This window comes from Cornus florida, unplaced genomic scaffold (genome assembly GCF_030987335.1).
Source record: "Cornus florida cultivar Cherokee Brave unplaced genomic scaffold, ASM3098733v1 CherokeeBrave_3.0.0_Hap2_Chr03, whole genome shotgun sequence".
Lineage (NCBI taxonomy): Eukaryota > Viridiplantae > Streptophyta > Magnoliopsida > Cornales > Cornaceae > Cornus > Cornus florida.
Window position 1 is genome coordinate 35,002,058 of NW_026775573.1, and position 72,089 is coordinate 35,074,146.

General features: G+C 36.6%; 4 protein-coding genes and 1 non-coding gene across 10 annotated transcripts; all 5 read left to right on the top strand.

Moving 5' to 3' along the window:
* Positions 1-6,941: 6,941 nt before the first annotated feature.
* LOC132301923 (small nucleolar RNA R71) lies at positions 6,942-7,048 on the top strand. Its single transcript, XR_009480679.1, has one exon. It is a non-coding gene; the product is annotated as a small nucleolar RNA R71 (small nucleolar RNA).
* Positions 7,049-13,944: 6,896 nt separating this feature from the next.
* LOC132301428 (protein S40-1-like) lies at positions 13,945-14,271 on the top strand. The gene has a single exon (XM_059798677.1). The coding sequence runs from the start codon at positions 13,945-13,947 to the stop codon at positions 14,269-14,271; it is 327 nt and encodes a 108-aa protein (XP_059654660.1).
* A 588-nt stretch (positions 14,272-14,859) lies between these two features.
* LOC132300250 (uncharacterized) lies at positions 14,860-16,614 on the top strand. The gene has a single exon (XM_059797264.1). The coding sequence runs from the start codon at positions 15,030-15,032 to the stop codon at positions 16,476-16,478; it is 1,449 nt and encodes a 482-aa protein (XP_059653247.1). The 5' UTR covers positions 14,860-15,029; the 3' UTR covers positions 16,479-16,614.
* A 10,911-nt stretch (positions 16,615-27,525) lies between these two features.
* LOC132300253 (beta carbonic anhydrase 5, chloroplastic-like) lies at positions 27,526-33,347 on the top strand. 3 transcript variants are annotated; one of them, XM_059797269.1, is made up of 10 exons: positions 27,849-27,960; positions 28,055-28,113; positions 30,147-30,213; positions 30,323-30,484; positions 30,570-30,618; positions 30,776-30,889; positions 31,042-31,095; positions 31,955-32,037; positions 32,166-32,271; positions 32,966-33,347. In XM_059797269.1, coding segments are annotated over exons 3-10 (774 nt in total). In that variant the 5' UTR covers positions 27,849-27,960; positions 28,055-28,113; positions 30,147-30,211; the 3' UTR covers positions 33,170-33,347. The 3 variants fall into 3 exon arrangements, with proteins under 3 accessions (XP_059653251.1, XP_059653250.1, XP_059653252.1); XM_059797268.1 differs by lacking the exon at positions 30,147-30,213 and having other exon boundaries at positions 27,526-27,956; positions 32,169-32,271; XM_059797267.1 differs by lacking the exon at positions 30,147-30,213 and having other exon boundaries at positions 27,528-27,956.
* Positions 33,348-34,214: 867 nt separating this feature from the next.
* LOC132300251 (beta carbonic anhydrase 5, chloroplastic-like) lies at positions 34,215-45,637 on the top strand. Of its 4 annotated transcripts, XM_059797265.1 has the most exons (9): positions 41,447-41,698; positions 41,797-41,963; positions 42,447-42,608; positions 42,694-42,742; positions 42,900-43,013; positions 43,166-43,219; positions 44,123-44,205; positions 44,334-44,439; positions 45,249-45,637. In XM_059797265.1, exons 2-9 carry the CDS (start codon positions 41,914-41,916, stop codon positions 45,450-45,452), a joined length of 822 nt encoding a protein of 273 aa, XP_059653248.1. In that variant the 5' UTR covers positions 41,447-41,698; positions 41,797-41,913; the 3' UTR covers positions 45,453-45,637. The 4 variants fall into 4 exon arrangements, 2 of the variants coding, with proteins under 2 accessions (XP_059653248.1, XP_059653249.1); XM_059797266.1 differs by having other exon boundaries at positions 41,448-41,963; positions 42,278-42,608; XR_009480359.1 differs by lacking the exons at positions 42,694-42,742; positions 42,900-43,013; positions 43,166-43,219; ... (1 more) ...; positions 44,334-44,439; positions 45,249-45,637 and having other exon boundaries at positions 34,215-41,698; positions 41,779-41,963; positions 42,278-42,608.
* The last annotated feature ends 26,452 nt before the right edge of the window (positions 45,638-72,089 follow it).

Below are 72,089 nucleotides of genomic sequence, written 5' to 3' on the forward strand. Positions count from 1 at the left end.
GCTTCTCCAACCCTCAAGGGCTAACTCCATGGTAGAGATTTGCTCCTTGGTTGATGAAGAGTCTCTCCAATAGTGTCTCTAGCCTCCTCCTCCTCTAAGCTTGCTCTCCAAGAGATGATATGATATGGTATATGGTCCTATGATATGGTATTAGGTCCTCCCATGTAAAAAACAATCCTTATCCTTATATAGGTAGGTCAAATGACACCCAAAATGAGTTGAGGTTGTGCACACAATATTCCCCAATGATTGGATAAAGGACAACTTTTAATGAGCTGGAATTTTAACTTTTTCGCACTGAAGGAAGTTCGATCGATCAAACCTTGGACTTGGATCGATCGAACATGGCTGAGATCCATCGAACTTAGGCTAGATCGATCCTCACTGGTGGCACTTTTTGGATAAAGACAAATCTGAGATATTTTGAAGATATTTTTGGGAAAAGGACAAAAGTGGTTGGTAGGGTGATACAACTAGATAAGATCAATCATTTGGATAAGGACAAAGCAGTTCAATCGATCGAAGAATGATGTTGGATCGATCGAACTTTTAGGATCTCTGAAAATATCATCATGGCTCTGATCCATCTTGAAGCGCTGAGATCGATCATGTTGGATCGATCGAACCTTGATCTGAGATCGATAAAAAATGTTGATTTCCACATTTTTGTTCCTTTTGCTTCCACTTGGCTCCTTTCTTTGATTTATCCCAGAATTGCTTTATTTCTGCTCTTATTTGGTTGAGTTAGCTTATTTTCGGGATAAGTGCCTGAAAATGGAAATAATACGAAATCAATCTAAAACGGTAAAGTAAGATAGATAAAGGTACTAGAATGCCTAAGCTTAAGGGGTTTAAATACGCACTTTTCAGCGCTTATAAAAAATTATAACTAGTCATGGATCAATCATAGAAATCCCTCAAATACACAAATCATGCTCAAAATTTTGAATTGAAAACAAATACTGTAAACAACACCCCATTACCCCCAAACTTAAATGGCACAGTGTCCTCAATGTGTAAAAAGAACAAAGGAAAGAATATACTAGTGCGGCTGTTACAAAGAATAGTTGGGACAGAAGTATCCAAAGTGGGTGGTATAACCCCCCAAACTTGGGACTAACTGTGGTCCTGAAAAGATGGCACTAAGAGAAAAGCTGATCAGATAACAAAGGGGATAATAATAGTGTACAGTGGACATTAAAGTGTAAATGGGATAATAAATGAACTAAAGAGATAGGAAAAGGGTGGTCTTGAAAAATTCGGGCAGTACTCTCTCACTAAAGTCATTGGGATGCACCTGATAATGGAGTCAGTCACAGACAGATATATCAATAGAAGAATATGACATCTAAAAGTTCAAGCATAAAATAAGAAAATAAGAACAGTATATGGTACATCACAGTAATAGGGCCGACAAACTGGCCGCAAAAATAACATAACTGTATCAAAATAGTAGGAATGTATCACAGATATATAACATGATAAAAGAGAGGAATAATGATCAGGCAGATGAGGTAGGGCGAGTGGGGCGTGATCCCCTGATATCTCTAGATATGCCCTGCAGTGCAGCTAAGATATCGGAGCGGAAAGATGCCACATCTGACCAAAGAGAGACAACTGCGTCCTCCAAGGCCTGGATACGCTATCCAAAGTCGGGTATCGGTGCTGGAGCCTCAGGTACCATTGGATCAGGAAAATGATGTGCATCCTGAGCCTGCTCTTGGAAATGTAATGGTGACCCTACTGGAGAGTGATGTGGTAGCTCATCTGCTGGAGGCTCCTACTCTAAGTCTATATCCATATGTACGGCAACCGCCGGTGCGATTGCTGGATCGTTTGCTGCTGGCTCTGCTACTGCTGCTTCTGTCACCTCCTCATCCTCCAGCTGCTAGAACAACGTCTTCCACCAGGCTCTTGATAACAGCATTGTAGCTCTTATTCCACTCCTTCTTGCCATAGTGGCAAGCTCCTATCTCTGGATGCTCATCTGGGTGGAACGGATAGCGCTGATCTCGGAGGATTTGAGTAATAAGATGGCCAAATGGTATGAAAGTGGCTCGCTTGGGCTTAGCCTTGCTGATGTAAGTCGAATACAGCCTCATCATGACACTCCAATAGAGTGCCAGCATGGATACCCAGTGGCCTGTATAGAATGAATATAAAGCCACCAGAAAGTCTGAACGCCTTTGGATCTTATGGCCCGCCATAAATACGTTTCGGAAGAGTACCGAATCATAGAACCAAAAGTCATTGGGCAGATAAGTTCAGGTGCGCGAAAGTCTCGCCATCTGCATAGTGGCCAGTCAGTGCCACGACTATGTCTGCGTTAGAAGGCCTCCACTCCAAGAGAGGATAATGAACATCAGGAGGGCAGACATACGGGCATCGAGAAGCTCTGGCAATAATATCAATCGTGATCCGTATGGGGTGGTCATCAATAGTAGCGTGCAGCTCTGAACAAGCCGCGGGTAAACTGGATATGTGACTGGGGCCAAAATAGCTAAAATGCCCCTCCGGTCAATATCATTGTAGGCAGACCGAGTCAAGAGATACCGGGAGAAGAAGACAATGTCAAATACTGGCTCATGCGCCACCTCAAGGCGTGAGTATCTCTTGGTAAGTCTGTCGCGGTCCTAGCCTGGCTGTGTCGATAGTGGTGAGGGAGAAGGTATATACGCAGTCTTAGCTATAGAAGATGATGCAGAGGCTGAAGACTGTACTCTAGAGTCAGCCGATGGGGACTGAGCTGGATCTGCCTCTAACTGCTCAACCTCATTAACCTGCTTTGGAGTTGGCTCTGGAATGGGGACCCGAACATGAAATGGTCTTGCCTGCTCCTCTACTCGCTGCCTCACTCGGCGTGGATAATGTCTATGGGCAACGGTCTTTACCCTAGCCATGGCCTGCAAAACAGAAAGAAAAATACTTGCAGAATAAGTTAGTACCGGCATAAAAAATTGAAGCACAGTATTTAGAAACATGTATGTCAAAGAAGATAGACAACTCAGAATAATAATCATGAATCTATGCAAGTGATGACGCAGCCGAATAAACAGTGATCAAGTGAAACATGCTAAACAAGATAAGTATAGAATACATCCAATGTGGAAAACACAGGCATTGGGCATAAATAAGATAGCATAGAACACAAAAGATGGTGTGTGAAGTGAAAATGCAAATCTGTGATGTTCGATCGATCTGGAAAATATGAGATCGATTCAAGTTGGATCGATCTAGACTTAAGTGAGATCGATCTTTACCAGATCGATCTGAGAAAAACAGAGATCGATCGAACTCTGCAACGAATGCAAACAGTCACAGATCTATGACGTGGATGGCACGGGGGCACCCAAGCAAGCTTGTGGAGCCCTCTCACACAACAACAACACAATATTTGTCACTTGTTTTAGCACGTGACCCTCAAAATTGAAATCAAAATCAAGATATATACGAAATTATATACACATATATACACATACTTCGTAAACTCAAAAATGGCAAGAATCAAAACATGGGAGGCTCAGATCTAGTACGGAAACATCACAAGCATGTAAGTTGAAGCTCGAAAATGGAAATTGAAATACAAACTTACCTAATCCGAGGGAAAGTGGATCGGGAGAGAGATAGACGAGATCTGAGACGAGTGAAAGAGACTTGAGGCGCGGGAAGCTTGCCGGAGAGTTCGCCAGAGCTAAGAGGGATGGGTGTTACAACGGCGAGGGTTGAGGGTCTGAGATCGATTTACAAATCGATCAAAATGACTCTAGGATTTTATTTTAAAAACTGATCCCGACAAGTTTGATCGATCTGGAAAAATCTCAGATCGATCGAACATAAATCAATCTTGAAAGAACACAGATCAATCTATACTTCGAAATGATTAAGTATTTTTGAAAATATTTTATTTATTTTATTTTATTTTTTTTTTATTTTTAAAAATTGAAACTATTATTTTTTTAAAAAAAAAGTTTTTAAATAAAATTGAATTAAAAAGAATATATATATATATATATATATTTATTTATTTATTTATTTTTGGATAATAAAATTAATAAAAATCTTTTGGAATTTTTTTTGAAAATATTTTTTTAAGATAAAAATAAAAACAAAAAAATAAAAAATAAAAAAAAGATAAAATGAAAATATTTTTGAAATTTACGAGAATAAAATGAAATAAACTAAAAATTTAAAATATTTTTGGGTTTTTATTAAATTAAAGTTCAAAAGTCAAATCAAAGTCAACAAATGGGGTACAGATTGATCAATGTAAGATCGATCTGAAAGATACTTCGATCGATCGAACAGGTGAAAACCTGCAAACAAGTTCGAACGATGCACAGAGAGGCCTTTTTCTTGGATCTCAATTTTTTTTGTAAGTGTGGAGTGAAAATCGATCTGAGAAAAAGTTGGATCGATCTAAGAACTTCAGATCGATTGAAGAAAATTTTTGATCGATACACAGAGAGTTGATTTATGCAGGAAAATTTCGATCAATGGAACAGATGGATGATTGGATATAGGAAGGGATGTTCGATCGATCGAACCTCTTTTAAGATCGATCGAACAGGAACAAAATGTCTAATTTCAGAATGAAAGTGCATGCATTCTCAATCATGGTTCCTATCAATGTGTATAAACCCCAAAACATATCTAGACGACGTAAGAAATGAAAGATAAAATAGAAATGAGGGAAGAATAGGGTTGTAAACCCTACGAAGCATTTACTAGTCTTTAACGTCTCTAGCAAGACGTTGGGCTCTTTTAGCTCGGATCAAATATCATGTTATGCAACCCCTCCTTGATGGGGTGAATGGATTTTTGAATCCCACCCATCAAATTGCTCCCTAAGGAACTCATTGGATTTTATTCAAATGACACTAACGGTCCTTGGTCAACATAACTCTTGGGCTTCCATGCCCTTGGAATACTTGACTTCAATGCAACTTTTTTCGCTTTCAAGTTGGAAGACAAATCATGGAAATGTTCAACATCAAGTAAAGACTTAACTTCATTAAATTCATGGTTGACACATTCCTCTACAACACACACTTCTTCATGTTGGTCCATTGAATTCGGGGTTGTGTTACAGATGTTCAACTTCACTTTCATATGCCCAAATGAGATTTTCATTATCCCCGTCCTACAATTGATGTTAGCATTTGAAGTTGCCAAAAAAGGACGGCCAAGGATAACGGGAATTTGGCTCTTGGGATTTGGAACCGGTTCCATGTCAATGACAACGAAATCGACCGGGAAGAAGAACTTATCAATCTTAATCAAAACATCCTCAATGATACCTCTAGGCTTTTTGATTGATTGGTCGGCAAGTTGTAAAACTACCGAAGTCAGTTTCAAGTCTCCTAAGCCTAATTTGACATATACCGAGTATGGAAGAAGATTGACACTTGCTCCTAAGTATAAGAGAGCCCGATTAATGACATGGTCACCAATGATACAAGAAGTAGTAGGTGAACCGGGGTCTTTGAACTTTGGGAGAGTGTTATATTGCAAAAATAGAGCTCACTTGCTTGGTCAAGACCACTTTTCTTGGTGCTTGGCTTTTGTTCTTCCTCTTTTGGGTGCAAAGATCTTTTAAGAACTTGGCATAAGCTGGAATTTGCTTAATTGCATTAAAAAGTGGGAGATTAATCTTCACTTGCCTAAACATTTCAATGATTTCATTGGTCTTGGTCTTTTGTTTATCAAGATAAATGGATCATTTCACGGCATCCGGAAATGGAGCTCTTGGCTCAAAAGCTTTTCAAAATTTTTCTTTGAAACATCATCAACACAAGAATTTTTCAAGTTCTTTTTCAAATCATGCTTTGATTCATCTTTCAAATCATTTCTCAATGCTTTCTCAATATGATGATCATGCACATGTAATGAAGGAGGAATAAAATGTGAAACGGGACGGGTGTCAACTTTTGGTTGCACCGGTTCACTCTCTTCATTGGACACATCTACTTTGTTGTCCACAATCTTTCCACTTCTCAAGGTTGTCACAGCATTGACGTGCTCAATTGTGGGACCTTCCGATGAGGAATGAGTCTCCGTAACACATTGTTGCTTTGGTGGGGCATTCAAAGGCATTTTCCCTTTTCTCTCTAGCATTTAAAGTACTAGTTATTTGCCCTACTTGGGTTTCTAGCTTAGCAATGGATTGAGAATGAGAATGAAGCAATTGAGTGTTCGCCTCTAGAGTGCCTAAAGTGGTCAAAGCTTTCTCTTCAAAAGCGGGACTCCTAGAGTTTCCTTGAGAATAAGATGTTTGATTAGGGGAATGAGAATTAGAGAATTGGTTACCATGTGATTGAAATGATGATGATCTAAAACCTTGGGAACCTTGGCTTTGCATTGGAGGCGGAACATACTTCCCTTGAAAACCACCTTGGGGAAGGTTTGAGCTTTCCCCTTGGCTTTTCCAAGAAAAGTTCGGATGGTTTCTCCAATTTCGATTATAATGATTGCCATAGGGATTATTCCATTGGTTAGCAAAAATGGCATTTGCTTGCTCATGATTGCCATTTTGCACATGTCCATAGGGACAATTGGAAGTAGAATGTAACAAACTAGAATAAGTCATACATGATTCATTAGATGCACGATGATGAACATGATTAAGGGAGGAAGACGTTTGATTCACCGAAGTTTGGTTGATCAAAAATTGATCAAACCTTTGAGATAAGGATTTCATCTCGGCGGCTATATGATTGGAGTTGTCAACTTGATACAAGCCAACATTCTTCCTTCCACCTAGATTTCTACCATTTTTAGAAGATAAGGACCTATGTATGGAATTTTCACTCATACTTTTATACAATTGCCACACATCATTTTCATGTTTATCAAGATAAGAACCACCCATAGATGCATCACCCATACCCTTGTGATTATTCGGTAAACTTTCAAAGAAATATTGGACTAATTGCCACTTAGGTATGTTATGATGTGGACACTTCCTAAACAAGTCATTGAATCTTTCCCATGCCTCATGGAACATTTCCCCATCCCCTTGAGAAAATTCACGAATTGAAGTTCTCATGGCATTGGTCTTTGATACCGGTAATACTTCTTCAAGAACTCTTGTTGCATTTCTGCCCAAGAAGTTATCGAAAAAGGCCTAAGATTGTTAAACCAATATTTTGCTTTGTCTTTGAGGGTAAAAGGAAAAAGTTTAAGTCTTAACACTTCTTCTGGCATGTCCGTGTATTTCACGGTGGAACACACTTCAAGAAACTCATCTAAATGCTTATAGGGTTCTTCACTTGGAAGTCCATGATAGTTAGGAAGCATTTGAATAGTTTGTGGTTTGATTTCATAGTGATGTGCTCTAAATGGAGGCAATTGAATGCAAGTGGGTGCATTATATTCATTAGGCACATAATGGTCTCTTAATGTAATGGGAGGATTCACAATTGGTGGTGCTACACGAACACCTTGATTAGCTTGAACCATAGGAGGTTGTGGAGCAAAAATTGGTTGAGGCATTTCCAATGGAATTTGGCCTTGTTGTTGTGGTGGAATAAATGGTCTAGGCATGCCTAATGGTACTTGGATGTTGTCATGATGCACATTAGGATGGAGGATGCCTTTTTGGTCTATGTGACCAAGGTCCTCCACATGGTCGTCATTCAAATCCTCCATTGGTGAAATGGAGTGATGAGAACTACCTCTTCCCCTAGGATTACGAACAACCGATTCAAGATGAAAATTAAGAGGGACAAGAGTAGGATTTAATGACTTACGACCATGCATGCACTAGCAAAACAAATAACAAGAAATAAGCAAGTAACAAACACTTCGCCCCCACAACAAATCAACAAATCTTCACATACAATAATCTCATACTCTCATACTTGAACAATCATGCAAAAAAAAGTAAATTGCCTCCACGCGGGCTCACGATTTATCTAAGAAATGAAAAATAAGCCTCCACGCGGGCCGACAATTTAACTAGAGCTTGAGTTAGAAAGATCTCATAAAGGGTCCTTAAGCAACTTTAATTTAACTTTCAACTTTCTAGCCTTGCTTTGCAATTTTTTTAGATTTTTAGTCCTTTTTGTGCTTAGCTTAGCTCCACTTGGCTTCCTTGCTCTTCAATTCTCCTTTACTTGATTTCCTTCACTCAATGCACCTAGTCAATCAAGAACAAATACAATAAGTAATTAAGAAGAAAATAAAGAAAAGACACGATCAAAAGAATACTAATTCCTATTTGTTTCCAAAACATGACGTTGCCAATTAGATCCTTGGCAATGGCCCCAAAAACTTGGTGTGTAGCCGTCGGTTGCACCAAAGTTTGCAAAGATATGAACTAAGAGTGTGAGTGTGCAATGTGGCCAAGTTTTAAATTTGTAAAAGCCACTACTACCTCTAACTAAAAATATAGCTAGGGTGAGTAGGGATCATCCCAAGGGATTTTAGGCACTAGTAATGGAAACAATGTATAGGGTTAGTAGGTCGAGTGATCAAAGATTGGTTGGATTGATTGATTAAATTATTATGCAATTGAAATTAAAGTAAACAAAATTCAATGATTAATAAAGTAGAGAAAGATATAGAGGGGAGGACTTGAGGTACTAGAGCTTACCACTAAGCTTGACTTCACTAGATACTAACAATTGTATATTAATTGGGAAATTGACTTGTAACTTGTGTGTGTGTGTGTGTGTGTGTGTGACATTAATTGAAACTAGGCATAGATGGTAAATGAGCATAGGTTGTTAAGCCAAATCAAATGGAAAGCACAACCTATCAAATGAAACCAAAATCCATTCAATGAAACCACAATTTATGGATACACAACTATCTAAAAACATACACCAAATGTATTCATAAGTATGGAACACCAAGGAACAAGAGTAGATTGTCCACCTATCTATGAATTTAAAGCAACTACACTACATCTACACTAAAGACATGAAATTTAACTAAGTAAGCTAAAGTTGTGGTACAATTCATCAAGAAACAAGTGTGAACTATCAAATAAATTGCAAGAGTGTTCAATTAAGCTCTATGTTTTGACCATCTCTAGATTAACTTCATCCATACACATAAACATACATAAATTCCACTAAATCTAGAGAAAAACATATGAATCATCTATTCTAGCATACATAGACATATGGTTAGAAGTAGATAATTAATTGAAAGCATTAATCCATACACATCAAGTAGAAACTACAAGATTTATATATAAATCCAAGATCAAAACATTGTTACAAATAAATCCCCAAAAATATACAAAGAACTAAGTCTAGGAAGCAAACTTAAGGGCTACTTTAGCCCCAAGTAGATGTTTAGCCACTCATTGAAATAGTCATCCAACCCTCAAGGGCTATCTCCATGGTAGGAATGACCTTTTTCTTGATGGAAACCCTAGAAGAATGGAAGAACTCCCAAAATGTGTAAAAGCTCTCTCTAATCTCTAGCCTCCTCTCCAAGATATGAAATATACAAATTATGAATAACAACTATCTACTATCTCCTATCTCTAAAAGTGGCTCTCAATCCTTATATAGGTAGGTCAAAATGTCACCCAATAGTCTGGGCTTGTACACTAAGGTCCCTTCAATGATTGCACCATGAGCCAACTTTTAATGAGTTGGAATCTATTTTTTTTCAGACTTGAGGAAGTTCGATAGATCGAACTGTGTTGAGATCGATCGAACATGGCTGAGATCCATTGAATGCTGCAGAGATCGATCTTCCTTGGCAGCGCCTTTTTGAATAAAGATAAATCTCTGAGATATTTTTGGTAAGAAGACAAAAGTGGTAGGTAGGTGGTAGGTGTGGATAAGATCGAGTCATTTCAATCCATCTGGGAAATGTTGGATCGATCGAACTTGTTGGATTCTTTTGGATAAGGACAAGGGCTTGGATCCATCTTGAATTGTTTAGATCGATGAACTTTCGATCGATCAAAGATATGCTGAGATCGATCGAACATGCTGAATTTTCACCCTTTGCTTCATTTTGCTCCCACTTTGCTCCTTTCTTCCATTCAGCTTGAGTTAACTTCTTTAATGCTCTTATTTGGCTGAATTGACTTATTTTTGGGATAAGTACCTGAAAAGGGCAATAACACGAAATTAGAATAAAACGGGAAAATAAGATAAATAAAGGTCCTAGAATACCTTAGCTTAAGGAGGTAAAACGTGCACTTTTTAGCGCTCATCACATACCTCTGAACTATCACACTGTTGGTTAGATCGATCGAATTGTTCGCAGAAGTTATAAAAAAACAGATCTGAAGCTCATTTCGAACCAACTCGGGCTGTGCTTGAAAGGCGAGATCCTAGGCCTGATTTCTCATATTTTTGGGCTCTAAAAGCCTTGTATATAAGAGGGATTGAACCATTTTTGCAGGGAGATTCATATTTTTACATTGTAATTTCTATATTGTTGTAGTTTCTCTCTCTAGAAAGTTAGAGATTAGGGTTAAAATAAAAGAGGGAAGTGGAGGCACATCTCTAGATCCACATACTTTCTCTCTCTAGATATTCAAAGAAGAAGAAGAAGAAGAGGAAGAAGAAGATGGAGCCATGTTTGGAGCATGCCCTTGAGGGCTTCATGACCACATCCACCTCCTCCATGATTGGCTAGGCTCTTCACTTAGGGCTTGGATGAGCCATGAGTCTTGTGTAATCTAAACCATTGTATTTCTATTTATGGGGATTTATATATATATATTGTTGTGATTAGTGGTTAGCCTTGTGATTGTTGATTTAATTTTTCCTAGTGATTCTCTATTTTAATTACATGTCGTCTTATATGTGTTTATTTGGGAATTGATCTCTACACTAGATTCTCTATGTTGGTTGCATGTCTATGTGTGATTAATTAAGGATTTAGTGATGGCTAAGCATGGTTTTCATTGAATGAGTTTGTCAATTAATTTAATGGATTATACTTATGCTTGATGGGTTGTTCTATAATTTAATTCATGTTTGTAAGTAGGTAGACAATCTATTCTTGATTTGATACTCCACACTTATTATTGCATATTCCATGATTCTCTAGATTGATGTGTGCTCTCATTAGAAGCATTTGTTAACTAATTGATGGATTATGCCTTTGTCTTGGTGGATTGTTCTACACTTAGTTTACTTGTTGGTTAGGTAAACAATTCACACTTGCATTAGATAGTTCACACTTTTACACGCAAATTGTGTTTATGTTTGTGGCCACATCTAGATTACAATAATGTATTCCCCATTAATGGAAAATAAGTGGTTAATTACATGAGCTTAGTGGTAAGTCCAACACCCCAATACCTCTCTTCATATATCTTAAATCCCTATATCTCATTAGTTTATTTTAATTGTATTTTAATTTCATTGCACCTTAGTTTAATCAACTAATCTCTCCTTGCAATCTTGTGATCTACTAGAATTGAAGTTAAATTCTAACTACGTGTTTAATCCATGCGGACGATCCTAGTCACTATACTTAGTTAGTAGTAATAGTGGTTTTATAAATATAAATTTGACTTTCTAAGTTTCCGAAACCACAATCATATTTTGACCTTGCGAAGCGACCTCTTGCATTAAAAAGTTCATTTTCTAAACACATAGAAAGGGGCTCGTCAATGCCAAGCCCTATATGGAAAGATGTTTGAGAATTTTCTGTTTCTGTAAATACTCCAATCTTCGACTTCCGCTTCATAGTGATATATATGCATGTGTATATATATATATATCATATGCATATATATATATATTGTAAAGTATATACGCAATGATTGTTTTGTCTTAATACATATTGATTGTGGGGGTGGGATGGTAGTGGTGGCTGGTGCTACGAGGTTCATTCGTTTGATAGTGGTTGTGGTCCTTGTGGAGGTGGGATGAAGGTGGTGCAAGTGTGGAGAAGAGGGAGAGAGTTAATTTTGGAGAAAGAAATAAATGGGCAATTTTGTCTTTTAAATTTGTTGATATTTTGAATTAAATTGAATTTAAAAAATGAGGGTAAAGTTGTCTTTTTATATGTTTTTAACGGCATTAGTGATGGAAAAGTAAAATTGGACCTAAATGATAGTAATTTTCGAAAGTTGTTTTAGACTCATATTTGGCAAAACCTGAAGGGGCATCACTGAAATTAACCCTAAAAATTATATATACATATTATATACCCTGAAATTAACCCTAAAAATTTGGACTGATAAATAAGCTGGCCAACTTTTCAATTATTAAGTAGTGAATATTAATATATTAATTGACACTTGTAGAAAAGTAACAAGGGTCTTAAAAATAAATATGATATATATATATATATATATATATATATATATATAGTGAATATTAATATATTAATTGACACTTGTAGAAAAGTAACAAGGGTCTTAAAAATAAATATGATATATATATATATATATATATATATATATATATATATATATATATATCATATTTATTATATATATATATATATATATCATATTTATTTTTAAGACCCTTGTTACTTTTCTACAAGTGTCAATTAATATATTAATATTCACTACTTAATAATTGAAAAGTTGGCCAGCTTATTTATCAGTCCAAATTGATCACAATAAGTCAAGTTTTTGTTATTAAATAATAAAAGTGGCATAATTATATATATATATATATATATCATATTTATTTTTAAGACCCTTGTTACTTTTCTACAAGTGTCAATTAATATATTAATATTCACTACTTAATAATTGAAAAGTTGGCCAGCTTATTTATCAGTCCAAATTGATCACAATAAGTCAAGTTTTTGTTATTAAATAATAAAAGTGGCATAATTTGCCCTGCCTACTTTCTCTACTATAGTAAGGGCGAGGATGGTATATTAATTACAAATCTATTTTAAAGTAAGGGCAGAATTGGTATGACAAATTTTTTACGAGGCTAAGTATGAGCTAGCTAAACCCGACCCAATGGTTTGCTATTCCTAGGAAACTCCCACCAAGATCCATGAGACAATCTCATTTAGGCACTTTTATTTTTAGGATTTAAATCTAAAAAACCCCACTAGTTTCAAAAAATGATCATTAAACCCTCACCAGTTTGAAAAAATTTCAACAATATTACAACGTTGTCATTTTACCCCAATTATGTCAAATGGGGCCGTTAACTCGTGTTTAACAATTGTTTTGCCAATGTGAATTTTGTAACATAAATACCCTTAAATAACATATGCCAAACAATCGATATATATTTACATGTGTTATTCTGAAAATACCCCACCCATAATTGTACTTATTTTTGGCACGTGGATTTTAGATTTTGTCTATTACTATAATTCATATCCGGTAATTAATTAATAACAAGACACTAAATTTTATCTGGTAATTAATTAATAACAAGAGACTAAATTTCACTTTCTTCTTTATGGAAATTATTGCCTGTTTATATGGTAATTAAAAATTACACTTCTGTAACATAAAAAAAATATATATATATAGAAAAAAGAACTAGTCATTTTACTATTTTGTTCTTAATTTATTGTCCTGTTTTTTAAGGAAGAATTAAAATAAACATAAGTATTAAAAGAATAAAATTAATATTTTGAAATTTTAAATTAACTGGTGTTAAGTTGTTAAGTGTTAAAAAAAGGAGAAATTTGTTACAAAAATAAAGGAGAGATTAGTATAAATTTTCAAATAATAAAGTATATATAATTATGATAAATCTAATTGCCTTAATATTTAATACAGTGAAATTTTTGTGAGATATTGCATAAATTTTTTTTTTTTTTTTTTTTTGAAACGGTATATTCTTTTTAGTTGTAAAGCCAAATATATATATATATGAGCCACAAGAAAATGAGCTGTTTAGGTAGCTTAATTAGTAATTTAGAGAGAGAGAATGAAAGAAAGAGAGAGAGAAGAAACAGCGGACCGCAGCCAACCACGATGACCACCAATCCCTCAATCTCCAAAACCCACTTTCCAAACTTAAATATTATTCCATGGGAGAAGAATTCCAAGAATCCGAGGTCATTTTTTCGGAAAATGCTGCAGCCAACCACGATGACTACCACTTCCCAGCTCATTCAAATTCACCCAATACCAAGAAAAAGAAGAATAGTTCACTTTCGGTTATTATCAGGCAAAATGTTCTCGGAGATTCGTGGTTTCAGTGCGTGGAATCCGATTCCTTCAACAACGACGGAGAGATGGTGCCCCCTCACATGATCGTCGGCCGCCGAATTGCGGGGAAAATGGAGTTCTCAGTTTGCACTGGGAATGGGAGGACTCTCAAAGGACGAGACTTGAGCCAAGTTAGATACATATAGTGTTATATATATATAGAGAGAGAGAGAGAGTGTTTGTGTGTGTTCTTTTAGAGAGAGAGGGGAGGATTGAGGGTGGGGGTAGAGGAGAGGCGATGGAGGGGGAAGAGGAGGGAGATGATAACAGCGAATTGAAACCTAAATCTAGGGTAAGACCAAGACCAGGCCCGTCGAATTGGTGGACGAAATGGTACAGAACACAAGAACAACTATATTACATCAATATATATATATATATGCACACACACACGTTACACACACACGGATTTATGGATTGAGAATAGATGAACAAGATGGGGAGAGAAAATAAAGAATTGAGATGGTGAGGAAGAAACCTAAAAGTCAAAGAGGATAATATTGTAATTTGTAAAATATAAATTTTTGTTTTTTTTAATAAAGTGAAATATCAGGGTAATTTAGTCATTTTTGTTTTTTCAAACCGGTTGGGGTTTGATGGTCTGTTTTTTTGAGAGTAGTGTGGAGAAGAGGGAGAGAGTTTATTTTTACTACTTATGGAGCTTCTTAAAATGACGACAATACCCACGCACTTCAGGACTTGGTCAACCTTACTTAAACTAAGAACTTTGCCTTTTCAGCTAAAAGGTAGTACTTTTTTGTCCAATAAAACGTAGTACACCCTCCCTTCTCTGCGTACGCCATCGTGTTCGACAAAACAAAACAGCGAAGGGAGTTTTTAGAGAGAGAGAGTGAGTGAGTGTATGTTTTAGAGAGAGGGTGACTGTATGTTTTAGAGAGAGAAAATGGAACCTTACGGCAGCAGAACGGAGGCCGAGCGGTGGCTCGTCATCGCCGAGAAGCTCCTCACGTCCCGCGACCTCCTCGGGAGCAAGACATTTGCCATTCGAGCCCGGGAGTCCGACCCGAGACTCGAACCCGCCGACCGGATCCTCGCCGTCATCGACACACTCCTCGCCGGCGACAAGCGGATCAACAACCAGCGCGACTGGTACGCGATCCTCCAACTCGTCTGCCATACTCGCGACTCGGAACTCATCGCGACTCAGTACCGCCGACTCGCCCTCCTGCTAAACCCTAGCAAGAACAAGCTCGCCTTCGCCGACGAAGCCTTCCAGCTCGTCTCCGACGCCTGGTCAGTCCTCTCCAACCCCTCCAAAAAATCTCTGTACGACAATGAGCTCAATTTGTTCTCGAAGCTCGATCCGAGTACATCGATCGGTTCGAGCCGTGGACAAGAACACCAGGAACAACAACAACACCATAATCAGCAAGAACAGAGCATTAGGCGAAGCGCTAGGAATAGCAATGTGAGTAATAGGGAGAAAATTGTGAATGAGGATTCGGAAATGCATAACATATATGATGAAGTTTCGAGTTTTTGGACTGCATGCCCTTATTGTTATAATATGTATGAATATCCTAGGGTTTATGAGGAGTGTACTCTCCGGTGTCAGAATTGTAGGAGGGCATTTCATGCCGTGATGATTCCGTCGCCGCCACCGATTTCCCAGGGGAAAGAATCATATTTCTGTTGTTGGGGTTTTTTCCCGCTAGGTTTGTCAATGTCAAATTTGGGGAAAAATAAGGGTGGGGGTTCTAATTGGGCGCCTTTTTCGCCCATGTTTAATTGTCCTCGAGTTGGGGAAGGAAATGTGAATGTTGTGGAGGAAAATGTGAGTGCTACAGCAAAGAAGCCGAAGAATGTGAGCTCGCAGAAGAGCTCGGCTCCTAGGATTTATATAGATGATGATGATGAAGATTTTGTGCAAGTATTGGAATCAAGTGAGGATTCTGATGATGATGATTGGGGTAGTACTAGAAAGAAGAGGAAAGCAAAGGATGTGAAGGGGAAGGGTTTGGCTGGTAGAAATGTTAAGAAACAGCAAGTTGAGAAAGGAAAGAGTGTTAAAGGGGGTAGCAGCGAAAATTTGCAAGGTGGGTCTGTGATGGAAGAGGGTATGAGTGTGCCAAATGTGTCAAACATTGAGGTGAGTAAGAAAGCAGGGAGTAGTTCGAAGAGAACTGGAAAAGTTGCAAAGGAAATGGGGAAGCTGGATTTGAATGTGGAATTTAGTAATGAGGTAGAAGAGCCTGTCCCAGGAATGAGTGAAGGGCATGGAGCAGGAAATGGGGAGGAAGATGGCATTGGATTTTTTGAAGGTCTTGATGAATTCCTGAGTAGTCTTCCGATACTCTCCGTTGTGGGGGACGATAAGGTTAAGGCTACCTAGTGAAGTAAGACTGTTTTTGTCGATGTTGTAGTAGTAGTTATCTGTAAGCTTGTAGCAATAAATAATGTAGAGTAACTGACCATCTTCTCTAATGCTTTTGACGTAGTTAAATTAATTGTATATTTTTTGGCAATGATTTTTATTCCCCCTCCCCCCAATCCCTGCGTCTTTTAACTGGTTTATTATCTCCTTGAGCCGTTCCTGTTGTTGGAAAGACTACTGAGTGACATTGGTTTTGCTTCAACCTTTTGTTGCATCCATTACATCCTTCTTACTAATGCCAGATTTACTATCTCAAGGCATATAGCCGATGCAGCAAAAATGGTTTTGGTAGTTCTCCTCTTACTTTTTGAAGTTCAATCCAGATTAAAAGTTAATCATGAGAAGTCCTGGTTGGACTGAGCCTTGAGCTATGTCCTCTATATTGTTAAGAGTTACTAAACCTCTGAAAATGGATGGATGAGGCTTGGGGTTGCTGATTTTCGATAATGTTGTTTTTATTAATGTTTCATTTTCTTGAATTTGCAGCTGAAATACTAGTTGCACACCAGAATACCAATAAAAGGCATGAAAAATGAAGTAGTTTATTATTTATGTTTTGAAGCTATTACCTTATCTTCCCCAAGTCTCAAAAGTAATGGCTGTGTTAAATTTATCTCTTCTATTCATTCCAATATCTCTGATTTCAACTCACCATCTTCTTTAGTAGCTCTTTTCCAACATTAGCTAACTCCTGGAATGTGGTTGCCACAGTGGAGGATATCAAGTAGGACTGCACAAGAATGATAGGAGTGTAGAAAAGCCTTCGAATATTCATCCCCCCTCCCCAATTCTCACATGGAGTGCCTTAGATTGGTTAAAAAATTTAAAGATTCTTTTCAACATCCAATATATTTCTTATTATTTGTGGAGCGTTTTCCTTAAATTTGGTCTTCCTTGGTTAATTCAAAACCTGCAGACATGCTGTGTGAATGTTTGTTTGTCATGGTTCTTATTTCTTTTATCCTTTAAGCAATTTAATCTTTTGTTTTTCTTTTATATTAAATGTTGAAGATTAAAAAGATACTTATATGGGTAAAAGACCATTCAATTAGGCGAATTTTCCTGTACCCAATTGTGGCTGTAGAGGGAGTTAATACTGGTTATCTAGGAGTTTACTACATGCTTCCTTTTAGTCATCATGATGTGGTGCCACAGCGGGCAGGATGGGATACAAATTATTTTTTCCCGAACATTTATACTTCAACATTTGCTTTTACCCCGTCATCAGTAACTGAGAGCAAAATTAGTTACTGATCTTCTGCCTGTCGGCAGGCTTTTTTGATTTAGTTCTACAGATTTTGTGGGTTTGACTAACCTAATTGTTGACCTTCAACTAACTATGCAACTAAAGTTTCATGTTACTATTGTCATATATGGACCTGATACTGAATGCTATTTGACCATGGATTTAGAAAAAGAAAAAGAAAGTGACATAAACAAAGAAACAGATAAATAAGATTATAAACAGTGATTTCTTGCACTTTCCATTGATTTTCATTATCTTGTTGCCTGTTCTCACAAATAAAAGTGTATTAGATGACATTGCAAAGGTCTTGACACTACTCCATGGAGATACTAACTCTGCAGTTATGGAACATGCTCAAAACATAATGCGTTGCTTAGATTGGTAAGTCATATAATTCTGTTATTTACAGATTTGAATTCAATACGTTGATCTCCATTTTTGTTAACGATATCAAATTTTGTTGTTTGCCTTTGTTTTTGGTATTTTTGGTTTGATATGGTGTCATCATTATTACTTGTTAGAGTTGATAGAATTTATTTTGTTTGTTAAGGGCAATACTGTAATTTTGCGTCATTGGGTCTGAGATGTGAACAAATGCAACTCAACCAAATACACAAGGCGTGAGCAGAAAAGGAGAGACATCATGAACGGCGTGTGCCCAAGCAAGATGGTTAACACCATTCAGCTTCTTCGTAGTAATCGACTTAGGCATATCATTATCCTTGATGGTCTTTGGTTTATCGTCAGCCATGGGTGATGAAAATTGAACCAAAAAATAGATGACCAAAATCGATGTGAAACCAGAAACAGGACTTGCTTCTAAAATTCTGAGGCAAAAACATTGAAATACTAGAAAGTAAGTTGAATGAAGGTTAAATGTTGAGTTCAAGGTCAGATCCTGAAAGAAACAAGCATCCAAACAAATTTCGGAAGCTTTAGAAGCATAATAGGGGTCAGATTTGTCTCCAGCAGCCAAAAGATATAGCTCCAGCAGCCAAAAAATTCAGGTTGTCTGCCTTGACCGACCACCGATGAGCCAATAAAATTTCCAAAATGCAATTAATCAACCAACAAACAGTGCACAACCCCTTTTCCACACTATATGCACCAACTAGGATGGGTTTCAAACAACAAAAGCAACCAAAATTACCCCAAACAACAGCTCAAAAAAATCTGGGCCGAACTCTGAAAGACATTCGAAAATGGAAAACTCTAATCAGACTTCAGCATGAATAAAAAACAGCACCATAATTTCCAAAAAATTCAGGCGAGTCAGTCCATGTGTTTCTTGACCTGCAAATGCTGATTTCAGCATGATGTCAGCCTTTGGGTGCTATTGTCAACTAGTCCTGATGAAGACACTAAGGTATTGGCTTCAATTTGCAAGCTCTGATACCAAGTTGAAATTTGTGCATATGCGTTTATAGTGATAGCAAGGAGAAGAAGAAAAGAAGAGGAAGATGAGGGATTAAGGAATAGAATATGATGGATGTAGGGTTTCTACGCCTCCCCTTTTATTATATCTTAAAAAAATTAACAAATTTCAATAATGCCCCAAAGAAAACAACACTGTTAACAAAAGTACCAAACTAAGACAAACTCTGTCAAATATAAATAGGAGAGGAGGTTTAGAAGCCCTACAATTATCAAATTCTCCTTTTCAGTCTTTCTCTCCTTCTTCTCCTCCTCTACTATTTAAATGGACTCTTCAAAATTAGGTAAAGTACACGTGTTGAACACATATTACTTGGACATGGATATGAGATATGTGTTCAACACTTTTGGTTGGACATGCACCCAAAAAAACATATCCAATCATTCAAATTCACTATATTATTACTTTAAAAAGAGTGATATAAAAGTGGGACAGAAGTAGGAATGGCAATGGGGCGGGGCGGACAGAAGTGGTATTGTATTAATATGTATTGGTAAACAAATCTTTAATCGACAAGCACCTTCATTTCCAACCTTGACCCCATTTGCAAACACCCCATTCAACAAAACCCTAACCCTAGAAAACCTCCTTGCAAGGTGGTTCTCAAGGAAAGGCGATGCCAATCATTGGAAGGAACCCTCTCGAATCACTCTGCCTTCAAAATTCTGTCTCTAAATACAAAGATGCTGCTTCGGATTCACTCTCTGCAGGTTGATGTGGAGTCCCTTTCCGGTGTTTGACAGGGAGGCATTAGGAGGTCTTATGATATTAATTGTTCCAGAAAAGATTTCATGAATATAGAGTTGAGATCTAGGAGCTGGTTCTTCCTTGAGTAATTAATATCATAAGACCTCCCAGTGCCTCCCTGTCAAACACCGGAAAGGGACTCCACATCAACAATCCGAAGCAGCATCTTTGTATTTAGAGAGAGAATTTTGAGGGCAAAGTGATTCATAGAAAGGTTCCTTCCTTCCGATGATTGGCATCGCCTTTCCTTGAGAACAACCTTGCAAGGAGGTTTTCTAGGTTAGGCTTTTGTTGAATGGGGTGTTTGCAAATGGGGTCAAGGTTGGAAACGAAGGCGCTTGTTGATTCGAATTGGGTTTGTCATTGAAAGATTTGTTTACCAATAAGAATTAATGCAATACCTCTTTTAGCCATGTATATGGCAAAATATTTGTTTTCTTTCGGGGGTATTCTTGTTTTGTGGGACAGAAGATGGGTTTGTTTGGTGGATTCTTGGGAAGGAAGGTTCTCATTGTCGTGTGTCTTCTCTTTGGAGGAGGATGGCTTCCAATGGGTTTTTTCGGATGTTTATGGCCCAACATAGGATAATGTGCGTCATCTGTTTTGGGAGGAGCTCGGCTCTTTTAGGAGGAGATGGTTCTTGCCTTGGTGTGTTGGAGGGGACTTTGATGTTGTGTGCTCTCCCTTAGAAAGGTCAACGGGGGACGGTGGACTTCGGATATGCCGATATGGAGCAGTTCTCAGTCTTTATTAATGATTTTCAGTTGATTGATTTGCCTTTGGAAGGAGCCTCATTCATTTAGTCCAGTGGCAAATTGTCTCCTACTCTCTCTTGCTTGGACATATTCCTTGTATCCGGGGATTGGGAGGAGAAGTTTCCAGTTGTGGTTCAGGCGGTGTTGGCTCGTCCTACCTCCGACCATATTCCCTTGTGGATTGTGGTGGGACGCGGAGTAAACGATCTCCCTTTAGATTTGAGAATATGTGGCTTCTTGCAGAAAATTTCAGTGACAGGCTACGCTCTTGGTGGGAGGGGTATGGGCTGGTTGGCACTCCAAGTTATATTCTTGCGGGTAAATTGAGGCTATTAAAAAAAGACTTCAAGAAATGGAACAGAGAGGTTTTTGGAAATTTGGAATGGAGGAAGAATCGAGCTTTCTCCAAGATTGCAGAAATCGATCAAAAGGAGGGGCAGGGGACCTGGAGGAGTCCTTGAGGAACAGGAGGTTGGAGTGCCAAGCAGAGATAGTTGAGATTGCTATTATGGAAGAGATTTCGTGGAGGCAAAAGTCTAGAGCCTTGTGGCTAAAAGAGGTTGACAATAATACGAAGATTTTTCATCGTCTTGTCAATGCTCATAGAAGGGGTAATCATATTGGGAGGATAAGGGTAGAAGGGGAGTTGCTTTGGAAAGAATAGTAGGTTTGCAGAGGGATTGTTGCTTTTTACCAGAAGTTTTTCACAAAAACCTCTTGTTGGAGACCTTTGCTTGGGGGGCTTCAGTTTGACTCTATTTCTGGAGAGGAATGCATCAGCTTGGAGTCCTTCTTTGAAGAGGAAGTATTGAAGGCTTTGAGGAGTTGTAATAGGGATAAAGCCCGGGGTCCCGACAATTTCTCCATGAGATTCCTCCTTGAGAGCTGGGAGGTGGTTAGAAGGGAGGTGATGGGCACTTTTCATACTCGCGGCCATTTTGAGAAAAGTCTGAATGCTTCTTTAATTGCTCTCATTCTTAAGAGGGGGGGGGGGGGGGGGGGGGGGGGGGGGGACGTTCGGGATTTTTGCCCTATCAGTTTGGTCGAAGGCATCTTTAAATTGATTACCAAGGTCCTTGCTTTGAGATTAAGGAGAGTTTTGGATGGGGTCGTTTTTGACTCTCAAAATGCCTTTGTTCCAGGTCACCAGATTCTTGAATCGGTGCTTATTGTAGGTGAATGTGTGGATTCCAGATTGAACTGTGGGTCCCAGGTGTTCTATGCAAATTGGACATTGAGAAGGCGTATGACCACGTTAGTTGGAGTTTCCTTCTCTATTTGTTGGAGAGGATGGGGTTTGGTGAAAAATGGAGGAGTTGGATCGAGTTTTTCATTTCTAGTGTGCGTTTCTCGGTTCTTGTGAATGGAGCTCCAACGGGATTTTTTCATAGCTTGAGGGGTTTGAGGCAACAGGATCCGCTTTCTCCCTTTCTCTTCCTTATTGTGATGGAGGCTCTCAGTAGATTATTGAGAAGGGCGTTGGAACTAGGTGTTCTGAGAGGGTTCAGGGTTGTGAGGGATGCTGTTAGTCAGGTCTCTCACTTGATGTTTGCTGATGACACTTTAGTTTTTTGTGATGCGGTGGTGTCCTCAACTTCTGAGATGTATCTTGATTTGGTTCCAACTTCCAAGTTGGGTTTGGCTTGAAAGTGAAAGTGGGGAAGAGTGTTTTGGTGCCGGTTAGGGAGGTTCCTGAGATTGCTACTTTAGCTGACTGTCTTGGTTGTAATATTGGTTCATTTCCCATCCCCGATTTGGGATTGCCCCTAGGGGTGGCTTCTAGGAGACTGGGATGTTGGGATCTTGTGGTGGACAGGTTTGAGAGGAGGATGGCTGGTTGGAAAAAGTAGTATCTTTATAAGGGTGGAAGGGTCACTTTAATGAAAAGCACGCTGTTAAGCCTCCCTACCTATTTTCTCTCTCTTTTTCGGATCCCCTCTTCCGTGACTGAGAGGATTGAGAGGACAACAAAACTTTCTTTGGGGGGATTGGGGGAGGAATTCAAATTTCATCTGGTTCGATGGGATCAGGTTTGCAGTCTAGTCAGAAGTGGAGGTTTGGAAATTAGAAGATTGGCTCTTTTCAACAAAGCCCTCTTAGGGAAATGGCTTTGGCATTTTGAGGTGGAGAGGCACAAGCTATGGAGGAGAGTGGTTGTGAGTCATTTTGGGGAGGGGAGTGGAGGTTGGAATTCTCTTGAGTTGCGCTCTCCAGGTGGTGTGGGGGTTTGGAAATCCATTAGGAAGGGTTGGAATGATTTTTCCAATCACATCAGATTTTGCCTCAGGGGTGGTAGGAGGATTCGTTTTTTAGAGGATGTTTGGTGTGGGGATCGCTCTCTCGTTCTCACTTTCCCTCGTCTTTATAGAATTGTTGCGAATAGACAGGCCATGGTGGTTGACTGCTATTGCCTTGATATTGGGAGATTGTCTTGGGATGTTCACTTCACGAGGCACTTTCAGGATTGGGAGATTGAGGATGCTTGCGGTTTTTTGGAGTTGCTATATCGTCAGGAAATTATGGGTGGAGTTTCGGATTCCTGGAGGTGGGTCTCTGCTTCTCAGCGGCATTTTGATGTTTGGTCCTTCTATAGACGTCTTATGGAGGGGCCAAGGGTTTCGTTTATGTGGAAGGCAGTTTAGCGGTCGAAAGCCCCTTTAAAAGTGGTTTTCTTTGCTTGGAATCATGTCTTGGGGAAGATCTCGACTCAAGACAATTTGAAGAGAAGAAACCAGATTGTCCTCAACTGTTGTTGCATGTGCCTTTGTGATGAGGAGACTGTTGATCGTTTCCTTTTGCATTGTCATGTGGCCAGGGACTGTTGGGACTTGATGTTAGGTTTGTTTGGGGTTCAGTGCGTTATGCCCAGGTCTTCGAGGGGTTTTGTTGAGGCTTGGAGAGGATGTATAGTGGGGGTCCAAGTCAGTGACATTTGGAGGACTATGCCTTTGTGCGTCTAGTGGTGTTTTATGGCTTGAAAGGAACATGTGGTCCTTTGAAGGAAAGGAAACTTCTATTCCTATGCTGAAGTTCTCCATCTTTTCCACTCTTTTTGTTGGGTTGTAGGGAGAAATTATAGATCCTTGGAGGGGATATATGATTTTTTGTGCTCTTTGAGAGTTTAGAGGCCCTTTTTTGGCCTTGTGTAGTTTTCTTGGGATGGAGTCCTCTTTTGATCGCTTTCTAATACAATCTTATTTATCAAAAAAAGAAGAGTGAAATACCTATATTGAGCACTATGTTATAGAAAGACATTACTCTAGAAAATATAATAAAAATATTAAATAAAATGAATATTTAGTACTATCCATGTGTCCTTTTGTTTGGGGATCTCGCACATCCGATGTGTGGATACATAACATACCTGTACACGACACATGTACTTGATTCCATGTATCGTAATTCCTCTCTAACCCGAAAAATACATTCCTATATACTTTTCAGACAAGTGGAATTTCTGGCGCATGTACAGATTGACAAATGGAGTGAAGTTCACTTTGATAACAAAAACCAATCTAGAATTTGCATGAAATCCAGTCAACACAAACACCCCCCCCCCCCCCCCCCCCCCCCCCCCCCCCCCCCCCCCTTTCCATGGCCTGCTGCAAAGCTGTGAATGATGTGCAATTTGTTGTCAGAATTGATGCTTCTTGATACAATTTTAGTGAAGAATTCACACTCATGATTTGCTTACCATTGACTTTTAGTTATATATACTGTATTACTGAGCATTACATGGTGGTTAAAAATATTTACTGTTAGAATGGACCAGGTTGATGTTAACATTTCGTCCTGTGCAATTTTAGGGTGGAGCAACTCGTACAGTTGTTAATCACACAAGTCAATTTGTTGAGATCAATAATATAATTTCCCAACCATGAATACGCGTGAACAAGTTTTCATTATATAGTTTATGCAAGTAAAATGGATACCCAATGTTGGATTTTAATGCTCTGAAAAATATGCTGTAGATGTTTAGTTATTGTTAGATTATGTGCTTGAGCTTTTGTAATTCGTAGTTTTATTTTAAATGCTACTTTCTAGATTCTGCACCCTTGACAATACAAACTTCCATTCTTTTTATTTTTTATTTTGGGATATTAAAGAATGGAGTGAAAGGGGGAGCTGCAATATGGTTTAATGCTGCCCTTCTTACATGCTCTAAGTTTCCTCCTTCAGGTTCCTCTGATCCGAATCTGTCACTGTTGCTAACTTAAAGTCTATATCGGATCTTATTCGTAGTTCGTCTACCTCTATTTTATGTAGCTTTTTGTCTACTTTTGCAGCCTACGTTTCATGGTTACATGATATGAGATTGGCTTGGAGGAAATAATCTTGTAGTAAATTTCTTGAATCTATCTGCATTAGATATCATCATTTGCTATCTATGTTTGGTCAATTCATGAAATGCATGTGAAATAAATTGCTAATATTACCCCCCCCCCCCCCCCCCGCCCCCCCCCCCCCCCGGCGGACGTTTAAGCTGATGAGTATCTAAATCAATAAAGACCAAAATATTATTATCCTGATCTTCCTCTTTGCTATACATGTGATAGTTCAATGAGAAGGTAAACTTTTTGTGCTTTTGTGATTGAACACATTTTCTTACTCCATGTCAGAGAATTTCAACAAATAGTGTTTCTAGTTCATTTTAGTACTGATGGCTGCATATTAAGGTGTGATCTGCATAAGCTGATTATCTGTTATAGCAGGATTAGGTCATATTTTCTCTCGGACGAGGATGTTCTGTCACCGAGAAAGTGTAATGCATCATTCTTGCCATCTCAATTTTTTGCACTCTGATGAGGCATTCCATTGAATTGTGGAAGCTGTTTCACTACTGATTATATGCAATTGGGGTGATTAATTTGTTTGTTTTACATTATTGATGGTTTAAAATGTGTTCACACGGTATTTTCCTATTTTTTTTTAAAAATTTTTTTTATTGGCAAGCCTTCAGTTTCCTGAATGAGTTTCCTCATAATAAGGCAAATGAATTGATATCAGTTGTCTAATGGTTTATACTAAGAAGATTCAGTTTATTGCAGATCTCAATTCTGAGTCAGCCAACTATTCCATTTGTGAGTTGTGATGCTAGTGGACTGAGCATTTAAATTTGGATAGTCTGGTCATTTTATAATTTCAGATACTATGGTACCACTCATATATAATCATGCAATTTCAACAAATTATTTTTTGATCACTGCCTATGTTAGAAATTGACTAAATTTTTGTGAGATGAGGGCGAGCCTATATTTTTGTATACTTGATTGACCTTGCAAATGAGGGCAAGCATTGGTGCAACGGTAAGATTGTTCCATTTTGACAAAAAAACACTTGAGATTTTGCAATGGCGGGAACTTTCAGGGTCGGTTTGCCCTTTATTATTTTATTTTATATATATTAATTGATTGACAATAATATATGAATTATAGATTGGTACATCTAGATAATGTAGGTCAGACTTTAGTTACATAATTCGCTCGTTTTCACGCTCTATGTTCAATTTCTTACTAAATTGAAAGAGTGGGGACACAAATCAACCATAGTTATGCGTGTGGCCTAGCAATGTCTGGCCATAGCTTGGCAATTGATCAAAAGCCCAATTTGGTAGGCTGCTTTAAATGTGGGTCTGACTTAGTTTAGGAAACAGGGAGATAACTGCGAGATAGACTAATCAAATTTTGTCGGGTGCTTTTTATAGAATGTATTCTAAATTGTGATAATATTTTCTTATAAAGGAAAAGTCAAATTTTTATTTATTTTTTATTTTGAAAAAGTTGTATATTAAAGTACTTTATGGCTATTGCCTGGAAAAAAGCAATAATAATAATAAGAGAAAAAAAAGAGGAAAAAGAGAGGTAGTTACTGATTTCAGCTAATTTGATCTGGTATTAGCATGACATCAAGTATGAGGTCAGGGTTGGATTAAAATATACGAGTATAATATCTTTTCTTAACCAGCTGAAATAGTGTGTATTTTGATTGGGTGAATATATATGGTTTATGAAAAATAATTATTACACCGGTTACTTGCCAATTACTTGCAGTGAATTGCTAAATTTACAAGACTTAAGCTAATTAAAAAAAATCATTCCCGTGTGAGTAATCATTGTTTATTATTACAGCTTGGGCCAGGAGACCAACCATGAACGTACAGAAACAGATCCCCTAGCCCATTGGGCTCTGTAAAATGTCCAAATTCAAATGAATACGAGCTTCTTGTCTTAATCTGGAACATTGTTTTCTTATCCAAAAGTGAAATGTGTAAGGAATGAGACAAGGGGTGTTGGTGATAACACGTTGTATCTCTTCCTTCTTTTCTTTTTCCTTCTATTTTTTATTTTTTTATTTTTTATTATTAATTGCTTCTATTGTTTTGTGATGAGTAAATTCATGATTTTTTTTATTACCACATAAAACAAAAATAATTAAACTATATTTGGGAGCACCTAATTCAAAATTCTAATTCAGGAATTTTATTTTACTTGGTTTGCAATTACATGGTCCCCCCTTTCAAAATTTAAAGGCAGAATTATTTCTTTTCCTTTGTTGCCATTATCTTTTTCAAACAATTGATTAAAAGTACAAAGTTGTTTCCGAGTTATTAACTTTTTTTTTCCTCTCCATTTTCATTTTTTTTTTTCACAATTGATTGAAAATACAAAGTTGTTTCCTTTTTCTTTCTCTTGTAACGGGTATTGTTCTCTCATTTATTTATTTTTAAATGTATATCAATAAAATTAAATGTTATCATCAATAACTTTTTTTTTATTTTTTTGTTTGTCATTAATATCTTAACCTGCTGCGTGATGTATCTATCTGAAAATTGAGGTCTAAGATTGAGGCTTCAAATTTCAAACAGGGAGTATTAGTTGCCCATCGCCGAAAGGGGGAAAAAAAAACAGAAAAAGAATTAAAGCTTAGTTGGCGGCTAATAAAGAAGCAGTTGGGATCTGACATTGGTTTCTCCGTCTTTCTTGGAGAGCAACAAGTGTTCTTCGATCCATCCACCACAAAGCTCACACTACCACAACTTTCCAAACCCACTTTATATATATACACACACACACACACTTGTTCTCTGTATGTGATGAACAAGTGTTTCTTCTTTTTTCTAGATTTCTCACTCCAAAACTGACCACCCACCTTGGAATTACATCTCTGTAATGGCTCAGGCACTCATTCCATCTGCCTATCTCACCAATTCGTCCTCCATTGACCTTCCCAGAACCTCAGCTGCAACGTCTACAGTAAGTCTGTATTTTTTTTCTCTCTCTCTCTCTAGTCTACACATAATTGTTTGTATTTTTTTCCTTCAATTGGTGCTTTGTTTCGATTCTTAATGCAGATCTTTGGTCCCAAGTTGGAATCAGTGGAAATTGAGCAGACCCATTTCAGATTACTCAAGTAAGTCCTTGTTAATTTCAATTTTTCATTATTTTCTTTTCTCAGTTCAAGAAATTACTGTCTTGATATGAGCTTTTCCCCTGAAATGTCTAGTAGGTTTGTTTGTTCTGCACAATACAGATTTTTTTTAATTTCCTTTTCTTTTTCTGCTGTTAATGTTAAAATTGGTTTGTTGTTATATAGAAGTTGTAACTTGAATTGATATTGAACAATTAAGGTTGTGGCTTGCTGATTTTGATTGCTGTTGGTGTAATCGATTGATTTGATTATGCTACTGTACATTGAATTGTAAAAGCAGCAGGGGTGACAATTTGTGTAAACCTGTTTCATAATCGAGCTAGGGACGCTTGATATGAACTTGACCCTTTATTAAAACGTAACACAACACGACCCGCGTTTGTTAAATTAAGTATAAAATGAAAATATAATGAAAAAATTGAGATAATGATATGAAAATGAGAATAATTGGGACAATACAATTACAAAGAAGGGCAAAATACAATTATCCATATTGGATTTATATTGAAAAAAATAGAAATGTTCATGGTAATTGGGTTAAAATAGGTTATGGGTTAATCGGGTTGACTTGACATGAATATGACACAATTAATTAAACGTGTCTAATCGGGTAAAACGGGTTGAGCTGCAAAACATGACACTATAAATTAAATGGTTCAATGGGTTGACACGATAATGGCACGAACACGATTAAGGTCAACATGAACCTGCTATCTTCGTGTTGTGTTTGAGGCTTGTTGGTGGGTTGTGTTGAATTTTGCCATCCCTAAAATGTTTGACAGAATATATGTGATGATTATTAATATGATATATTTTAGTATATGTTGGTCAACAACAAAGAAATGTGATTAAAACAACTCTTGAGAAATAGTTTCATTGGTTTGAGGATTACACTTTGGTTGAGTTTTGTGGATAATGTCTTAGTTGATATATTTTTAACTTCTCTATATATATTTGATCTTTTCCTGCACAAATTTCTGAAGTTCAGCAAAAAGATTTACACTTTTAAAACCCAGGAATTTCTGTCCTACCGACATTTGAAATTCATATTGAGAATGTAACGACCCTCACCCTGGCCAGACACAATATTGTCCGCTTTTGGCTCACCCAGACCAGAGACTTCTCAGGGGGTCACCTATCCTGGTACTACTCCAAGTTAAGCACGCTTAATTACAGAGTTCTGATGGGTTCATGGCCATCACGGTTTTAAAACGCATTGTGTCATAGAAGGGTGTTGAATCTACATATAGCATTTGCCCCATCCACTCCCAGACGATGTGGGATTGTGCACCTCTACCTTGCCCAGTGTGGTAGCCTACTGGTGCCCTCTGCACACGCTCACACACACCCGCCCACAAGGTCGCCACAATCAACCCCCCCCCCCTTTGGGGCCCAACGTCCTCGTTGGCCACACTTCCGGCTGGGTCAGGCTTTGATACTATTTGTAACGACCCTCACCCTGGTCAGACACAATATTGTCTGCTTTTGGCTCACCCAGACCAGAGACTTCCCAAGGGGTCACCCATCCTGGTACTACTCCAAGTTAAGCACGCTTAACTACAGAGTTCTGATGGGTTCATGGCCATCACGGCTTTAAAACGCGTTGTGTCATAGAATGATGTTGAATCTACATATAGCACTTGCCCCATCCACACCCAGACGATGTGGGATTGTGCACCTGTAGCTCGCCCAGTGTGGTAGCCTACTGGTGCCCTCTGCACACGCTCACACACACCCGCCCACAAGGTCGCCACAGAGAATGAAAGCAAGAGACTGGATCTTTTTTTCCTCTCTATTATTTGTTTTTGACCTAGATGTGGTTCTCATTCAAGTGTCTTAGTTTTAATGATACTGGATTTGTTCTTCCGTACCGTTCTCCATTATTCTGTTTTAGCAGCCTTATCCTTCAACTACAATTTTTTTTCCTATTTCAATGAAGGAGCTAAATATCTACAATGGTCTCTAATTCATGCATTACTAGCTTCTAATTTTATTATTTGATGGTTAATTTATAGGAAAGTCATGCCTTTTAAGATTAAGACTTCCTTGCAACCTTCAGGATTGACTCCAAGAGATAAGAATGTCTGTATTTCGGTTTAATTCATATGAACTATGTAACTAGTTGATGCATCTAGATTCACTAAGGCATCCGTTTTGTGCTGCTCCAAATGTCTGCCTTTCACATTTGCAGGCCCAATTCATCTTTGAGATTAAAGGCCTCAAGGGAGCCTTTGGGGCTGACTCGAGAACTCACAAATAACAAAGACACGAGCGTAGCTGGAGCTGAAAATGGGTGTGATGTATTCAATGAGATGAAACATCGATTTCTGAGTTTCAAAAAGCATACATACTTGTAAGCAGCAAATAATTCTAAAAGTCTAAATGCTGTTTAACTTGAAAGAACTCTCCTCCTAATTAATTATGTACTTTTTGATCAGAGAAAACTTAGAACGCTTTCAGAATCTTGCCAAGAGTCAAGCACCGAAGGTGATAACGGGTTTTGTTTCCGAGTTATTAACTTTTTTCTGCCCATGTGGTATACATATAATAGTGAAACTATTTTGGGTTTCTTTGCTTTGGTGATTTGCCTCAATTTTGTTGTCGATGTGGTATATAATTTTCTTACTGACAAGTTCAAGAACAGTTTATGGTGATTGCTTGTGCGGACTCTAGGGTTTGTCCATCCAGTATACTAGGATTTCAACCAGGAGAAGCCTTTGTAGTTCGCAATGTGGCAAATCTGGTGCCTCCGTTTGAGGTATCATATGCGCATTTGCTTGCTATTGAATTTACACCAGCTCCTAATTAATAAGCCTATATATAGCAAAACAGATATTTATGATTGGAACGAGTATATTTGAAACAATCTTTTGAAGTGGTATATGCCTCTCTCTTTCTCTCAAAATGCAGAATGGACCCTCGGAGACAAATGCCGCCCTTGAATTTTCTGTGAATTCTCTAGAAGTAAGTATTCTCACAGATCCACTGACATGCTGCTATTTATTTTTTCTTGATTGACACAAAAATAATTATGTAGCTAGGCACCATTGGTTGTGTATGGCCTGCCCATTCACTGTGGACAGTGGTGACATGTTATTATGTTTGGAATTCATGAATCATTGGGAACCTGAAACTATTTGGTTTCTGCAAGTTATATAGGGATACTGCTGTGAAAAAAGTCAACGAGCCACTATTCTGATAAATTTTGCAATCCATCTAATGGCTAATTCTTTCTGTTTTGGGATTGGTAAGTCACATATACACACCCATAATTGTCCCTGTCAGAGAACCTTCCATTTGGAAGGAGGGGGAGATACCACTTGGGCTAAGCCCTTGGTATCTCATGGCTAATTCGGAAAAGACTAAAAATTCGAGGGAGAAAGGAATTTACGTAAGCTGAAAGAAAGAGCAGATTTGGTAACCAATAAAGAAGCATGTATTTTCATTTTAGATTTATGTGGGCACTTTATGAGTGATTTGCAGTACTCACATGATTAAAAGTTAAAAACCAAAGTCCGTAGCCTTATGTTACTTCCTTACCTTCCGATGTAGAAGGTTGAGGCTTCAATTCCCATGTAGGTGCAAAGCGGGGGGTGTAAGTTTCTTGCCAAGGTAACCTAGTTATGCTTCTCACAATTGAATTGTCTCTTTATGCTTCACTAAGACACCATTTATAGTTTCCATTTTCTATTTTGATGAGTGGAATGGCTCTGGCTTTAGAATATCATTAGATCAAATTGAGCCACAACTCACAAGTCAGAAGTGTTAGTAGATATCACCTACTCTCTCACTTGAACATTAACGAGTATGTGATTTTCTGCAGGTAGAAAATATATTAGTCATTGGCCACAGCTGTTGTGGGGGCATTCGTGCCCTAATGAGTATGCAAGATGAAATAAATTCAAGGTTTGCCGATATCTGTATTTTTTTTTCCTTCAGTGTCTCATGGTTGAATGTTTCTCTATCTCTGTGTGTGCATGTGTGTGTGGGGTAGTGTACTTATGTTTTTCAGTACTATCATCTTTGTTTTCCAGTAGTTTTATTAGAAGCTGGGTAATTGTTGGGAAGAATGCAAGGTTAAGCACAAAGGCTGCCACTTCCAACCTCAACTTTGATCAGCAGTGCAGACACTGTGAGAAGGTGCTGTATATTTTTGTTTCGTCACTAGTAATCTTTTTTTATTTAACAAGAATATGTATTAACGTGGTATCAGAATATTGCAATTTTAGTGTCTGCATGTGTCTGTCTCCATTGTTATTATGGAGGGAAGAGCGGGTATTTCATCAGATGCTATGAAGTATGGACAAGGATAGGGGTTATAGATGCATCACGATCCTAAATTCTTACAAGAGGGATATGAATATGCTGAGGACATGAATATATATATGTATATATATGTATGCATGTTATGCAGATATGTTATAAATGATATTCATTCACAAAAAATAATGACATACAAGTATTTTTGATGAATCAACCCAATATCCTATATGTTACTTTACAACATAAAAGATCACTTGAATAAGAAAAAATCTGAGTTGTGGTAAACTGACACGTACTTCGGACTATATTAGATATGATATCTCAATTCTCTTTCCCCACTTGAGAAAGTTAAAGTATTTGAAACCCCTTTTATTCTTTCTCTAGCAATTATACTATGATATACTACACTGAAAATTGATATCTTAATGTTCAAGACCTGTCCGAAAAAATTGGTGTAGGTCATGAGAGCTGATTTCTATGACATAAATATAGGACTGCAAAAAAACAAATGTGTTAGGGATGTTAATTTTACCTCCCAAATGTTTAAGCCATATATATCCTTTATTTTCAGGAATCCCTCAACCGTTCATTGTTGAACTTGCTCACTTACCCATGGATTAAGGAAAGGGTGTCAAAAGGGTTGCTTTCCATTCATGGTGGCTACTACGACTTTATCAACTGTACGTTTGAGAAATGGACCCTGGAATACCAAGGCAGTAGTTTGAAGGAGGAGAGTGGCAGATACTCTCTCAGAAACCGAGAATTTTGGTGCTGATTTTTTACTTTTGCAATTCCTCTACTTGTTACTGAATTTATATGTATAAGATTTCTTCAAGTTTAGTTATGATTGAATCCTTAAGACCACTATAGAAAAGAATATTTTCCCCTTAAAATTTGTGAAACTCTACCTGGTTTCATCAGTGTTTCAATCCAATTCTTCTTATTGTGCCTTAGTTATAGTGTGCCATGTATACATCTTTTACCATTTTATACATATTAGTCAGCATTTTATATTTACTCTTTAGATTCTGTGGTTTATACTGTATCGACGCATCAATTCACACTAGGTATGGACCATGTTTGACTTTTCTCTCTTTTCTCTCTTCTCTATTTGATGTCGGAGTCTTTCACTTCGGCATTTGTTGTTTTCTGCTGCTAGATTCTTGGCTTTTTGGCAAGGAATTGTGGTACGCATTGATCGTTTCTTAGTGTCGCGACTCTACCACGCCTCAACTTTCATGGAGAAATCAAAAGCTGTTCTAGGTCGTTTTGATCGAGATGTGGGGAAAATTGAAGGGATTGAGGCGTGGGCGACGAAAACTTGGAAGGTATCAAGTGGGGTGAAAGTCTCTCCCCTACCCTACGATTTACTCTTGTTCAGGTTTCCATCGGAGGTTGAGGCACTAAGGGCTTTGGATGAGGGGAGGAAGAGATGGGGTGACGCCTTGTTATCTATCGACGTTTGGTATTTCGCAGTGGGTTGCTCTGTAGTGAAAGATCGAGTAATACGAAGGGTGGTGTTGTTTGGTTTACCCCTCCATCTTTGGTGCCACAAGTTGTGTGTTGCAATTGGTGACTTATGGGTGGATTTTGAGGTGTCGAGGCGGACGTTATGACGAGTGGAGAGAGAATCCTCCTCTATGTCTTCGTTGGAGAAGTAATGCTGGAGTTTATTTTCATTGAAGACCAGAGAGTGTGGCCTTTAAGGTTAACTTGATAGAGGAAATATCTCATCGCATCCTTCCGAAGTCCTATTATGGCGTTGGGGAGAATCCCCACCTCCCTTCTGTTGCAAGGTTTATTGAAGGGAGTTGCCGGAATGTATAGACCAATCAAGGTCTCAAAGGAAAGAGGCGAGTGCCTGTGCACGCGCCAGAAGCGAGTAGAGGAGGCACTAAGAGCCGTGTCAATCACGCCCTCAATCAGCGCCTATCATCTTCTCGTAATATCCGCTTCAACGGTTACCAACCACGTGGCAGTGATCGTGGCATTAAAGGAGCTTTCCATGCAGAGGCCTTTGTTGGGCCTAAGTGTGATCGTGGACCTAAAGCGTTCTCTGGGCCTGCCAAGACAAATGGATTGTTAGTCCATCACAGTCCACAGGCTACAAAGGAGATTAAAAGGGCTGTTAAGTGGGGGCCTAGCAACCAATTATCTTTTTCTTTACAGAATGATAAGTCCAACCCACATTTTATGCCCAAGCCCAATCATGAAGTAGATTAGTCACGAGTTGGGCCACAAGTGAGTAATCCAAAGAGAAAGGTAATGCGGAGGCCCAATAACTTGATTTCAGTTTCTTTTATTAATTCCAAGCCTAGCCCACCTATCTCTACAGATATTAGCAACTCATAGAGTTATCATCTTAACGGCGCCGCTGCATCTTTTTGGAATTCGCCGGAAAAGAGGAGATGGATGAATCTCTCTGCTGCCGAGGCTGGTGTAAGATCTGCCGAGAAGGTTTTTCGTCATTCTAAGTGTTGTGCCGACATATCAACTTCATCCGCTTTTGTTTCTACACAGCCAAAGGGACAAATTTCCAGATTCTTGTCTCGGGATTCTCACAGAAATCGTCATGGAGTTAGATGGTCTAGAAAAGATAAGCAGAAGTGGCCTTCTACTAACGATCTAGTTATGTCCTCAGTGTCACACCCTCGGAGCCCTTTCACTGCTCCATCTTCTTTTTCTACCCCTTCTTGTGAGGTGTCGAGGGGTGACACAGATGTGTTGGAATCGGAGAAGAGGGTGTGGGCTGTCAATTACGCATAATGGACCTGAAGCTATGAATGGTTTGAATACGAAAGGAAAGGTTGTTGGTGAGACTGTTTTTTTTTGGGCAGTTGCATGTTGCTGCCTGCGCAGTTAAGGATTTTTCTGAAGGGGTTACAGTTTGTGTGGGGAGAGACCTGCATTTTCAGTTGTCCAATAATGAGGCCGCGGCTCTGTTTAAAGAGCTTCGATTTTAAGTGTAGCATTGAAAGGCCTTAATTGCTTGCCATTTGCAGGGACATAGGAGAATGAGGCTGGTAGTTTCGTAGGAATGAGCGACTTTGCTACAAGATTAGATTCTACATATGAGAATGAAAGATATTTTGAAGAGGAGATGGATGGTGATTTGGGGTCTATCCAACAGGTTTGCTCTAATGAGCTTGCCCCTTGGATGGAAAATGTTTCAAACATATTAGTGGAGGAACCACTGGTTGTTATGTAACCTGACTGTTATGAAGAGGCTACTGATATGGGGAAAGATTGGATAGTTGATAATATTAGAGTTACTAGTGAGCTACTGGGAGTATCATTAGAGGGTAATGACGATTAGACACTATCCATCCTTCAAGAAGTTGTGGAAGGAAGAAAGGTCGTAATGACCAATGAAGTCATGAACACGAGGCCCTTATTGTCCTGGAAAGGGGCACAGGAAATTAAGAATCTCATCTCTGAAGTCAACTATGAAGGGAAGAGAGGAGTGGTGAAGGAAAGGGGAAGGACCAAGAGTAGGAGTTTTAGGAAGGGAGGAGGGGAGATAATTTTATTTGGTTTTTAATGAAGCTACGAATCATTACATGGAATGTTCGTGGTCTCAATGATCCGAACAAGAGGAGGGTGGTGAAGGTAGCGTTAAGGAAGTGGGGTGCCCAGATTGTTTGTTTACAAGAAACTAAGCTGGCATCCATTTTTGACGGGGTGGTTAGGAGTTTGTGGGGAGGGAGGTTTGTGGAATGGGAGGCCTTGAATGTTATAGGTACTTTGGGTGGGATTTTAGTCATGTGGGACAGCAGATGGTTATCTATAACGGACGTGTGGTTGGGAAGATCTTCTGTGTCTTGTGTGTTTAAGATGGAAGAGGACAATTTCAGATGGGTTTTCACTGGAGTTTATGGACCGGTTGTTGATGATAAACGACTTATTTTCTGGGAGGAGTTTAGCCATGTCCAAGGATTGTGGTCTCTCCCTTGGTGCTTGGAAGGAGATTTTAATTTTGTCAGGTCCCAGTCAGAGGGGTCTACAGGGGGAAGAAGGTCCTTAGAAATGGATCAATTTTTTGATTTTATCGATGAGCATTTTCTTGTTGACTTACCAATGGAAGGTGCAGCCTATACTTGGTCGAATGGTAGGGATCCAATCACTCTTTCAAGACTGGACATATTTTTAATTTCTGGGGAGTGGGAAAAGAAATTCCCAGATGTCGTTCAGGCGGTGTTAGCAAGGGTCACTTCTGATCATATTCTTTTGGTCTTGGATTGTAGGGGTTTGTGTTCTCGAAGATCCTCGTTTAGATTTGAGAATATGTGGCTGCGTGTGGAGGATTTCCAAGGGAAAGTCAGATCTTGGTGGAAGGGAGAACAGAGTCTTGTTGATTTTTCTGAAATTGATCGTCTTGAGGAGGCGGGTGGGGATGTGGAGTCTCTACGTTCTAGGATAGCTTCCTGTCAGGTTGTTCTTGCTAAGATTGCTAGTATGGAGGAGATTTCGTGGTGACAAAAATCTCGGGCTCTCAAGCTAAAAGAAGGAGAACGGAATACAAAATTTTTCCACAGATTAGCTAATGCTCATAGGAGGAGTAATCATATAAGAAGAATTCAGGTAGAAGGTGTAGAGTTATGGAGGGAGGAAGGGGTGCGTAACGGGATTGCTTCTTTTTACCAGAAGCTTTATACCGAGCCATTAGTTTGGAGGCCCAAACTTGATGGTCTCCATTTTGAGGATATTTCTGAGCTGGATAGAGATAGGATTGAGAATCCTTTTACTGAAGAAGAAGTTCTAAAGGCTTTATCAAATTGTAATGGGGACAAAGCTCTGGGGCCTGACGGTTTTACTATGCATTTCCTGATGGAAAGTTGGGCGGTAGTAAGAAATGAGGTAATGGGTACTTTTCAGGAGTTTCATTCTACTGGTGTCGTTGAGAAGTCGCTTAATACTTCATTTATTGCCCTTATCCCCAAGAAGGGAGGCACTTCAGACATAAAGGATTTCTGTCCAATTAGTTTGGTGGGTTGTATTTACAAACTTATTGCTAAGGTGCTTGCTCTAAGGATGAGGGAAGTTATGGATGGGATTATCTCGGACTCCAAGAATGCTTTTGTTGGAGGACGGCAAATTCTTGATTCAGTTCTTATTGCTGGCGAATGTGTGGATTCCAGATTACGTAGTGGTGTTCTTGGAGTATTATGCAAACTTGATATTGAGAAAACGTACAATCATGTGAACAGGAATTTCCTACTCTATTTTTTTTTACAAAGAATGGGGTTTGGAAGTAACTTGTCTCTCGTTTGTCAAGTTTTTAATTCTTGTGAATGGTTCTCCCGCTGGTTTCATTGGTTGCACTAGGGGTATAAGACAATGTGATCCTTTGTCATCTTTCCTTTTTCTTGTTGTTACGAAGGGTTTAAGCAGACTTATGCGCATGGCAAATGACCTTGGTTTTATTAAGGGATTCAAGGTGGGTAGAAATTCAGTCCATCAGATGGAGATCTCTCATTTACTTTTTGTAGACGATACCCTGGTTTTCTGTGATGCTGATGTGTCTCAACTCCGATATTTGAGGTGTATCCTGGCTTGTTTTCAGGTGGCTTCCGGGCTAAAGGTCAATGCGGCTAAGAGTGTGCTTGTCCCAGTAGGGAATGTTCAGGGTATTTCCTCTTTAGTTGCAGTTCTTGGTTGCAAGGTGAGTTCTTTCCCTATTCCCTATTTGAGTTTGCCCCTAGGGATCTCTTCAAGGCTAGTGGGGAGTTGGGATTCAGTGATTGACATGTATGCGAAGAGATTGGTAGGATGAAAGAAGCAATACTTGTCTAAGGGGGGCAAAGTTACTCTTATTAAGAGTATGTTATCGAGCCTCCCCACTTATTTTCTTTCTATATTCCAAATCCCTTGGTCCGTTGTGGATAGGATTGAAAAAAATCAAAGGGATTTCCTATGTGGAGGAAGGGGTGATGAGTTCAAGTATCACCTTGTCAGATGGGAGTAAGTTTGCACGCCTATGAAATTGGGTGGTCTTGGCATAAGACAATTAGTTCCTTTCAATTAAGCTCTACTGGGTAAATGGTTATGGAGATATAGGAGGGAAAAACATCGTCCTTGGCGCAGGTTAGTCTCTTGTCAGTTTGGGGAAGAGGTGGAGGCTGGAGGCTAGTCTATACATCCGGTTTCCCTTATGGGAGGACTAGGGATGTGGAAGTCTAGTCGGAATGGGATGCTTTTTCTGCTCATATCAGGTTCAAAGTCCGTGATGGACGTCGAGTTCATTTTTGGGAAGATCTTTGGTGCTGTGATTAGCCACTATCTCGTACATTTCCTAGATTATTCAGTATTACAGTTAATAAACATGCCTACGTAGCTGATTGTTATCAGCTTGATAGCAGTGGGATTACGTGGGACGTGTACTTTCGGCGCTCTTTTCAGGATTGAGAGTTGGATGAGATGTGTGTTTTTCTGAATCTATTGTATCGGCAGGAGGGTGTTGGCAGAGATATTAACGACTTGATTTGGGTTCCTTCTTCCCACGGTCGCTTCGAAGTAAGATTCTTGTTCTTATGTCTGTTTAATTTTGATAATCGTGACTTCTCGTGGAAGACTATTTGGTGATTCATGGCTCCAACTAGGGTAGCTTTCTTTGTTTGGACCGCTATTTAGGGAAAGATTTTGACACTTGATAATTTGAGGAAAAAGGGGCAATTGTATTGTTAATTGGTGTTGTCTATGCAAGAAAGATGGAGAGTCAGTTGATCACTTCCTTATGCATTGTCCTGTGGCGAACAACTGTTGGAATCTTATTCTCGGGTTGTTTGGCATGTGTTGGGTAATGCCACGATCTACTAATGAATTGATTCATGTTTGGAAATTAAGGATGCCGTGTGAGAAGGGATATACGTGATTTCTGGAGAATTGTCCCACATTGTATATGGTGGTGCATTTGGAAGGAGAGAAATAGCAGAATGTTTGAAGGAAAAGAGTCGTCTACGGCAATTGTGAAACTTCACATTCTTCGTTCTCTTTTCAATTATGTGAAGAGGAGCTCTTGTTCATTTTCTGATGATTTAATTATTTTTTTGGATTCTTTGGGGCCTTAGCCCCGGTTTCACTTTATACAGACGTGTTCCCCTTTTGAACGCCTTTTTATGTTATTATTACTTATATAAAAAAAAAAGTTATAGTGTGCCATGCTTTGCGTTGAAGCAATTTTCTTATTGAAATTAGAGAATGGAGGGTTTTTAGGATTTCAGGAAGAACTTAATTGAGTTAAAATGTTTTGGCTTTAGGTTTTGATGGTGTGTTACATGATATAAGATGTTTAGGGTGTGTTTAGCTGCATGAAATTGAAGCCTTGAAATTGGAATTTGTATGAGAAATTTTTGGTTCAATTTTCTTAATTTTTATCAAATTCCACCAATTTCAAGACTCCAATTCCATGAAATCGAAGACGCCCTTAGTGCTTTTATGGCCCAAATGCTTTTTTTATTGCCACGTGACGATGTAGTGGCAAGAGTACTGCTCTTTGAAAGTGTAATATTGCTCTTGATTCAGGAGTTTTTGACACTAGTGTAGTGCCTGTATGTGTTTTTGACATGAGTGTGAAACTGAAAATTAGTATGGAAATTGACGAGTTCACAACAAATGGTTTGTGGATTGAGTACTTTTGAGGTTGAAAAATAATACGTTTAACATGTAGAGCATGTGTTTAGCATTTTTGTTATGGATTAGCGAAGAAATAAATTATACTCACACATACATATCTTCACGAAAGCTCGAACTCCTAACATCTCTTCGAAAAGTAGGAGTCTGATACCGCTAGGCCACTGACCTGTTGGTAAATAGATATCTTTTTCTCTTGATTATTATAAAAATAGAAATAAAAATAAAAATAATTATAATTATAATTATAATTATAATTAATTTATGATGGAAGAAATCAATCAGATTTTAGTAAAATTTTATTTATTTCACCAAGGAAAAAAAAAGAATATTTTTTCCTTAAATAGGAGAATTTTTTTTATTTTTTTTGCTTCCTTCAATGATTTTTATTGGGGCTAATTTTTTTTTTTTTTTTTAAATATATTATGCTCCATACGAAAATAATAATTTTGAAAATTTTATTGCAAATGATCCGAATATTTTATAAAAAATAAAATAAGATTATTGCTGTAGATTTTTAAATTGTCCATTTCTCTCTTGTTATGAAGTTTTGTTAAACAACTCTTATATTTTTGGAATCTTTTTTTATAAGCTTTCCGTGCATATATTATATGCAATATTTGGATTATTTTATAAGTTTTTCGTGAATATATTATTTACAATATTTGGATATACGAAGATATAAATTTTTGAAGTTCGAAAAAATTAAAATTTAAATAAAGGGCATTTTTGTCCAAATATCAAGTATTTTACCCTTTTAGATAGTTGAGGTTTCTTTCATAAAAAATTAGTCGGGAATTTATTAAAAATGGTTACAAGTCGAAGGAATATGACGAGGTTTACTGAAAAGGGTACAAAGGGAATTTTTATACTTTATCCTAATTTATTTTTTTATTTATCATTTATTATTTTTAGTCATATATAATTGACACGAAATATGTATTTTTTCGAATGTATCTAACATTTGTAATGCTATTACTGATAAGTATTGATCAAATTTAATAACTTTCTATAAATTTGCGACTATTAACATTTATTTGGTGATTGTGGGTATGCAATATTTGAACACTTGTAAACTCTAAATGTTGGGAACTCTATATAAGTTGATTGCATTGAGGTATAAAATTGTTTAGAACCTATCGCTTTCGTTTGGAGCAGTGATCTTTCGTTTGGAGCAGTGATCCAACAAACAGACACATTTGTTACATCAATTGTTATACACTCAGCACATTTTGATTGCAGCGGAGAAACTAGGAAGGAAATGACAATTCATCCTTTATTTATAAGATTCCATAAGATAAAGAAATTCTAGATCATACACAATATTAAAAAACTAGATAAAATTCTAAACAGATACTTCATAAAAATCTACCTAAATATCTACATTCACTTCTCTACATTTCCACACAATTATAGAAACAAGCGCACTCAACTGTGACTCTTTTTCCCAATCGACTTTCTAGCAAGGACGTGTGGTTCGGGTTAGATAAGGTTCATTTAATTGAAAAACTCCCATGAGTTGACTGGGGTGTGATACCTGTTGAGTCTAATTTTGCTTTCTCTTTTGCCTTCGGGTACTGTTGCTTGGTGGAAGTCTGTTTGGCGTGTGACATCCCTTCTAAAATCAAGCATTTTTAATGTTGCCATGATGCACTTCCTACGGGGTTAGCTCGAGGTTTGCGACTTTCTCCTTGTTGTGCTCGCCGTGGAGTTGAGGACGATAGTCTTGTTCATTTTTTTTTTTTTTTTTTGAAGTGCCCTCGTTCTCTTCAGGTGTAGAAATTGTCCCCGTTTCGGCTGGATTTTTCAAATGCCGTTTTTGCTTCCTTTTTAGACTGGTGGTTGTGTATTTTGCGCCATGTTGTTTCTTCTCCTGCCGGCAAATCTGGTATGGGGCTGCTTTCTTTTTGTCTTTGGGCGTTGTGGAAGGCTCGTTATAGGTATGTTTTTGAAAAGGTTTTGTGGAGTCCGTTACAGACTGGATCTTTTTTTCCTCTCTATTATTTGTTTTTGAGCTAGATATGTTCAAGTGTCTTAGTTTTAATGATACTGGATTTATTCTTCCGTACCGTTCTCCACTATTCTGTTTTAGCAGCCTTATCCTTCAACTACAATTTATTTTTATTTTATTTATTTATTTATTTTATTTATTTTTATTTTTTTCCTATTTCAATGAAGGAGCTAAATATCTACCATGGTCTCTAATTCATGCATTACTAGCTTCTAATTTTATTATTTGATGGTTAATTTATAGGAAACTCATGCCTTTTAAGATTAAGACTTCCTTGCAACCTTCAGGATTGACACCAAGAGATAAGAATGTCTATATTTCGGTTTAATTCATATGTAACTAGTTGATGCATCTAGATTCACTAAGGCATCCGTTTTATGCTGCTCCAAATGTCTGCCTTTCACATTTGCAGGCCCAATTCATCTTTGAGATTAAAGGCCTCAAGGGAGCCTTTGGGGCTGACTCGAGAACTCCCAAATAACAAAGATACGAGCATAGCTGGAGCTGAAAATGGGCGTGATGTATTCAATGAGATGAAACATCGATTTCTGAATTTCAAAAAACATACATACTTGTAAGCAGCAAAGAATTCTAAAAGTCTAAATGCTGTTTAACTTGAGAGAATTCTCCTCCTAATTAATTATGTACTTTTTGAACAGAGAAAACTTAGAACGCTTTCAGAAACTTGCCAAGAGTCAAGCACCGAAGGTGATAACGGTTTTGTTTCCGAGTTATTAACTTTTTTCTGCCCAAGTGGTATACATATAATAGTGAAACTATTTTGGGTTTCTTTCCTTTGGTGATTTGCCTCAATTTTGTTGTCGATGTGGTATATAATTTTCTTAACTGACAAGTTCAAGAACAGTTTATGGTGATTGCTTGTGCGGACTCTAGGGTTTGCCCATCCAGCATACTAGGATTTCAACCAGGAGAAGCCTTTGTAGTTCGCAATGTGGCAAATCTGGTGCCTCCATTTGAGGTATCATATGCGCATTTGCTTGCTATTGAATTTACAACAGCTCCTAATTAATAAGCCTATATATAGCAAAACGGATAATTATGATTGTAACGAGTATATTACAAACAATCTTTTGAAGTGGTATATGCCTAACTCTTTCTCTCAAAATGCAGAATGGACCCTCGGAGACAAATGCCGCCCTTGAATTTTCTGTGAATTCTCTAGAAGTAAGTATTCTCAAAGATCCACCGACATGCTGCTATTTATTTTTTCTTGATTGACACAAAAATAATTATGTATCTAGGCACCATTTGTTGTGTATGGCCTGCCCATTCACTGTGGACAGTGGTGACATGTTTTTATGTTTGGAATTCATGAATCATTGGGAAATTGAAACCATTTGGTTTCTGCAAGTTATATTGGGATACTGCTGTGAAAAAAAGTCAACGAACCACTATTCTGAAAACTTTTGCAATCCATCTAATGGCTAATTCTTTCTGTTTTGGGATTGGTAAGTCGCATATACACACCCATTATTGTCCCTGTCGGGGACTTGAACCCTCAACCTTCCATTTGGAAGGAGGCGGAGATACCACTTGGGCTAAGCCCTTGGTATCTCATGGCTAATTCGGAAAAGACTAAATATTCGAGTGAGAAAGCAATTTACGTAAGCTGAAAGAAAGTGCAGATTTGGTAACCAATAAAGAAGCATGTATTTTCATTTCAGAGTTATGTGGGCACTTTATGAATGATTTGCAGTACTCATATGATTTAAAAGTTAAAAACCAAAGTCTGTAAACTTATGTTACTTCCTTACCTTCCAATGTAGAAGGTTGAGGCTTCAAGTCCCACATAGGGGCAAAGCGGGGGTGTGAGTTTCTTGCCAAGGTAAAAAAGAGAGAGAGAAAATTAAAAGTTAAAACCTAGTTATGCTTCTCACAATTGAATTGTCTCTTTATGCTTCACCAAGACACCATTTATAGTTTCCATTATTTGTTAGGATGACTGGAATGGGTCTGGCTTTAGAATATCAATATATCAATATTGCGCCACAACTCAAAAGTCAGAAGTGTCAGTAGATATCAGCTACTCTCTCACTTGAACATTAATGAGTATGTGATTTTCTGCAGGTAGAAAATATATTAGTCATTGGCCACAGCTGTTGTGGGGGCATTCATGCCCTAATGAGTATGCAAGATGAAATAAATTCAAGGTTTGCCTATATCTGTATTTTTTTTTTCTTCAGTGTCTCATGGTTGAATGTTTCTCTATCTATGTGCGTGCTTGTGTGTGTAGGGTAGTGTACTTATGTTTCTCATTGCTATCATTTCTGTTTTCCAGTAGTTTTATTAGAAGCTGGGTAATTGTTGGGAAGAATGCAAGGTTAAGCACAAAGGCTGCTGCTTCCAGCCTCAACTTTGATCAGCAGTGCAGACACTGTGAGAAGGTGCTGTTTATTTTTGTTTCGTCACTAGTAATCTTTTTTTATTTAACAAGAATATTCATCATGATCCTAAATTCTTTTTTTATGTATTAACGTGTTATCAGAATATTGCAATTTTAGTGTTTGCATGTGTCTGTCTCCATTGTTATCATGGAGGGAAGAGCGGGTGTTTCATCAGATGCTATGAAGTGTGGACAAGGATAGGGGGGTTATAGATGCATCATGATCCTAAATTCTTACTAGAGGGATATGAATATGCTGAGGACATGAATATATATATATATATATATATATATATATATATGCATTTTATTTATGTGCATATGTTAATTGAAGTATATATGCATCTATGTATAAATTTAAAATATTAATTTTTGACATGTTATGCAGATATGTTATAAATGATAATTCATTCACAAAAAATAATGACAAACAAGTATTTTGATGAATCAACCCAATATCCTATATGTTACCTTACAACATAAAAGATCACTTGAATAAGGAAAAATCTGAGTAGTAGTAAATTGACATGTACTTCGGACTATATTAGATATTGATATCTCAATTCTCTTTCCCCACCTGAGAAAGTTCAAGTATTTGAAACCCCTTTTATTCTTTCTCTAGCAATTATACTGTGATATACTACACTAAAAATCGATATCTTAATGTTCAAGACCTGTCAGACAAAATTGGTATAGGTCATGAGAGCTGATTTCTATGACATAAATATAGGACTGCGAAAAAACAATGTGTTAGGTGATGTTAATGTTACCTCCTAAATGTTTAAGCCTTATATATCCTTTATTTTTCAGGAATCCCTCAACCGTTCATTGTTGAACTTGCTCACTTACCCATGGATAAAGGAAAGGGTGTCAAAAGGGATGCTTTCCATTCATGGTGGATACTATGACTTTATCAACTGTACGTTTGAGAAATGGACCCTGGAATACCAAGGCAGTAGTTTGAAGGAGGAGAGTGGCAGATACTCTCTCAGAAACCGAGAATTTTGGTGCTGATTTTTACTTTTGCAATTCCTCTGCTAGTTGCATAATTTATTTGTATAACATTTATTCAAGTTTAGTTATGATTGAATCCTTAAGACCACTTTAGAAAATAACATTTTCCCCTTAAAATATGTGAAACTCTACTTGGTTTCATCAGTGCTTCAATCCATTGATTCTTATTGTGTCTTTAGTTAAAAGTGTGTCATGCTTTGCGTGAAGCAAACTTGATTTCTTACTGAAATTGGAAAAGGTAAAAATCACCGAGACATTTATTAAAGATGAATTTTTGTAGATTGTGAGATTGTAGATTTATGATGAGACGGATGGTTTCTTGGTCAAAAAAGAGGATCTTGGGGTAGGAAACTAATCTTCCCTACTAGGATGGCTTTTTAGTATTTCAGGAAGAACTTAATTGAGCTAAATGTTCTAGGTTTCTTGTATTTAGGTTTTGATGGGGGTTGCATGATATCTGAGGAAAGATGTTTAGTCTATAGCCCAATGCTTTTGCCACGTGACGATCTAGTGGCAAGAGTACTGCTATTTGAGAGTGTGAAACTGCTCTTGATTCAAGAGTTTTTGCCATGAGAGATGGCATGTCCTAGGGAAGTCAGGAATACCCTGTCCTAGGTGTAGTGCTTGTATGGGCTTTATAAATGTTGTATATAGCATTGCAGAAAAGAAAATAGAATTTATCAGTTCTGCGGTTGGAAGTATGCTTGGTATGGACTGTGGTGCAGAACAAAGTATTGTATAAATTTAAAGGTCATTAAATTGAGGTATAAAAATTAGAAGTCAAGATTAATATAGGAGATTGGCATTGTAGGATTGTGATTATCCTGGTTCATGCTTATGCCTAGTAGGCCGCCTTTTAGGCTGTAACTTCTTGGTTTTTGGGTTCGGAGAATTTATATACACTGAAGTGAGCAAGTGTAGTGTTAAAGAGGAGATTTTTTTTCTTTCCTTCAGTGATGAGATACCAAGTAACAGAAGAGTTTTATGAATGTTATTATTATTTTGTGAATGTTATTATTTGAATGCACTCTTGTTAAGTTCACGTGTGTGTATTTTATTTTTTATTTTTAATTTATATAATTGACATGGAATATGTATCTACCATATAAAGCTATTACCGATATGTATTGAATCATATATTGATAATGGATCAAATTTAATAATTTTTTTATGCATTTGCAAAGGCTCACGTCAGCTCTTTATTCCAATAGTTTCTAGTAAATTCCCTTAGGGTTTGTTTGGTTATCATGAAGTAGATAGAAAGGAAAAGAAAAAGAAAATATTTAACTTTTTTAGGAGTTTGGTTAGTGTGAAAGAGAAAATTTTCAGAAAAATAATTTTCTTGCAACTGCTTAATTTTCTTCACAAATTTTCTGGCACAAAACACAGGGAAAGTTAACTTTCTCGTGAAAGTGGTGCCTTCACATCTTAGTTTCCTATTATGCTCATGTCACCCTCCTCACTTTCTCTATAAACTTATATAACAAGTGAGTTTCATTCTTTTGTAAATTGCTTATAAGATCATGTAAATACTACTTTAATTGTATATAGTTTTATATCAAAATTAAAATTTTATTTTATTTTATTTTATTTTTTTCCTTCTACAATTAATAATGATTGAGAGTGATATATATATATAAATCTGAATATTTAGTAACAAAGTGTTGGTAAAAAATTAGGTTAGTGTCTTTACGTATACAAGTTTTAAAATTATAATTTAATTTATATATATATATTTTTATATATAGACTTCTCATGATTTTAGGACTCAACTACTGAAATGTACCAAACTCATTTAATTTTAACTCTACGTATATTAGATATACCAAATTAATTTAGTTTTAACTCTACGTATATTATATGTACCAAACTAATTTAGTTACGAATATTTTATTTCTATTAGACTGAAGGTTTTTTTTTTTTTTTTTTTTTTTGGTTTTTTTATGACTAAAAGTATATATATTAACTTTAACCTTTTATCCTCGAAAATTTCCGGATCAAAATTTTTTATTAATTAAACTTGTACCTATAATCACATATATCTAATTATTAAACATCAAAAGACAAATATTATAATATCCATTAATTTATCTTTGAACTTAAAATTTTAATTTTCTTCATAATTCTGAAGATATGATAGTATTTCAAAAGAGTATAAAGTAATCTTATAATTAAAATGGTAGTTTTTGAAATTACAATCATTTTCTTTTCACTTTCATTCTTTTGAAACTTACAAAACAATATTTTCTCACAATTTTCTTGAAAATTTTCTTGTTAACCAAATACATAATAGAAACTTGATTTTTTTTTTTTTTTTTTTTTTTTACTTTCTTTTACTTTCACTTTTCATTAAAAATTTCTAACTAAACGGTCCCTTAGAGGCGGGTAAATTTCCACACAGGAATAGGTTTGACCATGGGAACAGGTCAAAGGCTGGGGTTAAGGTGGGATGTCCGTCCTACTTCGATCCAGCAACTTCTTAGACTCGATAGACCTCGTATGCAGCAGTTTTTCCACTGTGATGTGAAGTTCCTGAAATTGGCTTTCTAATTTGCTTCTGAGTTCTTTCTTTTTTTATTCAACATCTGAACACATTGTGCATATGTGCATATTTTTCGTCTACAATATTTGGGTATATTTGGGAATTTTGCTTCATGAATGCCTTTGATTGAAAAATGACGCAAATGGCAATCCATCCTCTATATAAAAGATTCTAGATTATAGTACATACAAAATTACATAACTCCAAAAAAAAAATTTCTAAAAATTACTTCATAAATATGACCATTCATACTTCTCTACATTTCCACACAATTACAGAAACTAGTATAACCAGGCAAGACATGAAAGAACGAGTTGCCAACTGTGCCAAAGCTGCCTGAACTGTCCCATCTTTCTAAAATTTACTTCATAAATATGGTTATAAAGTTGTTTATTATTTTTTCAATTTTACTTTATAATAATTGACATGAAATATGTATATATTTTTTTTTCTATATCTACTGTATATAATGCTATTAATGATATGTATATAATGCTATTAATGATATGTATTTAACATCTTATTTGTTTTACACATTTGTTGTAAACAGTATTCAAGTATATTTGTTTTGCATTCCCATATTTGCACTCTTAGCCATCTCTCCCTTCAATCATCTCCCCCTCATTATTAAATTAAACTAAAAAGGCATTTAGAACATATTGCTTCCATTAGGACGTGGTCCAACAAATAGATACAGTTATATCAGAATTCTTTCTTTTTTACACAGTTATACACGGTGATTGCAACAAAAAAAACTGGATAAGAGCAAATAAGACTCCATCCTTTATGTATAAAATTCCCACACAATAAGAAATTCTAGATTATAGTATAGACACAATATTACAAAACTCCATAATATTCTACAATTTACTTCATAAAAAATATTATACTCAATTATAAAAACTATTATAAAAACTCCATATTATAAAAACTCCATAATATTCTACAATTTACTTCATAATATAATAGTTTCCACACAATTATAGAAATTATTATACTCAAGCAAGACATGATTAATTTGCCATTAAATTTCTAGCAAGGGGTTAAGGTTCGGAGTGGATAACGTTCATTTAATCAAGAAATTCTAAACTTTTTTTTTTTTTTTCATAAGACCATCAAGTCAAATAAAAACATGCATAGTAGATTTGTTGAATTTTTTTTTAGTTGATTTGTTGATTGATAGACTGTTAATGGTTCTATAAAATGTAAAGTATAACTTATTTTTCATTTTCCCTTTAGTTAATGAAGGTGGGGACTTTATGATTTTTTTCCTATTAGACAATCCTAAGCTATCATATGACATTTGATCGAGTCAACGAAGACTTTAATCTATGAGTTTGTACTTAATTTGTGTATGGCATCACGAAATTGGAGTTTTAAAATTGAAATTAGAATTGGCGGAATTGAAAAAAAAATTGATTCAATTTTTTGAGTTGCTTTTTTCTTCAATTCTACTAATTCCAATTTTAAACCTCCAATTTTATGCCGCCAAATATAACCTTAGATTGTAGATAAAGTCAAAATTAAGGTTAAAACTTACAGTTGCTACCCATAACCAATCCATGCATGGTGGCATACTTGAAGCCATATTAAACAATCGAAGATTTTGTCCAAGAATCACATGACTAAATTTGACGTTAGAACTAACAACATACTTTGTAATGTTCATCTACAAATGAAAATTGTTTGCACTTGTAATCTCTCCAAGGCTCTAACAATGGCTCATTGCCACTATCTATCCTTTCTTCTTCCTCTGTTACTTATATGTTGTCTATGGGTGGTTACACAGTTCAGGTAGAGACGACATTGCCTGAACTTAATTTTCTAAGTCTGAATTGCGCGTCACCACTTCCCCGTGTACCAAAGCCCGAGCTGCCACCTTTGCCTTGGATGGAATTGCCACCATTACCCACGTTAGCAAAGCCCGAAGTTGCCAACTGTGCCAAAGCTGCGACAACTGCCCCATCTTCCTGAGTTGCCTAGGCCAACACTATCAACCATCCCAAACCTCTCTGCTCACCTCACTCAGCCCCCACTCCTGGAATTAGTGACGCACCCAGATTTTTTTTTGAGTGAGGGCAGATTTTTAATTTGTGTGGGTAAACTTATACAATGCGTCTATTTTTATATTTTCAATAGGATTTTCTTCATAAATTTTAAAAAATTTAAAATATAAAATGCAAAAAAAAAATAAAAAATAAAAAAAAAAAATCAGTGGGGGCGAATTATAATTTTAGTGGGGGTATCTTCATAAATTCTAAAAAATTGAAGTATAAAATGCAAAAAGAAAAAAAAAGAAAAAAAAGAAAAAAAAAAAAAATTATTCAGTGGGGGTAAATTATAATTTTAGTATCTTCATAAATTTTAGGGTTAATTACACCCACGCCCTTGAGGTTTGGCATATTAACAGCCAGATGAAACTTTGGCCATTTTTTGACATTGACACCCCGAGTCAGTTTTTACCTTAAAAAAGGAGTATGAAATGTCTGGATTGCCCCCTTGTTATTTAATTAATTTGTAATATAAAATATCTAACTGGTTAAATTACTTAAATGTTCATAATCATTACGGAAATTTCTCTCCAAAGAATTTCACAAATACGGTCTTTTCTCTTCTTAGTTTCAAACCCAGCAAAACTCAACAACAAAAAATGGCGATCCACACACAGTCACTACCCCTAGTCACCACCCAATCCACCCTAAATCAAACCCTCCTCCTCCTCCTTTTTATTTATTTTTTTATTTTTTAAACCACCCACAGTCACCACCCCCACATATCTCAAGTCCAAATCAACTTTTTTTTTTGGGTAAAGTACACTAACACCCCTTGAGGTTTGCCAAAAGGATACACAAATGAAACTTAGTCTATATTGGGACAATGACACCCCATTTCTAAAATTCCAACCAAACAAGGCCTTAAATCTTATGAAAAGACAAAATTACCCCTTAATAGTAAAATCAGATTTATTATAAAATATCATATAGTAAAATGACTAAATTGCCCTCACAGCCACAAATTGACTCATCTCCCCTTATCTCCTCGCCCTCCTTTTGTCGGTCTGGCTGCACGTACCTTGTGGCTACGCAAGTCGAAAAAAGAGCTTCACCGCCCTTGAAAGGTCAAATCATCAAGTTCAATACACGCCGCATCTTACGAGCAGGAAGCATATGCTCCCAATTTTCATTCTCGAAAGGTTCAATCTGATGTCAATTTGACAGAGTATTCCCTGCATCATGGGTAATACAACTCTGCATTTTTCATCTAATTTAGGGTTTCTTTCTTTAAGTATGAGTATAATCCAATTTCAATCTTACTGCAAAAGGATGATTATATATATATATATATATATATATATGTATGTATCTGTATATACAGATACATGCATATCTTAATTGTTTGAGGTGCCTCAGAACTAATATATTGAAATTTCTGGAATATTTTGGCTTTGGCTAAGTCAATGGCTACATCATTTTTCTGCTTGAGCAATTAATAATAAATATATGGGTAAAGAGCATAAAACCCCCCGAAACTATAAGGCCTTTGCACAAAACCCTCCTGAATTAACAAGTGCCCCCTTAAACTATCAAAAAGTTGCATTTGAGGTCAAATGTGAGTTTTTCGGTACTGGAAAAAGAAGATTACAAAATTGTCCTTCCATGAAACCACGCCGTTTTGATGCTTTATACACTTGTGCTGCTGATGTGTTAGCAAATTCTCAACAACCAATAAGAATTAGACAACACATCACCTACCCCGTCACTATAACGCGAAACACCTGTTCCTACCTCATGTTAGCACCGCCAAACACGATGTCTGTTCGATGTCCTCCTCTAGGAACAGTTGTGTAGTATCGGCGGCGAATCAGCGACGAGGACGACGACCACCACACTGTCAATAACACCCCAACAACTCCGATTCATTTTGCCCGACTGCAAATTCACTTATCAAATCATCACCAAACGAGCTCGAACAGATGGACCAAAAGAACCCTGAGAAATTATTGTTCCAATTATTGTGCGTGTGGAGAACTTACGGAAATTGCCCAAGTCTAGGAACAAATTAAGAAAATTGACTCATGAAGCACTGAATCCACGTTTTTTTCTTGCTTGAACTGAAGAAAGACAATTCCACTGACTCCATGCGAGTCAGAATCTCTCTTATTAATGGATTTCTCTTTTTAAAGAATGTTTTCATTCCTTAGAGGCATGAACAATCTCAGGAGCAGGGCATTCTCCATCAAAAAATCATGTCCTTAAAGAATGGTACTGACCAACCGCTACTTCATCGACCCCTGCCCTAGGAAATATTCCCCCACCAGCATGTGATTAATGGATACCATGTTCGTCCATGGCCGCCGCCAACCATCTCTCCCACAAAGATTGTTCTCCACCCAACCATCTCTCCCACAAAGATTGTTCTCCACCCAACCACCTCTACCATTCACGGCCGACCCCCTCCGATCTACCTCCCTCTCTCTCCGTCTCTATTTTTTTTTTCCTTCTCTCCTTAATCGGCCTCCAACTCCGGCAACGATAGAAATTGGATAAAACGATTAGTGAACAAAGAATAGGTGAAAATTCTTTTCAGAAAGAGCCAAAAAACCACTCAACGAAGGGTAGATACACCATCTCGCTTTTACCTTCCACGCCCACGCTTCCCATCAGATTGCTTCGTTTTACTGGAATCCATCAGCTTCTCAATTTGTTGAAACCCAAACTTCCTTAGAACACCAGTTTGAAACCCAAACTTCCTCGCTGAACCCTTACCCCCAAATTGAAAACCCATTGCCATTTATAGTGATACCAAATCCTAAATGAAGGTGAAGAAATTCTCCACAACCCATTCATATTCTTATCTCGCCATCGCCGGTCGCCATTCGCTCTTTGGAGCCATGCTTTGTTGACAATTCTTGACCACGTCCGGCCTACAAATTGGGGGCCAATTTGATGGTAACAAACTTAAGACTCTCGCAGTCCATATCAGGGAAATGTTGGGAATATTGTTATTTATTTATTTATTTATTTATTTTTATCAATTAATAGTTTATAAGGGTAGGTTCATCATTTTAAAGTTACAGCCTTGGTGTGTGATCATCACGCGCCAATTTAGTCGGAGAAATCAAACAAAACCTCACCGATGGATGCTTTTTGCAAAATTTTTGATAGTTCAGGGGGGTTTTATGCACTTTACCCTAAATATATAGAAATTTCTAGGAGATTTCCTCTCAACCTTCACGCATATACATGGGTACTATATATATATATATGGGCAAAGAAGAAAACGAACCTGAGAAAAACGGCAAACAAAAAAAACAAAGGGATAAACAAACTTTTCCAATTTATGTTGCCGCCGCGTGTGTGGATACATATATATGTATGTATCTCTGTGTGTGTGTATGTGTATATATACACGTGTATATTATATAAAAAAAAATGGAAGGACGAAGGAAGAGAAAACGGAGAGAGAACGAAATAAATGGGTTAGTAAGGTTAGAAAGGTAATTTCAATATTTAAATGGGTCAATATAAAAGTTAAAGGGTAAAAATGTCAATTCATTACCATTGGGGTGTCTTTGGTAACTATATGAAACTTGAGGGGGTATTATTGTCCCAAAATAGGCTAAGTTTCATCCGTGTGTCCTTTTAACAAACCTCATGGGGTGTTAGTATACTTTACCCTTTTTTTTTTTCGAAAAGGCAAATCAAACCCATTATGCTTTATACTCCGTATTTGGTGTATATATATATATATATAACAAAAAGAAAGCAAAATGGGTTTGATTTGCTTTTTTTTAACAAAAAAATTACAAATTGGTTTGGGTTTATATATATATATATATATATAAACGAAACCAATTTACAGGAAATGGATGGTGAGGATGAAGAATGCAACATAGGGTCGATTTCTGGTGAATACCATAGTACGATTCTAATGTTGACTAGCAGTAGCGATGGCATGACGATGACGCAATTTCGACGTTGATGAGGTGACGAGATCTTGATGTTGACGAGGTGACGATCTTGTTCGGCGACTAGTAGCGGTGATAGGTGACACGATTCTGACATTAACAATGGGTAACGGTATGCATTTGGTGTGATCCATTGATTCATATTGATTGGCAATGATCAATTATTTGTGGGTCGATTTTGAACCCTAGGTGTGTGGAATGAAGGAATTCAGAATGATTTGTGACTTTGTGGAAGAAGGGGTGGGTGGTGGTAGAGGTTGCCAACGATTTTGTGTGTGAAATATATATATATACATATGCATATATATATATATATATATATATATATATATATATGCATGTGTATATATATGATATATATTTTGTGGTGATGGACTGATGATGGTGATGGCAGCTGGTACAGTGGAGATACAGAAGAAAAGAATGAGGGTGGTTTTGGGTAGAGACTAGAGAAAGGGAGAGAGAATGTGAGGGGTAATTTAGTCCAATAAAATAATTTGTAAAGGTTAAAGGGCAATATGGTCAATTAGCCATGTGTCAGATGTGATAGGTGTGTATTTGTTAACTTTATCAAACTTAAAGGGGTGTGATTGTTCAAAAAATGACTAACTTTCATCTTGCTGTCTATAGGACAAACCTCAAGGGGTGTGAGTGTAATTAATCCTAAATTTTAAAACATTTGAGGTATAAAATGAAAATATAACAAAGGGCAAAGTACAAAAAACTCCCCTCGACTTGTAACATTTTCCAATAAACTCTCCTTGTCTATTTTTTTTACCAAAGAACCCCCCTCGACTTGTAGCCTTCTTCCAATAAATTTCCCTTGTCTAATTTTTTTACCAAAGAACCCTCATAAACTATCTAAAGGAGGTAAAATAGTTGATATTTGGACCAAAATGCCCTTTTATTTAAATCTTAATTGTCCCGAATTTAAAAAATTCATGTCTCACAAACTATACATTTAAAAATTGTAAATAACATATGCACGGAAAGCTTATGAAATATAAGGTTTGTATAATAAACCTTCATAACCAAAGAGAAATATGCAATCTAAAAATCTACTCCAACAATCTTATTTTATTTTTTAAAAATAAAATACTTAAGATATTTGTAAGAAATTTTTTAGAATTATTCATTTACGTATGGAACCAAATATATAAAAAATTTAGCCCCAAAAGAGATCGATTTCATGAGATATCATATGTGTCAAAGTATTTTCATTCTTTTATAGACTTGCCATTTAAAAATAAATAAAAATGAATATTCGGTCTCTATTGGGGTTAATTTTTTTATATGTTATACTCCATATGAAAATGAATAATTCTGAAAATTTTCTTGCAAATAACCCGAGTATTTTATAAAAAATAAAATAAAATAAAATAAGATTGTTACAATAGATTTTTAGATTGTCTATTTGTCTTTGGTTACAAAGTTTTGTTAAACAAATCTTATATTTTTGGAATCCTTGTTTGATAACATTTCTGTGCATATATTATTTGCAATATTTGGATGTACGGTTTGTGAGATATGAATTTTTAAAATTCAAAAAAAATTAAGATTTAAATAAAAGAATATTTTGGTCCAAATATCAACTTTTTAACCTCCCTTAGATAGTTGGAGGGGGTTCTTTGGTAAAAAAATTAGACAAGGGGATTTATTGGAAAGGATTATAAGTCGAGGGGGGTTCTTTGGTAAAAAATTAGACAAGAGGTTTACTGGAAAAGGTTACGAGTCGAGGGGGGTTTTTATATACTTTGCCCTATATAAAATTCAGTGGGGGCATCTGCTGATGCCCCCACTGGTCCTATGTTGGTTCCGTGCCTGCCTAGAATGTTTCTGTTGTATTTCTTCCATATTAGACTTAAAGGGAAAATTATTAAAAAAAAAGAAGTGGACTTTAGAATGTTTTATTACTTAGAGATAGAGTCAAAATCAACACTTTTTAAATTCATAGACTTTGACCAAAATATGTGGACATAGAAAAATACTTTTCATTTGTCCAAACTAACCTTACTATCTTCGGGTACCACTTTTGTACATGTAAGTATTACTTTTGTGCACAGATTGAGGTACCACTTTTATGTAGGTAAGTTCCACTTTTGTACAGAGGTACCACATTTGTGCATGTAAGTACGGAGTACTACTTTTGTGTACAAATGTATCACTTTTTTTGTGGAGCATTTTGATTATTTGGTTTGCACAAAAATGGTACTTGCATGCACAAAAGCGAGACCCTGTACACAAAAGTAGTACTTACGCGCACAAAAGTAGTGCCGGAAGATACTAAGGGTAGTTTGGGCAAATGAACAGTATTTTTTATGTCCACATCAGATTTCGGTCAAAGTTCATGAATTTAAAAAATGTTGACTCTGACACCATCTCTAAGTAATAAAACCTTTCAAAATCCTTAATATTTGGACTCTTTGATGTGCGTATGAATCAACCTGAACTCATTCTGTGACTTCCTCTTAGAGGAGATGATTCATGTAATTTTTGTGGTAATATTGCCCTTGCTCCTCTATGGTTATCTTTGAGCGTTACTAGTACTCTTGATATGTTTAAATTACTTGTGATTTTCATTTCATTTTTTTTAATTATTTTTTATTATTTTGGTCTATGATTTTGATCCTTTTTTTTTTAAAAGGTTATTTCACCTGTTATTGCTATTCAAATTAGTTCTTTATTTATTTATTTATTTTCTATTTTTCAAATTTTGCAGTGTGCAAGATAATAAGAAAGAAATTCAATCTCCACTAACCTAATCCAATTACCATATTCTATATTCTCAAAATATTATGAAATACAATCTATGTATTGGCGGGTTGTAATTAAAAGAAATTAAGAAAAAAATAAGATTTGAAATACCATAAGATTTTTCGTTTTATATTGGGGAATCCTATAATGTTTTAGTTGTATTTCAACCAAAATTTTCTCCTGTCATTTGTCTGCAGTATGTTTGAAGAAATTCAATTAAAATATTTCTTTTGATGTTTGATGTAATTATTTTAAAAATAATAATAATAATAATAATAATTGATGACATTCATTTATTAGTAGTGTAGTTTCATTAAAGCTTAAACTGGAAGCCCCCGGGGACTTGACTGAGTTGGTAAGGTCACGACCTGGACATCCACAAGTCCCAAGTTCGAACTCGTCCATCGCCATTATAACCCTCGACTGTAATTGTTGCTGAGGTGTGGGGCTGTCGACAACATCCCCGGTTTGTAGCCTGGGGTGGGTCCCGAAGGGCCTGTCCAACAAAAAAAGCTTAAACTGGAAGATCTTACCAATTCCCCCCCCCCCCCCAGTGTTATAGGATTTGCCATCAATTCCAATGGCCTTTGAAGACTTATTAGTTTGCAACCTTTGAAGACTTATTAGATTGCAGCCTTTGAAGACTTTTGGTATATATATATATATATTTTTCGTCTTTTTCCGTCTTATCTTTTTCTGCTTTGTCTTTTTGGATTTTCGTCTTCTTCTGTTTTGTCTTTTCAGATTTTCGTCTTCGTTTGCTTTGTCTTTTCTAATTTTCGTCTTTTTTTGCTTTGTCTTCTTCTGCTTCGTCTTTTTCTTATTTTTGTCTTTTTTATTTATTATTATTATTATTATTTTTTAGGAAGACAGTTTAAACTCGTATCAAAGGGTTCTTGATTTTTTTTTAGGTAGATAGTTTATACTCGTGCTAAGGAGTTCTTGATTTTTTTTAGGTAGATAGTTTAAACTTGTGTCATGGAGTGCATATATTTTTTTTTTGGGAGACAATTTAAACTCGTATCAAGGAGATCTTGATTTTTTTTTCCAGACAAACAATTTATACTCATATCAAGGAGTGTCATTGACAGTTTATGCTCATATCGGGGAGTTCTTCAACTTTAATTATTCTTCAACTTTGCAAGAATCAGACGACAATCCAAACTTATGCTAAAGGGCACTGACTATCTCGTCGTCACTTTGATGATTTTCTTCTTAGTTTCCTTATTTTAATGCCCCTTGTGATTTAACACTTTCAGTTGAAGTTATTGTTGTAGCATGGTGCATTTCTTGTTGTAAGTTTCTCGAGATGATGCTTATAATGAAAGATGATGCTACTTTATCATTCGAGTTAGGAAGTATATTGTCTTTTTCTTCGGACTCACTTCCCTCATCTTCTTGAAGGTTGTTAGGTATATCAGGAACATCTTCCCTAGCACTATGATTTTTCATGCTAAGCTCCATGTTGTAGGCTCGAGTAACAAGCTCTTCAAATGTGCAAGGCTTAATCCCTTGTAGGATGTAAAGAAGCTCCTAGTGCATGCCTTACATACATGCTTCAACTGTAGAAATTTCAGACAAACGATTCTTGCAGTTAAGACTTAGAGCTCGCCAACGGATGATATAGTTAACCACGGGTTCACTCTTCATTTGTTTTGTGTTTGTAAGCTCCAGCATACTTACAATACGTTGAGTGCTGTAGAAATGGTTGAGAAATTCTCGTTCCATATGCTCCTAACTGTCAATACTTCTAGCTTTGTGGTCTGTGTACCAATCAAATGCATTCTCTTTGAGGTAACGAACGAATTGCTTGACAAGGAGATCTCCGTTTGTACCAGCATTACTGCAAGTTTCTATAAAGTCTGTGACATGTTGCTTGGGATTACCTTTTCCGTTAAACTGTTGAAGCTTTGGAGGTTGATACCCAATCGGCATTTTTAAGATGTTAATTCTTTCTGTGTAAGGCTTTGAGTATATGCGAACACTTTGAGGAACACCACTGTATTGTTCTCTTATGCAATTTACTATCATGTCTTGAAGTTGTTGGACAGAAAGTGAGATGACGGAGGTAGCTTCAATTGTTGGATTAGCGGACATGTCATTTTGATCATCAATTGGAGTGGTCTCTGGCATGGAATTAGAATGAGGAATTCGGCCTTTGTTTGACTCAGCATTGTCATCATGCAATTTTAACATTTCTGTCATCGAGGCATTTTTCAGATCTTGCTCCTTGAGAGTGTGTTGTAATATTTCAATTGCATAGCCCACACTCATCAATTGCTCTTCGTACGAGGTAGTACTCGTCATCATGACTGGCATAATGGTGGAGTCAGAAAAAATCTTTGGCCTTGGGTGTACCAGCTTTGAACTTGAACTTGTGACTAGAGCAACCTTTGAGGTTGTAGGAACCTTTTTCCTTGCCCCTAGTGTTACGACCCGAAAATTCTCATAAAATGCTCTGATACCATTTAGTCCAGATATCATAGTTACAGTCCAAAAAAAATATGGTTAAGATTAAAAGTTCATGTCTTACAACGTTTAGACAACTTATATTAAAGTTACCGCCCATAAATGTAATTATAATAACAAGAGTCCATAAGTCTCAATACCGAATATAACAAACTAAAGTTTTTTTTTAAAAAAAAAAGAAGAAAAATGATGGGACTTAGATACGAAAATGGCAAAGTGATCCTCTAATCCAAATTAGGCTTGTGGTGGAACATCACCCGCCACTTCTTCCCCATGTCCTGAAAAAATGTTAAATAATAGGGTGAGCATAAAGCTAAGTAGGTAGTGCCTAAGACACACCTCTTGTGACCCTGTGAATCCAAGCAGTAAATAGAAATAAAGGAAAGAGGATCATGCTATACCGAGGAAGAATATAATACAATTTCAAGGCCAAAAACAAATAATGTCGTGCTATGAAATGCAATGCCGTGCTATGTCGCTTCCCATTTCAAAATCACTTCCATTCATCACTTTTTCAACTATTAATGTAACCCGTCCCTCGGTACCCCCTTGGTGACATGAAAGAAGGATTGGCCACTGTCCCTGACCCTTGGTAGCCCTGCGGCGTCATTTGGGGCCCAGATAGCTCAACCACGATAGGGTTTTTCTCTAATTCCCTCTAGATCACATTAACGCCACGGACTCTCGGTACCCCCTTAGCGTATGGATTTTCACAAAATCCTTTTATCAAATATTTTTCCCAAAATCATTTTCTTTCCTTTTTAAATCATTTTCCCATTTCTTCCCAATGTTTATGCATGAATGTATCATATCATTTCATGCCATGTCAATTCTCATAATTATATATTTAATTAAAGTCCAAACCACTTAGCATGCTTTACAAGAATTTCCAAAAAAAATAACAACATGCTTACATTCATCAATAATCAAGCATAGTAAACATTTAGAACATGAAATTAATTTATACAAGTATAAAATTTAATACAATTTCAATTAAACACATAGCCACATACTTCATTTACAATAATCTAATCATTTTAGAGGAAATTCGACATAAATTAGCATGCTAGACAATAATTCAAGATGGAAATTCATAAAGGAACAAGAAATTTCATGTATTAGGAACCCCTACCCTGAAAAAGAATTTTCCTCACTAAATCATCAAAGCCTCAAGTTTCCGGCCTCCTTTGCAACTCTCGGACCTCTCCCTGTCTGCTCATCTCGGCTCTCACTCTCTCTTTCTCTCTCTGCTCACTCTACAATCTCTTTCTCCTAAAAGTCGGACAACCCACGTGAAGGAAACCAAAGAAAGAAAAAAATTTGGCCAAAAAAATCTTCAGTTGACCCCGCAAGTACACAACCTCCATTACTCATCAGATGACATACCACACAAATATATCACACTTTTGAAACAAAATATTTAATGGGCCTCGCCACCCATTCATTACATTTTTTCCCTTTCTATCTTTTTCCTTCTAATCTCTCATTGTCGGCAACCCACCTTCCTTCACCATCTTATACACAAAACAAATTATATTATTATATATAACACATATATACATCCAACAAAATATAAAACCAAACCCATCAAAATCTTGTGGGACCCGTGCCTACACAACATTACAATATCAATCCTCTTTCCTTTTTCTCATGTCGGCTGCCTCCTGCTACTTCTACTTCTACTTCAGCAGATGCTACAAATATATATATATATATATAATTGCAAAAAAAAAAAAAAATCAAACTAACACATTAAATATCTCAAATGGACAAAATTTCAATTAATTAAATACTTAATCTTAACAATAAAAAAATAAAAAAATAAATTAAACTATTAAAAATTCAGGTTATTACATTCTCCACCACTTAAAAAGAATTTTGTCCCCGAAATTCAGATTCAATAGTCTTCGTATATCTGAAAACACCAATAACCATAAAACAAAATCCATAAATCCTTACCCAGGCGATGTGAGATACTGTGATATGTAGGACGTTGTGGTAGTTACCAGTGCTAGTTACTCGCCCACATTCTCTGTAACCGTTGTGGTAGCTAGTCGATGCATCACTCACCCACTAAAAAAAGCAATAACAAACCCGGGCTACCTGCCCAACCACACTAACTAACCATCCCAGTAGCTGCTAGTGAACGCCATCCGGCCAGACACACCCGGCTACGAGTGGTAGCTGACCAGTATTACACACTCGCCCACACACACCCGTTTACATCATCACTACAATCACACTTCTGATTGGGTACAGGCTAATACGATTCGCAATTCGTTTAAACACAAATATTTCACAATAGTCCCATTATCATAAAAAAAATGTTCTCTTTACACAAAATCAATTTCCTCAAATACACACAAAAATTCTTTAAATAATAATAATAATAATAAATTAATTATAAACTAATAAAGATAACTGAAAATAAATTTATGAAAAGATTACTGAAATTAGATAACTGAAATTAGATTATAAATTACTAGATTTAAATTACAATACAAGAATTGCAATAGAAATTAACTTACAAATTACTGATAGATATCAGCTGTGTATAACATACTGGTGCTGTAATGCAATCCGGAATGAGAAAATAATGCCGAGGAAATAAATATTACAAAGGAAAATGATTCAAGGTCTGAAATTGAAGCCTGCTTTCCAGATGAATTGGCCTCTGTTTTTATAGCTGGGCTTTTGCACTGTTGGAGAACTATTGGAGACATATTTTTGGCATCTGCAGCGTAACTTTTGGCTTTAAAAGATGCTTCTGACTTTTTGACTGAGATGTTTATGCTTTTTACTGTAGATGAATAGTGTTTCACTGTTCCTGTCGTTTTATGTCGACAGTGACAGCACTGTAGATGAATAATGTTTTGTTGGGTCACTGTAGAAATAGTGATCCAGTCGACGGGTACTGTAGCAAATAGTGCTTTGGAATTACTGTAGCAAATAGTAACTTGGAATTACTGTAGCAAATAGTAACCCTGACCAAATAGTGATTTTTGACTTGGATCATGCAAATGGATCTTGGCTATCTTGATACAAAGGATCAGGATACGGATCCCCTGGGTGACTTGATTCAGTAGCAGAAGACGCATCATCAACCTCTTCATTGTCTTGGGAGAGATCTTGGATACGGTCAATAATGGTGGCTACTAATTTTTTGAGTTCTTGTATTTCTGACTTTAGGGTTCCTCTGGACTTGTGCGTGTGTGTAGAAGAGGCCCGTTCTGGTTTACTTTGTTTAATAACTAGTTTCTGTGCTGAAGTAACTTGTGCTGGGATATGTTTTGGATATTCATCTTCAACATAACCAATGATTCTGTCAATTTTGAATGTGTCCCACCATTTGACATAGTGGCAACGGATGACGATATTATCTTGGATATCATATTGCCATTTAAATATCCACGGAACCTTATATTTACAGGAGAAGAGCAGGAGGATTGGAAACTATGAATTGTGCCTATTAACCTTGTGAACTGTAAAAAAATACTTAACTTGTTCTGCAAGAGTGAGAGGAAGGATTTCAGGGATGGCCTCATGTTGTGACCACCATTTTAGAAACCAAGTAGCGATTTGACTTTTGAACTTGTTATCAAAATTGATAAACCAAGAATGAGTGAAAGACTCATTTTGGTGTAACAATATGGTTGACCAGGCTGTCATATAATCATAATAACTGAAATGAAGTTCATGACCAGGTAAAGGTTGGAGTAGGGAGGGATGATTACCCCATTCTTCTATGGAAATGATCCACTTGATGTATAGGGAGTGATAGATAACCTTGGTTGAATCATTGGGATCAGGTATTGACTTAATGGTGATTGACTCAGTATGATAGAGAATATCTCTATAGAGGTTGAGTGTTGTATGAGGATGGGTTGGGTGAAAATGGAGGTTACCTAGAAAATAGGATCGTGTTAGGGTGATGGGATCCTTTATGTGACTATGGTGTGGTTCAATGTAGAATAGGGGAACATATGGTTTTTCAAAGTAATCACTGGGTGACTTTTTTGGAACCGGTTTAACTAGGTTTGTGGGAACTGGAGTTTTAACTGGGACCTGGAATAGGTCTGGAGAAGGATTAACTAAGGCTGACTTGAAACTGGATGTCGAGGCAAGTGGTTGGAATCTGTTAACTACTGCAAGAGCAGAAGAGGACTATAGGTGTTGTTTAGTAGCTGGAGGGTTACTTGGGCAAATATCAAATGGTTTAACTTGGTGTCATTCCTGGGGGGACTGCCTCGGAGGATACCTATTTGTCATTTTGCAGGAATTCACGGGTAAGAAAATCTGGAATCGAATTATCTCTTCCTTTGATATATTCTATATCAAAATCAAATATACTTAAAATAGCTTGCCATTGGGTAAAAATTTGTTTAGAAGCAATATTTTTAACATCTTTTTCTAAAACATATTTTGCACTTTGACAACCAACTCTGACAAAAAATTTTTGATTTAAAATATCATCTTGAAATTTGCTAATACATAAAACAATAGATAAAATCTCTTTTTTAATAGTACTATAATTATTTTGTGCTTTTGTCCCAACAGCAGAATGAAAACGAACTAATTGTTCAGGAGTATCTGGACTGACTCGTTGTTTGAGAATGCCACCATAACCAATGTCGGAGGCATCCGTTTCGATGATTTTAAAAGAATCAGTAGTTGAAATGCCAAGACATGGCAGTGACTTGATGTACTGTTTTATAGATTTAACTAGGTTAGTATGAATGGAAGTCCATGGAGGAGGATTACTTTGAAGGCGGTCAAACAAAGGTTTACATTGTTTTCTGAGGTCTTTGTAGAAATCTGCAATGTAATTTAAAGATCCTAAGAATCTTTGTAACTGAGATTTGTCAAGAATTTCATCAGGAAATTTATCAGCAAATTGTAATGACCGATCAATAGGACGAATTTGTCTCTGATGAATGTTATACCCAAGAAACCGAACTTTGACTTGGAATAGTTTTATTTTCTGAGCGGAGACAACTAGTCCATTTTTCTCAATGGTAGCTAGAAACGATTTCAAATGTTTCTAATGCTCATCAATGGACTTGGAGAAGATGAGGATATCATCTATGTAAACTATTGAGAAATGACTGTAAAAATTGAAAATATCATTCATGATATTTTGGAATTCACTAGGAGCGTTTTTTAATCCAAATGGCATGACTTTCCACTCATAATGACCAAAGGGAGTGGTAAATGCAGTTTTATATCTGTCTTTCTTTTTAAGACGGATTTGCCAAAATCCTGACTTCATATCAAACTTAGAGAAAGTAACTGCCTGACTTAACCTACTGATGAGGTCTTTTTTTTTTTTATTAGGAATAGGATATCTAATCCATTTTAAAACTTTATTGAGAGGTTTATAGTTAATGACTAGACGAGGAACTCCCCTTTCGAGTTCAGAATTTTTCTGAACATAAAAAGCCGGGCATGACCATGGTGACTTACTCTTTCGAATAATCTTTTTATGAAGAAGTTCTGCAATTTCTTGTTTGCAGAATTCTAGCACTTCTGGGCTCATTTGAATTGGTCTTGCCTTAGTGGGAATGTGTTTATCCTTAAATCCTTTAATGTAAGGCAATTTAACTAAGTGTTTTTTCCTATGCCAAAAGGCAGTAGGAATATTAGAACAGACTTTGTCTTTGATTTGTTTTTCAAAATCATTAATTTTCTGCTGAAGGATTGGGTCTATTAATTGAGAGTCTATTCTTTTATAATTAATTTCTTCTTTTAAAAATTTTAATTGTTGAGTTTTATTGTGAAGTAGATTAATAGATTTAGAAATGGAAGAATCAATTATTGATTTTAATTCCTTTCGGGAGGGGTGACTCAGGAAGGTAAATTTAACTTCTTGTCCAAAGGGTCTAGTAACCAGGCCCTCATTATCCGTTGTGAATGGATGTAAGAGGTATATAAATGGGACTCCTAGAACTAGCCTGTCAGTCATATTTTTTACCGGAACAAATGATGTTTTAAAACACACATTGTTTTGGCAAACATGGGCTTTAGACAATTTATACTTTATATCTATTTTACTTCCATTCGCTGAACTTAATTGTTCAAAAGTTTTCTCATAGTACTTGGTTGGTATGAGACCTTTTTGGATACAATTTAAATCAACTACTGTCTCAATCAAAGCAATGACTTCAAGTTTGAAATATTTGTTGATGATAAGGGTAACCTTAGAAAACCATTTTTGAAATGATATTTTATTTAAGGTCTGGATATGGTGAGAAAGAGTTGAACTGATTGAATGATCAGATTCTTCATCATCAGATGACGAACTTTTTCCCTTAAAGGAGAGAGCATGATTTGTATTAAGGTCTTTTATGTCGTTTCTTATGACTTGATTTTCTACTTTAAGGTTTTTAATCTCAGTTTTGATTATATTAATTTCTGTTTGGAGATCTTGTATGGTTACTTCTTTTGGTTGCTTATTAAATCTTTCAAGAGTTTTATTGTAACGTTTCTGATTTTCAGCATTTTTCATTTTTTCGAAGATTCTATCGTCGCAAGGGCATTTTCATCTTTTCACGTCTTGCATGCGAGGATTGTAGTAGAGCCCAATTGCATTTGTGCATTTTAATTTATGTGGGTTAAGTGGTATTTATATGTGGTGCATTTATGTGTATGAGGTGTAAAATGAAAGGATAAAGAAAAAGGGAAAAGAAAATAAAATTGTGGGGCCCACCACTCACACCTCTAAGTGGTCTAGAGACCACAATTCTCACCCATTTTTCTCTCTCCCCGTGGTTTTTCTCTGTCTCTCATTTCCTCTTCCTTTTTCTTTTAAATTGAGAAGCAAGCTTTGGTTCTTGATTACTCACTCAATTCTTGGAAGTTTTAAGTGTCGTTTGAGGCAAATCAAAGCCCACAGCAAGGCTTACGTATCCATACCAACAATTTTAGATTTGGAGCTTCCTAGCATTTTCGAAATTCTTGGCCCATTTTAAGGGATTTGCTCAAAATCAAGGTAGGGGTTCTTAATCCATGAGTTCTTGTGCTTTTGTGAGTTAATCTCTCTTAAATGATTGTTTGGTATGCTCAATTTGTATAGTTTCTAGCCAACTGATTAGTTGTGATGTATACTTATCAATTTTGTGCAATTATTTGTGATAAATGGTCTATGTGAAGAGCATGCCTATATGTTGATTCTTTACATGCCTATTATGCTATATGATATTGTATGAAAGCATGTTGTAGCTTTCTTGGAAAATTTCATGAATTGTGTTTTGCTAGTTCAATTTGAGTTAATTGTGAAATGATAAACATTGACATGATATAATGCATTTATGCATTTACATTGGGTAAGAAATGGGAAGAATTGATTTTGAAATGAAAAAGGGGAGTTTTGGGATAGAATGTATTAATGAAAGCGTTTTAATAAAACCCGGTCGCTGTGGAGTCACCAACGGGCCGGTAGGTTAATGTAACCTAGAGGGAACTAGGGAGATTGCCCTAGCGTGGTTGAGCTATCTGGGCCCCATAATGACGTTACGGAGTCACCAAAGGTCAGGGACAGCAGCCAATCCTTCCCTCGGCGTTGCGGAGTCACCAAAGGGGGTTACATTAACAGTTTGAAAGAGATGGTTTTGAGAATAGAAAATGGGGATCGACATTGGCATGCATTTGCATTCCATGGCATTGCATTATTTGTATTAGTGTTTGGTTGGAACGTTGTATTATCCCGACATTGTATGATCCCTACTTCCATTGATCTATTCTATGTTTGGATTCACAGGGACACAAGAGACAAGTCTTAAGTGTCACCTACTGAGCATATTGCTCACCCCATCATATTCTACATTTTTCAGGTCATGGAAAAGAAGTAGTCGAGGGTAATCCCACTCAGCCTTAGCTTGGAGTAGGAAATGTCTTTTTACTAGTTTTTGTAGTTGGACTTAATTTTGTAAAGATGTAGACTCAAAATGCATCATTTTTTTTTACAACATGTAAAATATTTGGATTTATTGTGTACATGGCTATTGGGCAATGTAATTAAGTTTTACTCACTCAAAATCAGCTTGTGTATTTTAAGTGCCGTGTGGCAAATTACGTTAACAACGTGGTTGTTATTATTACAATTTAGTATTGAAATGTATTTAATTTTGTATGTGAATGTAGTGGCGGGGGTGGTTAATTACCAAATGTTAGTGTAATTGAGTTATCATTGGACAGTAGGAAGTGGAAGTGCAAATTTCCAAAACCGGTCGACGTGTGGCCTCCTATACGTCGATCGGTATCTTGGCAGAATGGGTCATTATGGCATACGTTCCAAACCAGTCGATATATGGCTTCCCATACGTCGACCGGTATCACGTCCCAAACCAGTCGACGTATGACTCCCCATACGTCGACCGGTATCTCGGCAGTGGGTATATCCACTGTTCATAACCCAAACTAGTAGAAGTATAATATACATACGTCGACCAGTTTCTGCCTTTTAATTAAACTCTATTTTAGTTTCCCAAATTACACTTTGGCACCCAATTGATGTTACACGTATTTATTTTATGGCCCAATAAAATGCAATAATTATATTTTAACCACCGAAAGGACTATATTGCCCAAACTTTATTTTATTTATTATGTGATCCAAGTTAATGACTATTATACCCTTTGAGTCTTAAATTATTGAATTGTGGTAATTTACCATTTTGTCCTTTTTGGACCATGATATTTAAATTTAACGTGAAATTACTGTATTACCCTTAGATGATTTTGGGTCAGGAAAGGTCCCGTTTAATGATCCGGATCCATGAGGAGCTGGGTCGTTACATTTATATAGGCTAAAATTTGGTTTAGTTACTTTGGGAGTTTCAGCCTCTTTGTTGCCCAATAATACCTTAAGTTTTTTAAGGTAAGAGGATTTTAACTCAGGATCTTCTACCTTACTGATAAGATCAATAAGGAGATGTTTTTGTTCTTCAGTCTTTGTAAGAACATTAAGTGATTTGGTATTACAACAGCTATCCTTGCATCCTATTGTAATGTCAGGAGAAGATGAGGAATCATCAGAGGATAAGGAAGAATTAACTTCGGGATTACTATCATTACTTGTATCAGTGTCTTTTAGTTGGAGGATTTGGTAAAGGGTTTCTTTGTTTTCTTCAAAAATTTGTAACTGATTTATTTTCTTTTTAACATAGCAATCTTTTTCAAAATGACCTATTTTTCCACATTTAAAACATTTAACTTTACTTGTATCTTTGGTGTCTTTTTTAGGATCTTTTTTCTTGTACTTCTTCTTCGGTCTTTGTTTTTCCTTAGAATAGTATTCTATTTTTGGGAAAACTGATTTTCGATTTTTATAACTTCTACGGTAACCTTTACGACTTCCGTATGGTTTCCTATGGGTATTATGTTGGCGTGAAGGAGCTATGGGAGGGAGACCATACTGTTCGCAGAAAGTTCCCATTTCATATTTTGCTCTTTTCGTATCTTTTTGTAACTAATTACTGATTTTCATGTCAATACACATTCTTAATCCTTCTTTTTGGATTATGCTAATGATGTTACCATATGCAAGGTTATCATAATCAATGACACCTGTGGTTTTACTAAGGGTTTCTCTAATCTTATGTTCGAATAGATTTGGTAAACTATTAATGAATTTTTCTTTCCAAAAAGGTTTATGACTATCATCTCTGAGCATTACTCTAGACAGGAATACATCTTTGTACCATCTAAAATTACTCATGGTTGGACAAGTGAGATTAGTGAGTTGATCATGTATTATGGCAGTAATGTTACTAGGAGTGCCTATGAAATGTTCAACTATGGTATAAACGAGGGTATTGACTCCATCAAGAATACCACGACCTATTGTTTCATCAAAAATTGGGAATGCATTATTATTTTTTTGACCTGCATTTTTGATTTTCCTTACGGGATTCTTCAGTGAGATGTTTTTCCCACCAAGATTTTAACATCCCTGTGAATCCAGAGGTAAGTAAATCAACTATATCTGGTTGACTCAGGTCATGAGAAGTGATATAATTGTTAGCCACCATAGATATATGATTTAACTTGTTTAGGATTTCTTGTTCAGATAAACCATCTATGTTCTATTCATAGAGCTTATCGGAAGAGACATAAAACTGATTTTGAATATTTCTTTCTTCATATTGTAGATCTGGAGGTGTTGGCCTAGGATACCAATTTTTGGTCAGGCTAGTAGGGTTGACTCTTTTGTTAAAAATACGATTGAGTTCTAAATTTGAGAAAGCATTTTTAATGGCTTGAATTTCAGAGGCGTAGGTAGAGTCTGAAGAGGAGGACTAGTTTAAATCAGTGTTCGTATGGATGACAGTGACTGTTTTTTCATCTTTGACTTTAGACTTACCTTTTTCAAGTGTCTTGAGAATAGTTTCAATTTGGAGGATTATAGAAGACTTTGACATAGCTGCCGGGAGGCCTTTCCGTTGAGTAGGCATGGTTATTAATGGTTTTTCAATTATGGGGGTAAAAGGCTGTTTTGGGATAATCGGTTGAGTAGGTGTGACCTTTTCTGGAATAACTGGTTGAGTAAGTGTGACCTTAATTTTGTCCAATTGTGTACCAATAGTATGAAGATATTGATTAGTGAAGTTATTTTGTTCAATTACTTTGCGAATATCTGGATCAGAATTGGTTCTGACTTTGAGACGAAAAGCGGTAATTTCTGTTCCCATGTGATCTATAATAACAGATTCAAGGGGAGGGTGAGAAGAGGAGACCGTAGTTTTATCGGGTCTATTCCAATTAACTTTGGTTAAGACATTAATCTTGTTATAGTAATTTTCAAGGTAATCAAAGAAATTGATTTCTAACCAATGTTCATTCATGAATTTTTTCCATTTATAGAGTATTTTACCTTGTTTTTTGTCAGTGTATTGTTTGTAATAAGCTTTTCTTTTTTCTTTATTGGCTTTTTATTTGAATTCTGCATGTAAGTTGGGAAGGTTGTAAGAAAAGGGTTTACTAATAGTTGTCAATTGTGGGTTAATGTTTCCCTCAAAATCTGTGGGGGTAGGAGAATGTGGAGATTCAGGTAGGTCCTTATTATTATCTTGAGTATAACAAGGATGATTAACTTGTTCTTTTATTTTTAGCCTTTTAAGTTTGATATCTTTTAACTTTGGTTCTAAATTAGAGTTTTTCCTATGGAGAGGAGGAATTTCAGCTTCTTTTCCTAATAGACTGGTATCAGATCTATTATAGGAAGTAGAAGGTCTGGACCTAGTCAGTAAACGTTGCTCATCGAAGCTTATCCTGGCTGTTCCATCTAAAAATTCCTGAACTCTATCCAAATTACTAATATCATTATCAATTTTTGCTGGATGATTCTTATTTTGAAGAATCTATTCGTTGGGTAATGAAATATCATTCCACGCAATTGTTTTCTTAACTTGTATATTAGCATCAAAAATGCAACTTTGAATTAATAGAGTGTGACCTTTCATGTCCTTTTGAACTACCTTAATATTAAGATTTGTTTTAATCATTTTATAATAAATCCTATAGATCAGACCTAAAGGTTAAGATCCACAAAGCATAGGGTAACCTAACGTTTTAACATTAAGAGTAAGGGCTTTCAATAAGTGTGGGTCACTTAGACTAAGTGTGAAATCTGGGAAACAATTGAAATGAACTGGGCCATTACAAAGGCTTGTTTCCATTACTCCTAAGAGGCTAAGGCCATAATCAATAAATTTAGCATCTCTAAGGGCTAGTAGGACAGAAGCATTAATACCTCTGGTTGTGAAAGGTTTGACTGCTACTTGAACTAGTCATATGTGGATGAAGTTATATCCTTGGTCTCTATGTCTTTTAATTGCTTTGGCTGTGAGTAACTGGCATTTTTCATGTTCTTTTGACAGGGAGTTTATTTGTTCGACTGTTTTAACTGTGTAGTCACTAATGAAGGTTAACTTGAGGAAACTGGTTTCATAAATTTCGTTAGTTGGGACCTTAGGGATATTCTAGTCTCAAAAATCTAAGTTATTATCTTCTATTCAGTATTCTTCTTCATTAACTATGTTGGGAATTGGAGGGGGAATAGAGGCTGAACTGGCTCGAGAACTCACTGATGAGGTGGATCTAAATAACCTATTCATGATTGCTTGACTAATCTTATTAAATAACTTTACTAAAACAGGCTGTTTTCATGACTCTGGTAAGCTGGTATCTATATCCTATCTGCGTGCTCATCTGCTCATGCCATACCGCTCAGGCCCTTCTCTCGGGACTTATTGTTTGGATCCTAGGACTTATTGTTTGGATCTGGACTCACAGGAAGGAAACAGAACTAGCTGAGTAGAATCAAGAAACAGAAAGTAAAGTTGAATCAACAATAGTAGAGCAAATACCAAAAATAGATTAATAATAATAATAATAATAATAAATAAAATAAATCTTGTAACGCTGACTCTTCCACCTCAGCTCGAATCTAATAGTTCACGTTCATCTTCGGTACCTGAAACTAGAGGGTGGTGATATGGAAAGTCCAAGTAGGAAAAACCATAAGAAGAATTTCAATAATCAATTATCATACCGCAAACCCTTTATCGGACACATGGTCCTACCTAACACACCTCGTCACTCGAGGCAAACCATCTAAACCTACATTGTCACACCGACACGACTCACAGTACCATGCTCTTGCTGTCCCTGACAAAACAAAACAATCATTGACCTTAGACCCGACATCGTGCTAGAGAGGGACTGATTCAGAAGAAATGGTTAGCTAGGCCATTTTCATCATCGAGCTAGTCTCAGCACATACTTCGTTCCTGTCCTCAGGTCCAAACCTCAGACACAATCTCACATAGTCCACAAGACAATCATGAGATCCACTCACTATTAATCCATCGCTTTACGTAACCACAACGACTATATAGTCACATAC

What these genes read in the sequence shown, in the direction of transcription:
- LOC132301428 (XM_059798677.1), top strand. Translation starts at nt 13,945, where the DNA reads ATGGGAGAAGAATTCCAAGAATCCGAGGTCATTTTTTCGGAAAATGCT.
- LOC132300250 (XM_059797264.1), top strand. Translation starts at nt 15,030, where the DNA reads ATGGAACCTTACGGCAGCAGAACGGAGGCCGAGCGGTGGCTCGTCATC.
- LOC132300253 (XM_059797267.1), top strand. Translation starts at nt 27,873, where the DNA reads ATGGCTCAGGCACTCATTCCATCTGCCTATCTCACCAATTCGTCCTCC. An exon ending in TTCAAAAAGCATACATACTT is followed by an intron (nt 30,485 to 30,569) that starts GTAAGCAGCAAA and finishes CTTTTTGATCAG; the next exon opens with AGAAAACTTAGAACGCTTTC. An exon ending in TTTCTGTGAATTCTCTAGAA is followed by an intron (nt 31,096 to 31,954) that starts GTAAGTATTCTC and finishes GATTTTCTGCAG; the next exon opens with GTAGAAAATATATTAGTCAT.
- LOC132300251 (XM_059797265.1), top strand. Translation starts at nt 41,914, where the DNA reads ATGGGGCTGCTTTCTTTTTGTCTTTGGGCGTTGTGGAAGGCTCGTTAT. An exon ending in TTGTGGAAGGCTCGTTATAG is followed by an intron (nt 41,964 to 42,446) that starts GTATGTTTTTGA and finishes TCACATTTGCAG; the next exon opens with GCCCAATTCATCTTTGAGAT. An exon ending in TTTCTGTGAATTCTCTAGAA is followed by an intron (nt 43,220 to 44,122) that starts GTAAGTATTCTC and finishes GATTTTCTGCAG; the next exon opens with GTAGAAAATATATTAGTCAT.